This window comes from Patiria miniata, unplaced genomic scaffold, assembly GCF_015706575.1.
Source record: "Patiria miniata isolate m_02_andy unplaced genomic scaffold, ASM1570657v1 HiC_scaffold_24, whole genome shotgun sequence".
NCBI lineage: Eukaryota > Metazoa > Echinodermata > Asteroidea > Valvatida > Asterinidae > Patiria > Patiria miniata.
Window position 1 is genome coordinate 21,651,414 of NW_024037063.1, and position 52,654 is coordinate 21,704,067.

The window sequence follows — 52,654 nt, forward strand, 5'->3', positions numbered from 1 at the left end:
CATCAGGGTTTCCATGATGGCACAACTTCATCCAATACATCAATTTCTCACATGATACGTGGTATGTTTAATGATCGGCCTCCTACCAGGAAGCTGATACCTTCATGGGATCTGGGCACCGTCCTGTTATCTCTCTCCAAACCTCCGTTTGAACCAGCAGGTAGTTCGTCCCTTCACCATCTTACAGTTAAAACTATATTTTTACTGGCTGCAGCTACAGCTCGCCGCAGAAGCGAACTCCATGCTCTGTCAGTGGAACCAGGCCATATTCGATGGGAACCTGGCGGTGTACGACTAATTCCAAGGGTAGGTTTTCTCACCAAGAATCAATCAATGGGTTTCTCACCACCCGACATATTTGTACCAAGTTTGACATCGTTCTCTTCAGTAGCAGAGGATAAATGGTGGTGCCCCGTGCGAGCGCTCAAGTACTACATTGCTCGCACCAAGCCCCTCAGAGGAGACATCAAGCAACTGTTTATTACGACCATCCAGCCTCATCACAAGGCCTCTGTGACCACGATCGCTCGATGGATTTCGGTGGCCATACAATGCCATTCCGACCATCGAGGATCGAAATCAGGAGCCCACGAGACACGCAGCATGTCGACTTCATGGGCCCATCTGCTTGGAGTTCCTCTTTCAGAGATTATGAAAGCGGCCTGCTGGAAAAATCCTTCGACTTTCACATCATGCTACCTGAAGGATTTCGTGCAATCGGAGGGACACATGGGCAAGAAAGTCCTCCAAGAAACAGCACGATCAGCAGCCCGCTCAGCCCGCACAGCTCCTTTGAAATAGATAGGCAGCTCCTGGGTATGTCTAGACAACCTTTGAATATTATTTAGAATTGCATGTAGGCCTGGTCTAGACTTTCAAGTACCACTGCATGTCCCTTCCCCCCCTTGAGACTTTCGGTGCTACTCTGCAAATGTAGGTAAACAGAGGTGAGGTATTTTCTGTAATGGAATTCCTAAAATCCAAAGGGATTTTCCATTCTAGTAAGAAAATACTCACCTCTGTTTACCATCCCTCCCTTTAAAAAAAAAAAAAAAAAAAAACTAGGACGAGCTATTACGTTACAGGGTCCTTTGTGGGCGTGGGGCATGCAGTGGACAATGAGGGTGTGGCTTGGGCGCTATTCTTTTCAGCGAATGTTTGTGCGCATGCGCGCTGATATGCAAATGTAGGTAAACAGAGGTGAGTATTTTCTTACTAGAATGGAAAATCCCTTTGGATTTTAGGAAATTTTCCATTATTTTCCGAAATTATCGAACGTAAATATATTTACAATAATTAAAGGTAGTTTTTATTCACTCTTTGTTGCCATTTCGTGTATAGCTTTCGTAGTGCAATGGAAATAGTTCAGGCTAAAAACTTCGCATATAATTGAATACCCCATTAAATCTGCATAAAAAAAAATGGCAAAAAAACCAAAATTTCCGACCAACCGACCCTATTTTTGAAAGGCATGTAATCGGAAGCAGAACTATTTTTTTTTTTTGGCCTAACCCTAATCACATCATAAATTTGAAGCCAGTGTGAAAATTGTGATATTCTCGTTTGACAACAATGTAAAATGGCTTAATAATGTCACAGGAAGTGCCTATTAGAAACTGAATTTGTCATAAGCACCCTTTTCCTAGCAGTGAAAAAAAAATAGAAAAAAATACTAGCTCATCTTTTACCTTTATATGCAACATCCATAAACTTATGTAATTGGCCCATTAGAACCCTCCGATGCAAACATGCATACTCAGCCATGCTGTTACTCGGGTCAAAATCAGTCAGGTGACCGTTTTTGACCCGTTGGAATTCTATGCATAGAACTACATTATTGACCCGTTTTGACTGCTTAAGTAACTGGTCATGAGAATGACTTGACCAACTGTGACCCGTAGAACAGTTGTTGATAATGAATATTTGCTGACTGTTATTGACTCGTTAAAGTACTGTCACAGTCAGTAAGTTGCTGGTATTGACTGTTTGAAACATGATCCCTGTCAAAACAGCTGTGGGTGCTGAATTGCTGTTGACTGTTTTTGACTGGACAAAGTGCTGTCCATAGTTGGTGTTTGGTATTGACTGAAACATGATCCCTATCGCAACAGTTGTACCTGTTGAATGGGTGTTGACTGTTTTTGATTTGACAAAGTGCTGTCTAAATTTGGTGGCTGGAATTGACTGAAACATGATCCCTGTCAAAAAATCCCCCCCCCCAAAAAAAGATCCCTACCTACCCTATTTTCAAATGCCATGTAATTGGAAGCAGAACTTGGGGGGGGGGGTGCTAAAGTATTGTCAGCAGTTGGTAAGTGGCTGGTATTGTCAAACAGCTGTGGCTACTGTGTGGCTGTTGATTGTTGTATTGACCTGATAAAATATTGTATGCAAGTGGCAGGCATTGTCAAACAGCTGTGGCTACTGTGTGGCTGTTGATTGTTGTCTTGACCTGATAAATTATCGTTTGCAAGTGACTGGAATTGTCAAATATCTGTGGCTACTGTGTGGTTGTTGATTGTTGTATTGACCTGATAAAGTATTGTATGCAAGTGGCAGGCATTGTCAAACAGCTGTGGCTACTGTGTGGCTGTTGATTGTTGTATTGACCTGATAAATTATCGTTTGCAAGTGACTGGAATTGTCAAATATCTGTGGCTACTGTGTGGTTGTTGATTGTTGTATTGACTTTATAAAGTATTGTATGCAAGTGGCAGGCATTGTCAAACAGCTGTGGCTACTGTGTGGCTGTTGATTGTTGTATTGACCTGATAAATTATCGTTTGCAAGTGACTGGAATTGTCAAATATCTGTGGCTACTGTGTGGTTGTTGATTGTTGTATTGACCTTATAAAGTATTGTATGCAAGTGGCAGGCATTGTCAAACAGCTGTGGCTACTGTGTGGCTGTTGATTGTTGATAAATTATCGTTTGCAAGTGGCTGGTATTGTCAAATATCTGTGGCTACTGTGTGGTCGTTGATTGATGTATTGACCTGATAAAGTATTGTATGCAAGTGGCTGGTATTGTCAAACAGCTGTGGCTACTGTGTGGCTGTTGATTGTTGTATTGACCTGTTAAAGTATTGTCTGCAAGTGGCTGGCATTGTGAAACAGCTGTGGCTACTGTGTTGCTGTTGATTGTTGTATTGACCTGATAAAGTATTGTCTGCAAGTGGCTGGTATTGTCAAACAGCTGCTTCTGTGTGGCTGTTGATTGTTGTATTGACCTGATAAAGTATTGTCTGCAAGTGGCTGGTATTGTCAAACAGCTGTGGCTACAGTGTGGCTGTTGATTGTTGTATTGACCTGATAAAGTATTGTCTGCAAGTGGTTGGTATTGTCAAACATCTGTGGCTACTGTGTGGCTGTTCTTCTTATTGAGTCCACATCACAAAGCTAAATTCGGTTCAGCCAACAGCGAATGCATTTCTCTGCATCTTCATTGTACAAAGCAAGGTCGGCAGCTGTGCAAGGGTGCTGTAGAAGAGGGCATCTCAAAAGGTGCTCCATAGTTTGTGGCTCTACGCCACAATCACACATGGTATCATTGGAGGAACTATATCCCCACTTGTTGAGTGTCACCTTGGCTCTGCCAACTCCAGTTCTCAGTCTGTTGAGGCATTTCCACTTTGCCCAGCTTGCGTCTGCACCAGGTGGTAGTTGCTCTCTAGCCATCAGCCCCATGGTTGCCGAGGGTGGCAAACTGTTGTTTCTGTCTGCCCACATGGTGACTCGTGCCTCGCTTGTTGTGACTCATCCTCAAGAGGAGTTACACATTTCAGAAAGCTATTCCTTGACTTCAGGCGACTCTGTGCTGGTGTCTGGCCAAACATAGGATGTCGTTCGTCATTTGTCTGTCGCTGACGCTCCTTCATGCTGGCTGCTGATCTTCTGATGTCTGGCGGGGCTATGCCTGCCAGGGTGTAGAGGCTGTTGGTATTTGTCGGCCTGAGACAGCCTGTTATCAGTTGGCAGGAAGCATTAAGGGCTGGATCTAGCTTCTTAGCATGGGCAGATCTTTCCCATACTGGGCTCGCGTACACAGCTGTGGAGTAGCAGAGAGCTAAGGCAGTGGACCGCAGGGTCTGCGGACTTGCACCCCATCTTGTACTGGTGAGCTTGCACAAGATATTGTTGCGTGCACTCACTTTCGCCTTTGTTCTTTGAATGTGGGTCTTAAAAGTGAGACAGCGATCAAGGTTGACACCTAGGTAGACAGGGTGCTTGCAGTGTTCAAGAGTCGTTCTAGACCAGGTTATTTAAAGTTGGCGCTTGGCTTCGTGGTTTTTCAGATGGAAGGCACACACCTGTGTCTTGGATGGGTTGGCACGGAGGTGGTTTTCTTCATAGTACAGTGTTAACTGACTGAGAGCACCAGTCAGCCTTTTCTCCACTACTGAGAAGTCCGTATCTTGAGCGGCAACACTCAGATCGTCAGCATATGCAAAGCGACACGTTTCATCACTTCTCAGTTGGTCGTGGGTGTATGTTATAAAGAATGGGGGCAAGCACGCTCCCTTGAGGAAGACCATTCTTCAACCTACGCCATCTGCTTCGTTTGCCACCCAACTCTACAAAGAACAGCCTGTGTGGCTGTTGATTGTTATATTGACCTAATAAAGTATTGTATACAAGTGGCAGGCATTTTCAAACAGCTGTGGCTGTGTGGCTGTTGATTGTTATATTGACCTGATAAAGCATTGTCTGCAAGTGGCTGGTATTATCAAACAGCTGTGGCTACTGTGTGGCTGTTGATTGTTGTATTGACCTGATAAAGTATTGTATGCAAGTGGCAGGCATTATCAAACAGCTGTGGCTGCTGTGTGGCTGTTGATTGTTGTATTGACTTGATAAAGTATTGTCTGCAAGTGGCTGGTATTGTCAAACAGCTGTGGCTACTGTGTGGCTGTTGATTGTTGTTTTGACCTGATAAAGTATTGTCTGCAAGTGGCTGGTATTGTCAAACAGCTGTGGCTACTGTGTGGCTGTGTATTGTTGTATTGACCAGATAAAGTGTTGTATTGACCTGATAAAGTATTGTCTGCAAGTGGCTGGCATTGTGAAACAGCATGTGGCTACTGTGTGGCTGTTGATTGTTGTATTGACCAGATAAAGAGTTGTCTGCAAGTGGCTGGTATTGTAAAACAGCTGTGGCTACTGTGTGGCTGTTGATTGTTGCATTGACCTGATAAAGTATTGTCTGCAAGTGGCTGGTATTGTCAAACAGCTGTGGCTACTGTGTGGCTGTTGAGTGTTGTATTGACCTGATAAAGTATTGTCTGCAAGTGGTTGGCATTGTCAAACAGCTGTGGCTACTGTGTGGCTGTGTATTGTTGTATTGACCAGATAAAGTGTTGTATTGACCTGATAAAGTTTTGTCTGCACGTGGCTGGCATTGTGAAACAGCTGTGGCTACTGTGTGGCTGTTGATTGTTGTATTGACCAGATAAAGTGTTGTCTGCAAGTGGCTGGTATTGTCAAACAGCTGTGGCTACTGTGTGGCTGTTGATTGTTGTATTGACCAGATAAAGTGTTGTCTGCAAGTGGCTGGTATTGTCAAACAGCTGTGGCTACTGTGTGGCTGTTGATTGTTGGATTGACCATATAAAGTATTGTCTGCAAGTGGCAGGCATTGTCAAACAGCTGTGGCTACTGTGTGGCTGTTGATTGTTGTTTTGACCTGATAAAGTATTGTATGCAAGTGGCAGGCATTATCAAACAGCTGTGGCTGCTGTGTGGCTGTTGATTGTTGTATTGACTTGATAAAGTATTGTCTGCAAGTGGCTGGTATTGTCAAACAGCTGTGGCTACTGTGTGGCTGTGGATTGTTGTATTGACCTGATAAAGTGTTGTATTGACCTGATAAAGTATTGTCTGCAAGTGGTTGGCATTGTAAAACAGCTGTGGCTACTGTGTGGCTGTTGATTGTTGCATTGACCTGATAAAGTATTGTCTGCAAGTGGCTGGTATTGTCAAACAGCTGTGGCTACTGTGTGGCTGTTGAGTGTTGTATTGACCTGATAAAGTATTGTCTGCAAGTGGTTGGCATTGTCAAACAGCTGTGGCTACTGTGTGGCTGTGTATTGTTGTATTGACCAGATAAAGTGTTGTATTGACCTGATAAAGTTTTGTCTGCACGTGGCTGGCATTGTGAAACAGCTGTGGCTACTGTGTGGCTGTTGATTGTTGTATTGACCAGATAAAGTGTTGTCTGCAAGTGGCTGGTATTGTCAAACAGCTGTGGCTACTGTGTGGCTGTTGATTGTTGTATTGACCAGATAAAGTGTTGTCTGCAAGTGGCTGGTATTGTCAAACAGCTGTGGCTACTGTGTGGCTGTTGATTGTTGTATTGACCATATAAAGTATTGTCTGCAAGTGGCAGGCATTGTCAAACAGCTGTGGCTACTGTGTGGCTGTTGAGTGTTGTATTGACCTGATAAAGTATTGTCTGCAAGTGGTTGGCATTGTCAAACAGCTGTGGCTACTGTGTGGCTGGGTATTGTTGTATTGACCAGAAATATTGTTGTATTTGAGGGCGCTCTTCGTGTGAGCTGCCACTTTTAACTTACTGTGATGTCTGTAATTTTAAATCTGTAAATATCTCTTTTTAAGTGAGCCATCCGCTGATTCTCTGTTATCTCCTGGCCTACAAACTATCTACTACACATTTGAGCTTCATTTTGTGACTGGAATTGTGTGATTTTTTCTACTTTTTGAGCCAAGTTTGAAGATCATCTGTGATGTTGTGACTGGTAATGTACAATCAATTTGGCTGCCAACACCAGGAGAGTGATGTACTTGTGTATTTCAATGATCATGCTTGTTAATCAATTACACCATGTATCACTCCATCCAGTAACTCATCTGTGTGAAAATCCAAACTCTGAAGTTGACTTTGTACTGCCTATTGTACAGTGTAAGCTGTATATCGCAGTAAAAAACAATGACAGCAATTCTTCATGAATTAGAATTCCGCTGGTAAAAGTTACAAAGCATGGGCAAACATGTTTGTTTTTACCTAAAGACCAGCCAGCCTTTGATACCACCATTTTCATGGATGTTCAAGTTAATCCGGGCCCTGGCAGTTGTGCTGACCCTGGCTCTTGGAAACACTGTAGCACCGTGACCAACAAAGAAAATGCAAACGGCGATGACAACATTAAGTACTCCCGAGCCCAACTTTTTAAGATTGGCAAATCAGCTCGCTACGGAGTCCTTCCCCATCTTTTTGAGACATTGAAGAAGAATGGTTTACTACGCTACCGTGGGCCTGGAATGAGAGGGAGTTGGAAACGCCGAGTAGACGACAACCGTCGTGTACAGCAACACGCACGTCAAAATACATCATGGAACCACACCAGCATATCATCCCATTACCAACAGGCCAATATACCAGTCCGAGTGACTCAACGTATGTCTCAACATGCCAGACTACGACCACGACTACTGAATCAGCAATCGGCCTTCAAACAAGTGCCCATCAAACAGTGTCTACAATCGTAACAGAGTCATTAGAGCGATAAAAGCAGCTAAACATTCCTTTAATGCTGGTAGGATTCGCAAACTACAAAAGCTGGACCAAGGGAGGTGGCACAAAGAGGTGCGTAACCTGACTAAGTAACATAAAGAAAAGTGACCTCACTTTACATGTGCCAGACATTGATCCGTCAGATCATGAATCCGTTGCTAACGTCATAAATAATCACCTGGCGAGTTTCTCACAAGTACACGAGCCCCTCAATCTTGACAATTTGCCAGCTTACTTACCATCACGTGAGCCACCTCCTCAGGTCCATCACTGGGAAGTTTACAATGAATAAAAGAGAATGTCCGTTAGTAAATCTGGAGGACCCGATAATTTGCCAGCCAAATTGCTCATAGAATTTGCGTATGAGCTTAGTACACCAGTTACTGAAATAATCAATGCATCGTTTTTTCAATGCAGTGTTCCGGTTCAGTGGAAACAAGCCGACATTGTTCCCATACCTAAGCAACTCCCGCCTACTTTACATAAACTTAGGCCCATCTCTTTGACTCCATTACTGGCAAAAATTGCTGAAGGTTTTATTTGTAAATGGATCATGAACTCTATCCAACCCAATGTCGATAAAAGGCAATATGGCAATCAGAAAGGAATCTCCACTACCCATTGCCTGGTTGATGCTTATCATAACCTAGTCTCTGGTGCTTGTGTTCCAAATAATGTTAGTACCCTGGTGCTCACAGGTTTTACTAAAGCCTTTGATTTGGTAAACCATGAAATTGCTGTTGACAAACTGTTGGAGTTGGGTGTATCGCCTGCTATTGTGCAATGGATTGTTAGTTTCCTAACTGGTCGTCAACAAAGGGTTAGGTATAAACAAACATTTTCTGATTGGCATATTCTTTCTGGGGGTGTGCCCCAAGGTACTAAACTCGGACCTGTTGTATTCCTTGCCTATATTAATAACGCCGTTAACTGTACTCAGAATAAATGCTGGAAATATGTAGATGATCTCACTCTCAGCGAAAATAGACACATTACTGGTGTAAGCAGGATTCAGGCAGATTTAAACAATCTCAATGACTGGGCATTGGCAAACAAAATCCAATTGAACCCTTCTAAATGTAACACCATGCAGGTGTACTGTTGGAAAAAAGATCCTCCCTTCGTTCAATATTCCATTTCTAATGTTCATCTTCAACAGGTTCCCAGTGTGAAGTTGTTAGGTGTTACATTGCAAAACAACTTAAAATGGGATGCCCATGTCATGGAGTTTGTTAAAAAAGCCAACATGAACTTTTCATGCTTAGGAAACTCAAAATGACAGGGTTAACTGACAAAGAGCTTGTGACCGTGTATAGAGGTTATATTAGGCCTTATAGAATATGCTGCCCCATTGTGGCACTCGGGCATCACCACAACTCTTTCTAATCTATTGGAATCAGTACAAAGAAGAGTGTGCCACATTATATTGGGTCAAAAATATACTGGATATGAACAAGCTTTGACCAGTTTTGGTTTGGAACCCTTGGACATGCGCAGAACCTCCCTTTGTAACAAATTTGCAATGAAATCCTTTAACTCAAGCAAATTCAATGAGTGGTTTGTCAAATCTAAAAGCACCCATACTATGAATCTCCGGTCCAAATGAACACTTCATGTTCCATCTTGTAAAACAACCCATTTTTATAATAGCCCAGTCCCATATCTCAAAAGACTTGTTAATAGCGCACTCAGTTCACTCCCACCAGCCCAATGAAATTACCGGTTCTTTTTAGCATAGTACATGTATTGTTTTTCTGTGCAATTTTTGATATGTAAACTATATTTTTTGTACTTACAATATTCCTTTGTTTTGACCGTTTACTCTTTGTGATTTTAACCTCATCTAATTTTTATTGAAATTTGTATGTAAACTGACTTGTAATTCAGCCTGTGGGCTGCTATAAGCAGTGTTTTAATAAACCACAAATAATAATAATAATAATAAAGTGTTGTATTGACCTGATAAAGTATTGTCTGCAAGTGGCTGGCATTGTGAAACAGCTGTGGCTACTGTGTGGCCGTTGATTGTTGTATTGACCAGATAAAGTGTTGTCTGCAAGTGGCTGGTATTGTCAAACAGCTGTGGCTACTGTGTGGCTGTTGATTGTTGTATTGACCTGATAAAGTATTGTCTGCAAGTGGCAGGCATTGTCAAACAGCTGTGGCTACTGTGTGGCTGTTGATTGTTGTATTGACCAGATAAAGTATTGTCTGCAAGTGGCTGGTATTGTCAAACAGCTGTGGCTACTGTGTGTCTGTTGATTGTTGTATTGACCTGATAAAGTATTGTGTGCAAGTGGCTGGTATTGTCAAACAGCTGTGGCTACTGTGTGGCTGTTGATTGTTGTATTGACCTGATAAAGTATTGCTTGCAATTGGCTGGTATTGTCAAACAGCTGTGGCTGCTGTGTGGCTGTTGATTGTTGTATTGACCTGATAAAGTATTGTCTGCAAGTGGCTGGTATTGTCAAACAGCTGTGGCTACTGTGTGACTGTTGATTGTTGTATTGACCTGATAAAGTTTTATATGCAAATGGCTGGTATTGTGAAACAGCTGTGGCTGTTGAATGGCTGTCTAGTGGCCGTTGACCAGGTAAAGTATTGTCTGCAGTTGGTAACAATAGTGGCTGGTGTTTTCTGAATCATGATCCTTGTCAAAACAGTTGTGGCTCCTCTTAGAATTATCTGATCCCAAAAAAACAAACACCCCCAACGAACAAAAACCACCAAAGATGTATTGTAATCCACCAAGCAACTACTCTGCTCTGTAAAATATCTGAGCCCCCCCCCAAAAAAAAACCCACACCCCTTTCTAAAACACACCAATGGAGTATTGAAATCCACCAGCAACTATTGGGATAGTGGTGGGTAGTCAGATAATAGCAGAAGTAACAAACGAATGTAGCACTTTAATGACTAACTAAAGAAAAATGTGTGCATAAGCTTCGTAGCAACAACTTCTTGCATCTGATGAAGTAGTTGTTGCTACGAAAGCTTATGCACAAATTTTCTTTAGTTAGTCATTAAAGTGCTACATTCGTTTTTTTACTTCTGCTACCATGGGGATAGCAGTTATTAAACCTTTTCAAAGGTAATTACAGCCCAAGGAAACTCAAAAGTACATCAAAAACATAACATGAGTAACCGTGGAATTGCCCAGCAAATTTCAAACTAAGACCCGATCTGTAGTGAGTGTTTTGTCGGTGGCCTTTCCAAGACAATCTATTTTTTTTTTTGTTAAAGAAATGCATCTTTAATCAATTTCAGTAAATATTCTATGTACACATGCAAGTTATATCTTGGTTGATGACGTCATTCAAAAATGGGAAGTGATGTTCATTGTGAAGTAAAATACAGGGGTGTGAAATCTCAGCTTTAAAGCTGATTTCAGCTTTTTTTGTTTTGGATTTCAGCTTTTTTCCCTCACTTGCTGTGTACAAAAGTATAGGAGATTTCCAAATTCAGCTTTTGTACACCCTTTTTCAGCTGTTTTCAGCTATTTTTATCAGTGGTCACTCACACCCCTGAAAATAACATATGTATTCATTACACCTACCTTCCGCTTCGATGACGACACAGTATTTGGAAGCAAAGGTTAACATTGTAATTGATATCTTTGGGCTAATATCAACATGGATCAAAAGATATTAAATTTAAAATTTGATCGTTTTCAAATTCTCATAGAAGTAACTACTGGTCGGATGACGTCATGAATTTGCAACCTTGCAAACTAAAGTAAGCAAACACTATTTTATGTGCCACTAGGGGGCACCCTTTCAAAAGATGACGTCATCACACTGTTTTATGTGCCACTAGGGGGCACACAATGTCGAATGACACAATGTCGAATGTCCCCTCCATGTTTTCATGTGTAGGTTTGGGTGGGTGACCAACCATGGCAGAGTCTTAGGGAAAAGCCTCTTTGATACGTCGCTTTGTGGCTGAGAACCAATTTGGTTTTCTTGTCGGTTCGACCACGGCTCTTGTACGCCTACCCACGTACATGTACAGTACGTGCGTGTTGGTTCATGCGGTATACGTTATACACAATGTTGCCTGCGTATGTCATATAATTTGCTTCTCCTATACCAAATTCGGCCCCACTCCGGCCCGCAATCGCTATGGTAGACTTGATGACAAGTCGTTAGACTATAGTGGTTTATGTCCGTAATCGATCAGTGCCAAAAACATGCACCTCTGAAATACTGGTCTACAGTATTCTTGTTACGTTTATATGTCCAAGTACCTTTAAATTAAATTCAAATTGCATTGTGAATCATTGTTTTAATTTGGTAAAAAGAACAAATGTCATCGTTTTCTTAAGCTGACATTTGTGTATGTTTGACATTGCCGACACAGAATGACAGAATGTTTTTTTTACCAAATCTGTACAATGTACGGTATTTGGTCAGATTTAGTAATTTTTCATGAAACTACATGCAACAAGTACGTAAGTAGTTTAACCAAATCCATGTGGAAAATTGCACTAAATTGCCTCTACTGCAATTATAAGTGAGCCTTCAACATGTTCAAGTGTTAATCAGATCCGGCTATTACTGCAATGAGTATTTAAATTTTGATGACTCTGCAGTCTGTTTTAAAAATGCAGCTTGAGTGAGTTGAAGCTAATGTAACCTCCGAAACAGTATTGTAAATCACAATATGACTTGTTTATGTTCTTTACAATTTAAAGCCATGGCAGAATTGTTTTTTAAATGCAATGTTTACATTAATGGCAGGAATGGTTTGACCAATTGCATTTACAAAAAAGTGAAATTTAATTTAAAGTTTGTTGCCAAAAAACTTCACAACTGTGCTTGTTTCGGAGAATGTTAACACAAATTACTAAAGATTGCAGCCCAAGAAAAAAAAAAAAAGGAAACAAGTTTTTTTTTCTTTTTGTCAGTAATTTTAAGTGGGTTGAGATGCAAAAATACAAAACAAGGTGAAAGAAAAAAGTGCATGGTGCCTACAAATTACAGATTTGTGTTGTACTTATGTTAACATGTAACCTCCGAAACAGGTTTGTATCAAAATCATGCGTTCAAATAACACATTTTCTTGATTCTTTTCTTTCAAACCTAACTATTTTTATTTTTGTGATTGCAGTGTTAATACACATTATGTTGAGGTCTGAGAGTATTTCCTGAGAGAAGTAAACTGAATGAAACCAAACTGAAATGTTTAGGAGGTTACATTGTGTTTCGGAGGTTACGCGTGTTAACGGAAATTTAACATTACACATTTAACCAAAAAGTCAACATTCCTTTCCAAAGATATTTTCTATGGATGATGGGTTATCATAACAGTTCTTTTTACATGTAGTTTATTCACTTTATTACCACTTTCTTTCATTTCAGAGTTAGACCACATAATCCAATGTTTCGGAGGTTACAAAACTGTTAACGGAAAAGTTAACAACAATATTTGAAAGCATGCAATATCCTGAAGCTGCCGCTAAGCCAAAAGGGTAACATGTTGAACAAACGTAGATGTAATCACCAGCAAAATGTTTGAAAATGTAGGATATTTACCATTTCCAAATATGAGAAGTAATGCATAATATATTGACACCAAAAGTTAACGGAAAATGTATCCTCCGAAACATGACAACTCTTAATGACATAGCTACAGAACGGAAACAGAAACAGTGGTCAAAAATATATATGACAGAAAGGTCCAACCCTTGGGCTTAATCACAACCCAAAATCAACTTGGAATTGCATGCTCAATAATATAAATAGGTTGAATAAAAAAGGTACATGTACCTAAGGCCCAAAAAAAAAAAAAAGTCGGTCTCTGGTCAGCGCGCGCATCGATTTTAATCATGCGCGTCGATCTTTTTTTTTCCAAAATGTTCGCGGTAGCTCCAACAGCGCCCTTTATTTCCGCATCTCTTCAATTTTTATTTTACCAAAGAGCACCAAGGAATGGGAAATTGCACCAAGGCAAATGATCGAAAGCACCAAGGCAAATTATGGAGGACACCAATGTACATGAGGACACCAAAAAAGTAAAATAGCACCCCACCTTGTCTGTACAATCCAAGCTAGAAGAAAAAAAAAACTGCGTGGCCGCGTCAATTCCAGAACTTTGGTCTGACCAGAGACCGAATATTATTTTTTTTTTTTGCCTAAAAACGGACCACTCCAAGTGGTAGGATTGAGCCCCTTCTGGGGTCTGAGATATCCATATGAAGAAACACGGGAACTTTGTTAAGCTACCCTAGGTAGCCTTTACCCAGGATAGTTGTAGGACCAAAAATCTAAGAATTCTATACTCTGGTTCAAGAAATATAGACCAAAACCTCAACATTTCAAAGTTACACCACTGATTGTGAAAATGGCCATATACACTTTGTGTGAAAACAGTGAAAAATCACGGTGCGTGCACAAACCTTTTAATCACAAAACACAATTTCGTCCATAGCACTCTGTATATTTCGCAAAATCAGTCAAGAATTGACTAATCATTGGAAAATCACCAATACAATTCTTTGTTTCTTCTTAATGACAGCAAGCTGGACAGAATAATTTCACGGGGTGTTTAGTATGGTCAGTGTGATTTTTTTACGCCAAATAAGCCAATTTTTGATAAAAAATCAGCACCAGTAGATTACTTTTGGGATTAATGCAAATGATCCTGTGTGCCTTTAACAAATTATTGGAGCCTTACATGTAGCAGCTTGTTGGGGCCCTACATTTTAAATAAATGAGTGGAAAGAAAAAAGTTTCATTCTGCGAAAGAGAATTCAAGCAAAAAACAAAGCAGCTAGCTGTTACAACCTTAAACATTCCCACTTCATTTTTTCCCAAAGATCTTTTTTTATTTTCCCACCACACGCACCCATGAGGTTCTTGTGCATGCACATGGGCATGTTTCCGTTTGTTTTAACAGGGACTTGATTTATAAGTCGTCGCCACGGATTGTTTTCCAGCTGTTTTTAAAAATGTCTCACATCTCACTGATCAGTTGTCTGGTTGACTGAATCATATGTAACTCTCCGTACTGTTGAGATATTGTACACATGTATGCTCTGGCAATTTTGTTTAATCAAAATTGCATCAGAACTCAAAACTAATGGCCAGAAAGTGCATGAATGCAGGTGGTTTTTAATGGACTAACTGAAATGCGAGTGACGGAAATGCGTGTGACAGCATTTTTCCCCAGTAACTTAAAATACTTTTTATGCCCCGCCGCGAAGCCGAAGGGGCATACTGTTTCCGCCTTGTCCTTCCGTGGGTGGGTGGGTGTGTGGGTGTGTGTGTGGGTGGGTGCTCTTGTATTGTATATACGCTCGAGGACAGACAACAAAAGGAGCACAAAGGAGCCTTTGATCCTCAGACGACGGTGCCTATTGTTAAAACCGGTCCTCGATTGTACGGTTATGTGCTTAGTCTATGGGAAAGTGTTACATTAGAGGGACAAAGGGAAACACAATAGGTTGTCCTCAGGGGTATAGTAAAACACGACGGTGTGGGTGTGTGAGTTTGTCTTACATACGCAGTGTGGACTTCCGAACAAAAGACGTCCACATAATGTAGGTAGCACCGACGTTGTGTGGACTTACCCCACGTCCACACAGTGTTTCCCCATTTCTGGAAAACAGGTTTAGAGGCATTTTTGGGTTAGGTTTATCTGTAGCAGAATGAAGAGAAACACTAAAGGGAATCATAGAAAAAAAATTGGGTTGAAAGAGTTTTCACAGTTTGAGAAAAATGAGTTTTTTCACTGGTTTTTCTTAACTACACGAAAGCAATGTAAAGTCCACACTAGTCATGTGAAACAAGTATGGGTGTGTGTGTGTGTGTGTCCCGACATATCTTGTCTTTTTGCATTTGGAGCCGAAAGGTCAAGGGTCAAGGTCACAGTGGCTTAAACAATAAAAATCTTGTATTTATTCTGAGATCAAAGGGATTAGGGATTAATTCATATAAAACCTACAGAAGACACTAATGCTGTCAATGAACGTTCCATGTGACCAAGGTACGGTAAGTGTAAGTTGATGTTAAAAGAGTGGTGTTATGTCATGGGAACAGTCACGGTTGCGGGGCATTTGTGTTTGTAAACACACCTGACTTATTTTCATTGCAATTAGTATTTTGAGCACACTGAAAAAGTTTATAAAGGCTGTTTGAAAAGACTTAGCTAAGACTTTTCCCCTCCAATACAGTTAGTTGTTGAATATATTTTGTTACCCTCATTTAGTATGTTAGGTATCTAGTACATTTGGTTGTGGTCCATTTGGTTTGAGGAAATTTTTCAATTAAAACCAAGACAATTTTTGGCACGCACTTTTCACGAAATGCGAGTCACGGACGGTTTTGTCCAACAATGCCATGCTCATATTTAGTATCATTTAATTTTCATAATACCATACGGTTGATGCCTTATAGGCCTATATTGAGTATTTCCAAACCAAAAATGAATTCTCTTTTTTGTAAAAAGTACACCACTAAGATTGGAAAAAGGATGCAAAAAAGTGAAATGCGAGTGACTCTGGAATCGCCCATATTGATCTTGTCGATCCGGCATGCAGGTTGCAATGTGACGGCTGTTTTTTGTACAATCTCTCAACCGATAGTATAATAATGTGTAACCATACAGTCTGAGCGAATCCATTTTACAAGAAACAGCCGTCGTATTGCAACTCGTTGTAACATATTTTCAACTGTTGCCGTAGCTTCCAATGTGTAAGCAGAAAGGCCATGTAAAAAAACAGAATACAATTTATTCCCTTCAAGAGAGAACTGCACAAAGATAGAAAATGTTTCGTTTCCTTGTGATTACTGTTATTCCTGTTTTGTTATTTTTGCTCAAACAGCTGATCGAAATCAACCAGTCTGAGATAGTTCTCTTAGTTGGGGAGATATTTGGGTGGTAACGAAGCAGTGGACCAGGCAATCAATCGAGCACACCATTGAGACATGGATCAACCTCCACTGATTGACAGAGTTGTGCTGACTAAGATTTACACCATTGATGATAAAGTAAGTAGCAAGTTTGATTCCTCTTTTGTTCCATGGTGTAGCCTTTATCCTTGAATGAATTGAAAAGTCTTTGGTTCATATCCTACTGCTTGATTTCTTTTCGGAAAAAATGTTGCAACCTGACGCCACTTGTTTCTTCATATCATCTCATTGAAGGTCGTTCATTGCATAAATGATGATACGACATGAATCTGGGACTGAGAAACATATCTGATGCGCTTGTCTCAATCCTGTTGCGCTGGTTCACGAAAGAGTTCATCTATTTACAAGTGTTCCGTGTTATTTTGCAATAACACTTACGTTTTCACTATTTAAGGCGTGCAGAAATCGGCCTCCGTACCATACAATAGTAATTAGCGGTAATTAAGCTGTTCTTAAGTAGATTTTGCATGAGATTTTTTATTCTTAAGTTGAAATTTTGCAAACGCTGACTCATACACTTTCGTTTGGTGTTGGAATGATCGTTGTGCTCAACATTCTAATCAAACACATGAAAAACTCATTCTTAGCGGGCGTCTAATTATTGAACTTTAACTCGTTCTTAAGCACAAAATTCACGGGAAAATCCATTCTTAAGTTGCGGATCTTGCATTTTGGTGACGTTAATTAGCTTTTAGTGAAGGTTTTGCTCTTGTGCTCAAAATTCTAATTAAAGGTGAAGAATTAGCACTAATTAGGCTATTCTTAAGCATGTAATGCACGGGATTTCTCATTCTTAAACTATTGGTTATTGATAGTTAATCGAATACTAGGCCTATCTGTTCACGTTAGAATCGTGCTTGTGCGCGATATTCTAATTAAAAGTCAATTTTGGGGGTCTTTAGGCGGTGCCCCCTCCCAAATGCACGGGGGGTGACACTTTAAGAACGACGGTTTCGAAGGTTAGACGCCCCCACCTACTCGCTGCCATCATCAAACCTTTTGTGTGCAATATCTAATTAAACCTCACTGGGCTCTCGGACTATAACCTCCCTGATTTACCTACGAGTGAAAATAAGGTATCAAACGCGGACTGTGACCTTATCACTATCACAAATACCTTCAAAGAGAACATTTCGACTGCATGTATCTCAGACTGTTAACACTCGAGGTGAAGCGCTGTACTCGCAGCATCATCAAACTTACCTTTGTGTAAACAGAAAAAATACAGTAGCATGAGGAGGGAGAATATACTGAAAAATTGCCTGGGTTAATTTTACCCAACAAAGGGTGAAAACTAGAACTAGGTACCCAAACTTGGGTTGTTCTATAACCAATTGTTTGGGTTAGAATTTCTGCTAAATTCAACCCAAACTTGTCATTCAAGACCAAATTTAATTTGGTCTGGTCTTGTTTGACTATACATTTCTACTACAAGAATCATCCAAATCACTCATGTACGGAAGACGGATAGTGCCACTCAATAATATATAATATATTTTTTTGGTACTTGTGAAAATATTTTTTTGTACAGCGACCGCCCACTTACTATGTGGCGGCCGCCACTTATTATCTGGTGGCGCCGCCACTTATAAACTGAGTTATGTGATGCTACTTGGCTAACTTTGTAGTTGTCCGGGGTTCAAACCCCAACATGTATGCACAAAGATTGGTATACATTTGGAATCAGATGCATAATGCATAACTTGCAACTTTGTTGATCTGCTACTTATTAGGTTGTGTCTGAAACGGGCTTCTAGAGCTATGGCTACGGCTATCATCAGATTGTTGCTATGTAATTGTCATGGGTAAAGACCTAGACAATATAGCTCTAGCCATATCAATTTTTTTAATCTGTTCATTTGTGCATCAGATCTTGACTTCCACCAGCATCTCTGATGTACGGTGACTGGTGCTGCCATAACGGATCCTTATCACTATCTGATGCAACAGCACTTCACCTCAGAGATCTTCAAGATTGAGATCCAAAATCTCCCAAGACATTTTGGATTTGCGGTGAGTTTGCTCCCTAAATATTCAATCATCATCATTATGGGTGTTGTCACTCGCAGACGTTTTACGTCCATTGTGATTCGTGGCGCCGAAGCCATGCATTGAGCTCTTCTCGGTTGAAGAGAATGCGCCTAACTTGCATTTCGTCCAGTCCGCCTAGGTCCTGGCCAAGGGCAATCCACTGGTTTCGGGTGTATATATGCTCAGCCTCGGTGAACAGCCACTGTTTCTGCTCGCTTGAGTTGGGCATGCGAGTAATGTGCGCCATGTACTTGACGTGCTGTTTTAGACAAAACTCGCTCGCTTGGGATGTCCGGCAGATTTGCAGTATCTCACTGGCGTTATACTTGTACACGTAGGTGTCCTCACCGTCCATGTTCTTCTTCTTGCTGAACCTGCCTTTGACTAGCTTTCTGCAGAAATTCATCCACAGGCTGTCAAGCTTGTCTTGTTCGGAGGCTCGGAGTCGTTCGGTTTGCACTGCATAGACTAGTCTGCTGCGCACCATCGCCTCCAGCATCCGGACCCGTGTTGTCATCTTCAACTCCTTGTCCGTCAGGACACCCTATATTTCCGCCCACTTTGCCCGTGCAGAGCTGATCTTCTGAGTGATGTGTTGCGGCTTGTTTGGGTCGTCGGCTAGCACGTGCCCGAGGTACTTGAAGGTCCGGACATTGCCCAGGTCCTCCCCTCCGACTGTGATCAAGCTCTTGCTGTTGCGCGTCTCCTCAGGCGTGTTCCAGGACATGCTGACCGTCTTGTCCCCTGCCACGGTGAGCCCATAGTTCTTGAACGTCAGGTAAAGGACATTCATCATGCCCTGCAACTCCTCGCGTGTTTGTCCCAGCATAAGTATGTCATCAGCATAGGTGATCACTGTGGTCACAGCCTCGCCTCTCGCAGCATGTTCTGCCCGCTGCATCCTGTTTGTACACTTGTTGGTGATGTCATATCGGTGTTGCACTCCAGCTCCGGGATACTCGCGCTCGATCTGGTGTAGTGCCACGCGCATTACGAGGTCGAGCGCATAATTGAATAGCACACATGACTCCACGGCTCCTTGTCGCACGCCGCGGTGGATCGGGGCTGGGCGTGCCGTCAAGGTTGGCCTCCGATTGCTCATAGGTCGCCTCGATGATGTCCATGATCTTGTCCGCCTCCTTGCCTAGCCTCACACGCAGCATCTTCCACAGGGTGGGGCGGTGTAGGTGATCGTATGCCGCCCACAAGTCCACGAAGCATCCCCTGATCGGGCTAGCTAGATTGCTGGTCGACTGGCGGGCTATAAAGATGCCATCGGCTGTGACGCGCGCACGGCGGAAGCCCCTCAATAATGATAATCAACCCTCGATAATGATAATCAGGCGCGGATCCAGGATTTTTTTAGACGGAATGTTTTTGCCTTTTCTTGTCATTTGGACATTGTAGATCAATATTCCGACGGGTGCCGCCTTGGCACCCTTGAGCATTTCTTTTTTAAAGGGAAAATACAACATTTGCAAACATAAAACGAAATGATCAAATTATCTCGAAAACCCTTACTGAATTGTTAGGGACTGAGAGTCTAAAGCATCCTGCAAAATCATTGCTCCTGGTGTGCTGACGTTTTCAAGAAAAGTTGTATTTTTCCAACGCTGGTCGACCGACCAGCATTGGAGAAAACTGGCTTTTTTCAAAACTGTTTTTAATTTTTCATGTAAAGTTATTAAGACTTTTCTTTGCAATTGATTACACACCTGCGAAGGGGTACAAGCCTGCTTGGCCCTGCTAGACTGATTCTCTGACCTTACAATTCCCATTGCTCCGTTTCATCTTAAGTGGGGTCAGGGAACTAGACGGCAAGTATATGATAGGTTTTCAATCTACAAGCCCAAAACGTGAAACAAGTCCGTTCAACAATATTTTCTATAACATACCAGTCCTCCAAATCCATTTATTTCTGAAAATTGAAGCAAAAGCAAATGTTGTACATTCCCTTTTATAAACAATAAAATATAAAATAAGTTTTGCATTCATCTCTACAAAACTTCATCCAAACTTGGAGGTGCCCATCATGTTTGGGGGTAAACAAATATTAATACTGTTTTTCAATAATTTATTTATTTTATGCATAATATGCAAATTAGAATCCGCCATTATCGATCAAACTTATATCCCTATCTCCTCATGAATTTGCTTAATACTATCAAATGAGGTGTCAATCCAAACCCATGGTTTGCAGGGTCACTGATTAAATTGAAGCTACATAGATACTGAAAAAGTAACACATTTTGTGCAAAAATACGCAGATTAGCTCAAATCATTATTTTAAATACAGTGTTTCCTACATATCTTGATCTATTGTAAGGAGACACAAAATTTGCCTACGGGTGCACACCGGTAAATAGGCCCTAAATCCATCCGCCGAGCTCATGAATAAAAGTTATACCCTCAAAATATTCTATATTAGAGAGTTCTGAGCGCCATAAAATTGGGGATTGAAGAGATATGGTAATGAACCTCTAGCCTTGACTTGGGGCTTCCAATTTTTAGCATTTTGGATGCTATTGGGCTCGAAAGTGGTGCTATTTTGCCATGTTGTGGAGGGATCGTTTTTCAAGATGGCTACTTGTCCGCTTTGGGGAAAATAGGGGTCGTCTTCTTTGGGTGACAATATCTCAAAAAGTCAATGGTCAACCCACAAAAAAATGAAAAGATAACGAAAGATGACATATGTTGATCATCATTTTTCTGTGCAGCTTGAATACCTGTGAGAGTTCTGAGTATTTTTAAAAGAATTTTGAAGTATGGGCATTTAGCACTAGTCTATGGAAATTTATTTGCAGGGTTGCATCCCTACACTGCAAAGCAGAGATTTGATTTTATTCACCACACAATTTAACCTATGTACGAATCTCGATCATGCCATATTACATAAAATTAAAACAAGAGTAATTGTACAAAATGTAAAAACTTTATCCAGGGTGAACAGTTTGGCCCTGCTTAAAATACATGCATTGAAAGTGCACTTTTGGTTCAAAATGTACTTAAAGTGCTGTGCATTCTTGCGTCTGTACTTTGCGCGTAGATTAATATGACATGGTTGTGATTGAAAGGTGGAGGTGCAGAACAAAAGGTAGTTCAATATTGTGCTTTGTATACAAAAATTTATGTTCAGAAAACGTGGACATTTGGAGGAAGTTTTGTTTTTGGAAATATCTTTACTGGATTCTTTATGATTAGACATCCAACCCAAAAAAGACAAGTATTATTTTGAAATATCGTAAATTACATGTCGAACATGTCAAAAGTTCACCATTTCCCCTTCAGATTAAATTTTGTTCAGGACATAATGATGTCTTACATCAAGAATGACTCTCCAAATTATATTTTAATTTGAGTTAGGGGAAAGACTGCCCTGCTGAATGCGTTAAAATGAAACTGACGGACATTTATTAAGTTTTGCCAAAGTCAAATAATCTTCGATCTTCATTTGTTTAATAAAGAAACTGAGAAAAAGACGCGCTTTTATGGGATCCCCTATAGCGGACTTTCGGCAACGGTGCACTTTTTGGGACGGTTAGGTGTCGCCTGGAAAGAAAACCCCACTAACCTATTAGAAACCAATACCATTGACTATAAATGATGATTAAGCGCAGTTTAATCAGGTTTATGGACGCGCGGACACCTCGAGAATTTTGAGAAGATCCCTGATGTGATAGTTTACGATTACGTCACACGCTAAACGCGTGAATAACTGGCGGTCATTGGTGGAAAGTTCTTTTGCGTACATGTAGATAGCACGCAATAGTTTGGCGGCGCGTCATTTATGATTCCACCTCTGACCGGGAAAGAGACATTTTTGTTTGCCCATGAAACTTAACCCACCACCACCACCCCATCAGCCACCTTTGCCTTTTCACCCTCTTCTTTGCTCTATTGGGTTCAGAAGCTCCGCTTTCTTTTACTTTTAATAATAATAAGTGCCAGCCGCCAGATAATAAGTGGCGGCCGATGTACAAAAAATATTTTCACATGTACCAAAAAAATATATTCACACTTATTGAGTGGCACTGTCCGTCTTCCGTGCTCGTGTACTTTTTCAAGTTACGGAATTTAACACGAATGCCATGTTTATGTTCGTCATGGAGCCGAGCCGCCGGCATTTTAGAGTGCTGAGTCGCAGTGTTCAGGACGCGCTCAAGTTTCCATCATAATTTTGTGGGAAATCAGGTTGCATTCTTAAGATGATATTCAGTTAATTGAAGCATATATTCGGTACGTATATTCACATATGCGGCGCTATAGGATCTTTTGGCCTAGCCTGTGCACAATCATTTTTTCGACGGAACTTGCACGAAATAAATGGCATACTGTGATAATTATGTGTGCAACGCCCTTTAGCCAATCAGGCTGGTCCTAACGCTTGACCACCGGTACCAAATGAGGAAAACAACGTTATAGCCGATTTTGGCAATGTATACACCTCCAGAGTTGGAAAATATGTGATAGCATTGCAGCGGTGGCAGTTTTTAGGGTGCAATCACCCTGGTTTTGTTTCAAATGTCTATCAAAATGCTTGTTACCACTTTAGGGGCGGTTTACCTTGCGCATGCGCACTATAATCATTTATGCCCTAATTTGATACTGACCAAATCCACCGCTCTTTTCAGGGCAACATTAGGTTTGTGCGCATGTCCGTGCTTTTTGCTCGTACAACACGCCCTCTTGTGGCCGAATTGTATCCAGTCTCTTTTGGAGTAAAAACAGCTCACCGGAGGACGTCTTTTCAATCACTTTTTCATATTACAAATAAGTTTTTGATATTGGAGATATAACAATAAATCGACAGAAAAAGGACTATAATTTTTTCATCAAATAGGACTGTGAAATTTTGCCAAGACTCTTGATGAAAAAAACACCTCCGAAAAAAACTAATTTGATTGCGACGTTTTATCAGTGTCTCAATCGGAACGAAAATAACGTTCACGTTTACGTTTCTTTGAATTTGTCGTCGTCTGGCGTATACTGTGTTTTATTGTGCAGTTGAATGGCGAAAACCACACTAGCTCCGTGTTCAGTAAACCAACCAGGGAAACAAATAATTATATACCTGCGTGCGTATCGTGAAAGTATCGTATAAGGCGCTAAACAACCATGCATGCGGATGACGTTTGGGAGAAAAAAATTCGCGGGCGGTCGGGGGGGGGGGGGCCAAGCGAATGTGAGCCTCTGGAACAGCGGTGGATAGTCTGCTCACCCCATTTTTTTCCATGTCTTGATCCCCTCTCCCAAACTTTCCAGGATTGTTGTTTTACATGTTTAAATTGGGCGGAAGAAATTCGTCACCGTTTTCACGAAGAGCCACATATGTGGATTTTAAAGAAAAGGCGTTTTCGAGAAAATTGCAAAAGAAGTTTCTCATATTTTAAAACTGCAAAATATACCATTTTGCAACAACTTTGTGCAGCAAGAAAACCATCACACGATTCTACGAAAGCTGAAGTTTTACATGAACCCGGTTATAAGTCTTAATACAGCAGTTAATAAGTGAAAATTTATGAATAAAGATATGTGGCTCTTCCTGAAAACGCAAATTCAGGTTTCCGAGATATTGGCCCTTTCTGTTCAACGTGTATTTCCATTAATAGGCGCGCGTGAGCGCACGCGCGTAGCTGAAATGTAACAAAGATATCGTCGCAGAGCTGACAAACCGGCGAATCGACCATTTTGGCGATTTCGACTTTTTGTTATTTTTAGGCTTTATGAAGGTTGCTCTTTCAAGTATTTATGCCAAAATTCTTAATATTTGTCTGGATTTTGAGATTCAGAGCCCCCCTTGTGGCGAATCACTCACAAAAACAAATCCATAATTTGACATAGTGACGAATACGAAATTTCGCTGGTAACCAGCTTATGTAAGGTGTGCGTTCCAAGTACCAACGAATGTTATTCGTCAGTTTGTCGGATTGCGCGTGCGTGCACGCGCGATCCGACAAACTGACGAATAGCATACAAACATTTCGCTGGTAACCAGCTTATGTAAGGTGTGCGTTCAAAGTACCAACGAATGTTATTCGTCAGTTTGTCGGATTGCGCGTGTGTGCACGCGCGATCCGACAAACTGACGAATAGCATAAAAACAGTGTGAAGAACAACCGGATATTGCAGATTAATGTAATTTGACAAACTGACGAATGCGTTTACGATCAAATAAAATCATATCGCACAACTTCTCTGATTAAATAAGTGACCTGGTGGATACTTAGTTTCATATTTTATTCAGAATATATACTAACATTTTTTTTATCGAAACATTAAGGGTAAAATACGGCGCCCGGAGAAGTGTCCAACTTCAAACGCGAATTACTCCAAACAAGGTTTTTGCTTATTCGTCGGTTTGTCAGCTCTGCGACGATATGTGGCTCTTCGTGAAAACGCAAATCTCATTTTCCCTACTTTTACGTATTTCCGTGCAATGGGTTTTCTACGCGTTGAAAGGGCAAAAATGTATGTGGCTCTTCGTGAAAACGCAAAATGCATTTATCAAGATGTTTGTCCCTTGCAACATTAATGTAACTTAGAAATTAATGATGTTTTGCTTTCAGAAACATGTCAAAATGGTTAAGTACATTGTTTCAATGCAAAATAGTGAAAAAAACAAAATCGAAAAAGTTGTAATTTTTGACATATGTGGCTCTTCGTGAAAATGGTGACGAATTGTGTACAGGTTGTCTGTCCAACAAAAAAAATATAACTTCGAATCGGGCATTTTTTAAAAGTGGGGGCAGTATTCATACTTGATGTCTAATTGTTGCTGAGGACCGTTCCCAATGCTTTTTAGTTGGTTTCATTATAAGATGTTTCGTTCAAAAGATAGTAGAGCAAAACGGGACTTGAAAAACCACCTAAGCCATTTTTGTCTGAAATTATATCTCCTGTTCTTCCAAAAATCCTTGATTCAAATGATAAACTGAACCATAATGACCCATCCTTTGTGTGTTTAACTCCGTTTCAAGGAAAGTGGCCCAAGACCAGGGGCGAAAATCCCGGGGACGTGGGGTATGTAACCCCCAACACTTTTTGACAAGGGTAATGGGCTGTTGAATCGAACCCCCCCCCCCCCTTTTCGGATGAGGACAAAATATCGGATTTCGAGGTATTGTCGAACACCCACAACCAAAAATGTATACATGTATACTGGGGAATGAAATTTAACTCCAGCAAATGTAACATCATGCTGCTCAATTCAACCAAAACTTGACACCAAATTTAATTTGGTCTTGTATGTACAAGAATCATCCAAATAACTCATGTACTTTTTCAAGTTACGGAATTTTGAACACAAATCACGTATTTATGTTCGTCATGGAGCCGAGCCGCCGCCATTTTAGAGTGCTGAGTCGCATTGTTCAGGACGCCCTCACGTGAATTGCCGCACAGCTTATCGTGGTTAAAAAAAGTCAACAACTTGACAAGTTTTCATCATAATTTTGTTTGAAATCAGGTTGCATTCTTAAGATGATATTCAGTTAATTGAAGCATATATTCGGTACGTATATTCACATATGCTGCGCTATAGGATTTTTGGGCCTAGCCTGTGCACAATAATTTTTTCGACGGAACTTGCACGAAATAAATGGCATACTGTGATCATTATGTGTGCAACGCCCTTTAGGCCATCGGCCTGGTCTTAAAGCTTGGCCACCGGTACCAAATGAGGAAAACAAAAGATATGGCGATTTTTGGCAATGTATACATCTCCAGAGTTGGAAAATATGTGATAGCATTGCAGCGGTGGCAGCTTTTAGGGCGCTATCACCCTGGTTTTGTTTCAAATGTCTATCAAAATGCTTGTTACCACTTTAGGGGCGGTTTATCTTGCGCATGCGCACTCTAATCATTTATGCCCTGATTTGATACTGACCAAATCCACCGCTGTTTTCAGGGCAACATTAGGTTTGTGCGCATGTCCGTGCTTTTTGCTCGTACAACACGCCCTCCTGTGGCCGAATTGTATCCAGTCTCTTTTGGGGTAAAAACAGCTCACCGGAGGACGTCTTTTCAATCACTTTTTCATATTACAAATAAGTTTTTGATATTGGAGATATAACAATAAATCGACAGAAAAAGGACTATAATTTTTTCATCAGATAGGACTGTGAAATGTTGCCAAGACACTTGATGAAAAAACACCTCCGAAAAAACTAATTTGATTGCGACGTTTTTATCAGTGTCTCAATCGGAACAAAAATAACGTTCACGTTTACGTTTCTTTGGATTTTTCGTGGTCTGGCGTATTACTGTGTTTTATTGTGCAGTTGAATGGCGAAAACCACACTAGCTCCGTGTTCAGTAAACCAACCAAGGAAACAAATAATTATATACCTGCGTGCGTATCGTGAAAGTATCGTAAAAGGCGCTAAACAACCATGCATGCTGATGACGTTTGGGAGAAAAAAATTCGCGGGCGGGGGGGGGACCAAGCGAATGTTAGGCTCTGGAACAGCGGTGGATAGTCTGCTCACCCCATTTTTTTCCATGTCTTGATCCCCTTTTCCAAAATTTCCAGGACTTTTGTTTTACATGTTTAAATTGGGCGGAAGAAATTGTGTACAGGTTGTCTGTCCCACAAAAAAAATATAACTTCGAATCGGGCATGTTTTTAAAAGTGTGGGCTGTATTCAAACTTGATGTCTAATATTATTGTTGATGAGGACCGTTCCAAATGCTTTTTAGTTGGTTTCATTATAAGATGTTTCGTTCAAAAGATAGTAGAGCAAAACGGGACTTGAAAAACCACTTAAGCCATTTTTGTCTGAAATTATATCTCCTGTTCTTCCAAAAATCCTTAATTCAAATGATAAACTGAACCATAATGACCCATCCTTTGTGTGTTTCACTCCGTTTCAAGGAAAGTGGCCCAAGACCAGGGGCAAAAATCCCGGGGGACGGGGGTATGTAACCCCCAACACTTTTTGACAAGGGTAATGGGCTATTGAATCGACCCCCCCCCCCCCTTTTTTGGATGAGGACAAAATATCGGATTTCGCGGTATTGTCGAACACCCACAACCAAAAATGTATACATGTATACTGGGGAATGAAATTTAACTCCAGCAAATGTAACATCATGCTGCTAAATTCAACCAAAACTTGTCATTCAAGACCAAATTTAATTTGGTCTTGTATGTTTAAGAATCATCCAAATCACTCATGTACTTTTTCAAGTTACGGAATTTCGAACACATATGCCGTGTTTATGTTCGTCATGGAGCCGAGCCCCCGCCATTTTAGAGTGCTGAGTCGCAGTGTTCAGGACGCCCTCATGTGAATTTTCGCACAGCTTATCGTGGTTAAAAAGTCAACAACTTGACAAGTTTTCATCATAATTTTGTGGGAAATCGGGTTGCATTCTTAAGATGATATTCAGTTAATCGAAGCAAAATTCGGTACGTATATTCACATATGCAGCGCTATAGGATTTTGTGCCTTTTCTCAATCGGAACGAAAATAACGTTCACGTTTACGTTTCTTTGGATTTTTCGTGGTCTGGCGTATTACTGTGTTTTATTGTGCAGTTGAATGGCGAAAACCACACTAGTTCCGTGTTCAGTAAACCAACCAGGGAAACAAATAATTATATACCTGCGTGTGTATCGTGAAAGTATCGTAAAAGGCGCTAAACAACCATGCATGCGGATGACGTTTGGGAGAAAAAACATCGGAGGGGTGGGGGACAAACGCATGTGAGCCTCTGGAACAGCGGTGGAGAGTCTGCTCACCCCATTTTTCCATGTCTTGATCCCCTTTTCCCCAAATTTCCAGGACTGTTGTTCTACATGTTTAATTAGGCGAAAGAAATTGTGTACAGGTTGTCTGTCCCACAAAAAAAATACGTAACGTCGAATCGGGCATGTTTTTAAAGTGGGGGCAGTATTCAAACTTGATGTCTAATTGTTGCTGAGGACCGTTCCCAATGCTTTTTAGTTGGTTTCATTATAAGATGTTTCGTTCAAAAGATAGTAGAGCAAAACGGGACTTGAAAAACCACCTAAGCCATTTTTGTCTGAAATTATATCTCCTGTTCTTCCAAAAATCCTTGATTCAAATGATAAACTGAACCATAATGACCCATCCTTTGTGTGTTTAACTCCGTTTCAAGGAAAGTGGCCCAAGACCAGGGGCGAAAATCCCGGGGACGTGGGGTATGTAACCCCCAACACTTTTTGACAAGGGTAATGGGCTGTTGAATCGAACCCCCCCCCCCCCCCTTTTCGGATGAGGACAAAATATCGGATTTCGAGGTATTGTCGAACACCCACAACCAAAAATGTATACATGTATACTGGGGAATGAAATTTAACTCCAGCAAATGTAACATCATGCTGCTCAATTCAACCAAAACTTGACACCAAATTTAATTTGGTCTTGTATGTACAAGAATCATCCAAATAACTCATGTACTTTTTCAAGTTACGGAATTTTGAACACAAATCACGTATTTATGTTCGTCATGGAGCCGAGCCGCCGCCATTTTAGAGTGCTGAGTCGCATTGTTCAGGACGCCCTCACGTGAATTGCCGCACAGCTTATCGTGGTTAAAAAAAAGTCAACAACTTGACAAGTTTTCATCATAATTTTGTTTGAAATCAGGTTGCATTCTTAAGATGATATTCAGTTAATTGAAGCATATATTCGGTACGTATATTCACATATGCTGCGCTATAGGATTTTTGGGCCTAGCCTGTGCACAATAATTTTTTCGACGGAACTTGCACGAAATAAATGGCATACTGTGATCATTATGTGTGCAACGCCCTTTAGGCCATCGGCCTGGTCTTAAAGCTTGGCCACCGGTACCAAATGAGGAAAACAAAAGATATGGCGATTTTTGGCAATGTATACATCTCCAGAGTTGGAAAATATGTGATAGCATTGCAGCGGTGGCAGCTTTTAGGGCGCTATCACCCTGGTTTTGTTTCAAATGTCTATCAAAATGCTTGTTACCACTTTAGGGGCGGTTTATCTTGCGCATGCGCACTCTAATCATTTATGCCCTGATTTGATACTGACCAAATCCACCGCTGTTTTCAGGGCAACATTAGGTTTGTGCGCATGTCCGTGCTTTTTGCTCGTACAACACGCCCTCCTGTGGCCGAATTGTATCCAGTCTCTTTTGGGGTAAAAACAGCTCACCGGAGGACGTCTTTTCAATCACTTTTTCATATTACAAATAAGTTTTTGATATTGGAGATATAACAATAAATCGACAGAAAAAGGACTATAATTTTTTCATCAGATAGGACTGTGAAATGTTGCCAAGACACTTGATGAAAAAACACCTCCGAAAAAACTAATTTGATTGCGACGTTTTTATCAGTGTCTCAATCGGAACAAAAATAACGTTCACGTTTACGTTTCTTTGGATTTTTCGTGGTCTGGCGTATTACTGTGTTTTATTGTGCAGTTGAATGGCGAAAACCACACTAGCTCCGTGTTCAGTAAACCAACCAAGGAAACAAATAATTATATACCTGCGTGCGTATCGTGAAAGTATCGTAAAAGGCGCTAAACAACCATGCATGCTGATGACGTTTGGGAGAAAAAAATTCGCGGGCGGGGGGGGGGGGGGACCAAGCGAATGTTAGGCTCTGGAACAGCGGTGGATAGTCTGCTCACCCCATTTTTTCCCATGTCTTGATCCCCTTTTCCAAAATTTCCAGGACTTTTGTTTTACATGTTTAAATTGGGCGGAAGAAATTGTGTACAGGTTGTCTGTCCCACAAAAAAAATATAACTTCGAATCGGGCATGTTTTTAAAAGTGTGGGCTGTATTCAAACTTGATGTCTAATATTATTGTTGATGAGGACCGTTCCAAATGCTTTTTAGTTGGTTTCATTATAAGATGTTTCGTTCAAAAGATAGTAGAGCAAAACGGGACTTGAAAAACCACTTAAGCCATTTTTGTCTGAAATTATATCTCCTGTTCTTCCAAAAATCCTTAATTCAAATGATAAACTGAACCATAATGACCCATCCTTTGTGTGTTTCACTCCGTTTCAAGGAAAGTGGCCCAAGACCAGGGGCAAAAATCCCGGGGGACGGGGGTATGTAACCCCCAACACTTTTTGACAAGGGTAATGGGCTATTGAATCGACCCCCCCCCCCCCCTTTTTGGATGAGGACAAAATATCGGATTTCGCGGTATTGTCGAACACCCACAACCAAAAATGTATACATGTATACTGGGGAATGAAATTTAACTCCAGCAAATGTAACATCATGCTGCTAAATTCAACCAAAACTTGTCATTCAAGACCAAATTTAATTTGGTCTTGTATGTTTAAGAATCATCCAAATCACTCATGTACTTTTTCAAGTTACGGAATTTCGAACACATATGCCGTGTTTATGTTCGTCATGGAGCCGAGCCCCCGCCATTTTAGAGTGCTGAGTCGCAGTGTTCAGGACGCCCTCATGTGAATTTTCGCACAGCTTATCGTGGTTAAAAAGTCAACAACTTGACAAGTTTTCATCATAATTTTGTGGGAAATCGGGTTGCATTCTTAAGATGATATTCAGTTAATCGAAGCAAAATTCGGTACGTATATTCACATATGCAGCGCTATAGGATTTTGTGCCTTTTCTCAATCGGAACGAAAATAACGTTCACGTTTACGTTTCTTTGGATTTTTCGTGGTCTGGCGTATTACTGTGTTTTATTGTGCAGTTGAATGGCGAAAACCACACTAGTTCCGTGTTCAGTAAACCAACCAGGGAAACAAATAATTATATACCTGCGTGTGTATCGTGAAAGTATCGTAAAAGGCGCTAAACAACCATGCATGCGGATGACGTTTGGGAGAAAAACATCGGAGGGGTGGGGGACAAACGCATGTGAGCCTCTGGAACAGCGGTGGAGAGTCTGCTCACCCCATTTTTCCATGTCTTGATCCCCTTTTCCCCAAATTTCCAGGACTGTTGTTCTACATGTTTAATTAGGCGAAAGAAATTGTGTACAGGTTGTCTGTCCCACAAAAAAATACGTAACGTCGAATCGGGCATGTTTTTAAAGTGGGGGCAGTATTCAAACTTGATGTCTATTGTTGATGAGGACCGTTCCAAAAGCTTTTTAGTTGGTTTCATTATAAGATGTTTTGTTCAAAAGATAGTAGAGCAAAACGGGACTTGAAAAACCACTTAAGCCATTTTTGTCTGAAATTATATCTCCTGTTCTTCCAAAAATCCTTGATTCACATGATAAACTGAACCATAATGACCCATCCTTTGTGTGTCTAACTCCGTTTCAAGGAAAGTGGTCCAAGACTAGGGGCAAAAATCCCGGGGGATATGGGGGTATAACACTTTTTGACAAGGTAAATGGGCTATTGAATCGACCCCCCCCCCCCTTTCGGATTTCGAGGTATTGTCGAACACCCACAACCAAAAATGTATACATGTAATACTGGGGAATGAAATTTAACTCCAGCAAATGTAACATCATGCTGCTAAATTCAACCAAAACTTGACATTCAAGACCAAATTTAATTTGGTCTTGTATGACTACACATTTCTAGTACAAGAAACATCCAAATCATTCATGCCCCCACAATTTCTTTTGAAAACGGAGACCGTTTGGCTTAAAAACGGTGGAATTGTGTAAATATACCCAAGGATCAACTCCCTGGTTTTTGGGCTTCCATCTGAGGGCAGGCGTGACAAAATCACGGATGAAAAATGGGTCCTATTTGCCTGAGAAAGTGGAAGGATGCCACTTGTAAAATGGCTACATGCAGGCTTGGTAACTATTACTTTTCGGGCGGTGATTTTATTTGGGTGTGAATATTTAAATATGTAATTGGCTAATGTACCTAAAATTGAAAAGAAATGAAAAGATGAAAGACAAGACAATAATTTAATTTTTGTTTGAGAAACCCCAGTGATGTTGGCTCGCATGTTACTTGGTCCTGAACTTTGTTGATTTTACACAGTTTTCAATGGGGCTTGAATTAGTACATTATACAGTGGACCCACAAATGCTGTGTTTATGTTCGTCACGGAGCCGAGCCGCCGCCATTTTAGAGTGCTGAGTCGCGGTGTTCAGGACGCCCTCACGTGAATCTCCGCATAGCTTATCGTGGTTAAAAAAAAGTCAACAACTTGACAACAAGTTTTCATCATAATTTTGTGGGAAATCAGGTTGCATATAAGATGATATTCAGTTAATTGAAGCATATATTCGGTACGTATATTCACATATGCGGCGCTATAGGATTTTTGGGCCTAGCCTGTGCACAATAATTTTTTCGACGGAACTTGCACGAAATAAATGGCATACTGTGATAAGTATGTCGGCAACGCCCTTTACGCCATCAGCCTCGGTCCAACAATTTGGCCATCGGTACGGTACCAGTTTGACAAAAACAAGCGTTATAGCGATTTTTGGCAATGTATATACCAGTCCTCCAGAGTTGGAAAATATGTGATAGCATTGCAGCGGTGGCAGCTTTTAGGGTGTTATCACCCTGGGTTTTTTTTTTTCCTTCAAAATGTCCATCAAAATGCTTGTTACCACTTTAGGGGCGGTATATCTTGCACATGCGCACAATAATCATTTATGCCCTGATTTGATACTGACCAAACCACCGTACGTATACCAATGACGAGACAATTAGGTTTGTGCGCATGTCCGTGCTTTAGCTCGTACAACACGCCCTCTTGTGGCCGAATTGTATCCAGTCTCTTTTGGGGTAAAAACAGCTCACCGGAGGATGTCTTTTCAATCACTTTTTTATGTTACAAATAAGTTTTTGATATTGGAGATATAACAATAAATCGACAGAAAAAGGACTATAATTGTTTTATCAGATAGGACTGGGAAATTTTGGCAAGACACTTGATGAAAAAACACCTCCGAAAAAAACTAATTTGATTGCGACGTTTTATCAGTGTCTCAATCGGAATTTCTTTGGATTTTTCGCCGTCTGGCATATTACTGTGTTTTGTGCAGTTGAATCGCGAAAACCACACGAGCTCCGTGTTCATACCAACCAGGAAGGAGTTGAGTCGAGTCATTTGCTTGCAGTGACTTGAGTTGAGTCGAGTCTGTTACCCTTTCGACTCGAGTTGAGTCGAGTCGCCAAAATGGTAATACAATGTAATACAGGTGCTAATGTTTGATTTCTGTGATCTTGATACCAGGTTGGGCGTCTGAGTGCAGCTATCTGTCCGCCGCGCACATTCATCGCTGGGTTCAGACCTTCCGGGAATATGATCTGCAGTTCTGTGCTCTTCATCTGCCCCAGGAGTCCTAGAAACAGTTGGCGGATCTTGTACAGTTCAACCACAAAACAGTATGTACTGCCTTGGACAGATTCCTTTTTAGACTTTTCCACAAAGTTGCAGAAAAGCCTTAGTTTTGTGAAGATTTTTTGTTTACTTCATTTTGTTGTATCCCAAATCTCCTAGACTTTGCTCATGCTTTTTTTTTGTGCCCGGTACATTGGACATAAAACATAGTCATATCCCTACGAAACTTAAGATAGACAAAGACCACATACTAATGTTGTGCATAGTGATGTGGCGTTGTCATGACGACATCATGTGTACTGTGATGTCATCTTAAAGGAGCATATTTTTAAAACCCATATCCCAAAAAATAAAAGTTTGTATCGTATGTTGACAGGGATGTGTTAGAGATGAAAATTGAGGCGATGTCATGATGATGTCATCATGTAATTGTATAAAATCCATCAGGGGTGCTCCTTTTTTTTTTTCTTCTTCTTCTTCTCTCTCCTAACTGTATGTGCATGTTTTTGTTTTCTTTACTGTTCTTATTGTCTGTACTTGAATTTTTACCTGTGAAATTAATAAATGAAATGAAATGAAATGTATATGGATTTTTGAAGTTTTGACAATTATGGCCATATCTCATGGAAGGCAGGATGCTAAAGTCAAAACTTTTTGTAATGGGTTTGTCAGGTCATAGATGCTTTAAAAAAAATTGACATGTGTGACATAAGTTGCATCTTAGCTAGCCAGGATAGCCTTACGAAGTAAATCAACTCCATATCCCACATGCTGTCAGCGTGCAGCCATGCACCAACACTTACATGGATTGCCAACCTTCAGCATTTCTAGGCCTCTGACATGTTGAAATAAAGTTTTCATTAGTGTTAAGTTTTCTTTCATTATTTTCTTTGTGTTACCATTAAATGTTTTTATTTTGGAAATTGTTTTTGCATTGTGTTGATATTTGTTTTTGTTTTGAGTTACAATTTGAGTTTGATTAAACAATAGTTGCTCTTTACTTGTGGGACGTGTGATTAGGATTAGCAAAAAGTAATCCATGTCCAACATGTTCACGGAATGTCGATCAATATTCCTCCCAGCAAACTTTGCGAGTAAAAAACAGGTTTGAATGAAAAGACAATTACAATCAACTGTCTTAAAAGCGACAAGCAAGGATCAAAATGTCAACTCTATCAGTTGTGACCACCTCAAAGTTGCTGTGGTTTTTATTTTAGGTTAACAAGCTATTAAATGAAATCATAAAATGCAAAGGTTACAAACGTTATGGAATTTGCGGCAAAACTTACCATTTTGTCTCTATAAAATTCCAAAGAGTGAAATTAGGGACTAGATGTTTCAGAGTGAAAAATCACTCTCATTTTAGATTGAAAAAGTCTGAAAAAGAACCACTCTAGTCGAAGTCGAGTTAAAAAAAATTGATTGTTTTGGTCGAAGAAATTTTACTCTAAAATGTCTAGTCCCTAGTTTCTGACTGGGGGAGTGAATCTTCACTCGAATGGAGTGAATTTTCACTCTTTGGAATTGAGAGAGTTCGTCTTGGTGCCTCCTGGGGATTGTAGGCTTGGCCTACCTTTATGACGCTTTCATGGTTCTTCAACTTGCACTTCATTCATAATGCCCGGAACCCAAAGCTCATTATGATCGTGATTTGAACGGAGAAGCAATATATCTTCCCCTGCCATCGCAGATCCACAAGCAAATTAATACTAAATCTAATAACTTACCTCGTCTGGTCAATAACTTGCAAGTAAATGCTTTGATATCAGAACCGTTTGTTTTATTGATTTGCAAAAGCAATATACATTAGAAAACAAAAACAGGTATCACACAAAATTAAGGTAATTGAAGAACAATATACTAAAATTAGGAAAAACAGACACTTATTTAAAGAGAGAAGCCAAGGAGAAGACTCCAGTAAGGCCAAAAAAAAGTCTCCAGTTTCTGGTATGCGCGCGCGTCGCCGTAGCCATGCGCGTCGGCAAAATTAAAAAGTTTGTTTTTCAATGAAAGATGATGTCTCAACACCGCCAAACTCACTGGCTTGACTGGAATCCTGCTGCTGCACAATTTTAACGTGTTTTTAGATGGGGTTATGATCGAGAATAAGCTTTATGTGGTATCAAATTTCCTAATTTGTACAGAATCGTTTAGTTTTTAATTTATGTAACAAAGGAGGTCTGTCAAGATTGGTGTGACACACTCACAATCATAAAACACATGAAGTGAAATTTCAGGATATTTTTCACAAAAAGAGCAGTTTGGGGAATCTTTTCTGCCAATTTTGAAATGAAAATTATTAAAGGCAATGACCCCATGGAACAAATTAAAATAAACAGATCTCAGTCTAGTTTCAATAGTACATTTACAATTGCGCGTATGAATCACCTCCAAGTCTTCATTCTCCAAATTAATATTAAAAGCACTATTCCTAAAGGTCTTTTGCTTTTCTGACATGAATTTATCAATCATAATGTTGTAAGTAAACTTACGGATTTTCTTGGCCATGATAAGGTTATAATTTAAAATAATTGTAATATCATCACCCTCTAAATGCGTATCACAAAACCATTCCTGATGGATACAATTAAGTAGGGTGTTATACTTTGTTCTGTCCTTGTAAGAAATGTCATATTCAATTATTAGTTCCTCAAATAATCAAATATTGGGTTTTGGTTCATTCAATAGATCCTTCACAGAAATACGAATCATCCAAATTACTCATGTACCTTTTTAAGTTACGGAATTTTGAACACAAACCATTTAAGACATAAATGTGGCCCCTATAGCATCAAATGTGCCCCCTCGAGATGAAAACAAAACTTGCCCTAAAATGTCGAATAATTTGTTTTCTGATTTCCCGAAATGGTATTGAGAGTTATGGTTGAACGAGGAAAATGAAAGCCCCAAAACCCTTACAATGCGCCCTGAAAATGGGTACTTAATGGCCGGTCTTGAAGAGCGCCTTCTATTTTGAAAGATGGTTCCCCCCCCCCCCCCCCATGTCCCCCATGATTCGATTTTACGGAGGCCAAGTGTCCGGTTTATACACGTGTCGACATTTTAGCATGGATGCACCAAATACTGCTGGACACGCTCCGACGCAAGATATTGAGCAAGTGCCTCATTCTGGTGATCCCCCCCCCCCTCCCGTTTGAAACCCGTTTCGCCGCCGCTGCAATTAATCTGATACCCAAACTATAACAATTCACAGATCGCTATTTTGAGAAAGAAAGCAAATGCTTCAGGGTTTGATTTTTGGGTCACCCTGTAGAGAGACACATGCAAGGCAGCAGACCTATGCAGGGGAAGACTACCAAAGAGACTGTTCGAAAGTCGACATCAAATGCATCGGCCTCTGCTAAGATGACACAAACCACAAGAGAATGGTCGTAGGACATCATGAAGTAAATGGCCGGCACCACTCCAATTGGAATGAACGCCATAGATCAAGGTAGGTCAAGGTCAAACCCTAGCATTTTCTATCAATTCTGGCTGAAGTTGAACATGAAATTGCTTGAATCTTGCAGATTCTCGATCGTCCCCAACTGAGCTGCATAAAAATAGTGGCCGCATGAGGTCGCTGTTCGCGCTGTATTTTTACATGCACGGCAGGGGCAACTTCGTCCCCAGTGCTTACTTTATTTCCAACCTCGTTTCCAATAGTAAGCCCTGGATAGGAAACTTTCTTCCTGTATCTGTCGATACCGCAATAGAAATTGATTTATATCGTGTACTTGGTGTTGTCATTCACAACACGCAGTACGTTTTTTTCGCGGTCATTCGACCACGCCTTCCTTAAAATATTCATTTCCTTTCCAATTTGTTCATATTTATATGAAATGTGATACTGAATTTTGTCTCGATAAGATCGTAACAGTTTAATTAAAATAAAATCGTATTTTCGTCACTAATGCCATATGCTCGCGGTACGACGAATTGATTTACCCTAGACACCGCATAAAAAAATGAAAATGAGACACACAGGCAGGCACCAGACTATTTTTCATTTGCATACGTGTTCAAAAATCTTGCACATGGAAATGATCCAATACCAGGGTGAGAGAGCAGGTAGTGGTGGCGCGTACGGCTCAACACCTTAGAAACGAGGTTGCGGCAGGGGTGCAGTGAACTAATTCAAGCGAGAATTTCTACGCCAGCTGATTAGCATAATAAGTGCCCCCACAGTTTCTTTTGAAAACGAAGACCGTTTGGCTTTAAAAACGGTGGAATTATGTCAATATACCCAAGGATCAACTCCCTGGTTATTGAGCTTCCATCTGAGGCCAGGCTTGATTGATACGGTTGAAAAATGGGTCCTAGTTGCCTGTGAAAGTGGAAGTATGCAAAATGGCTACATGCAGGCTTGGGAACTACCACTTTTCGGGAGGTGATTTTGTTTTGGTGTGAATATTTAAAAATGTGATCAGCTTGTCTACCCAAAATTGAAAAGAACTGAAAAGATGAAGGACAAGACAATAATTTATTTTTTGTTTGAGAAACCCCAGTGATGTTATTTGGACCTGAACTTTGTTAATTTTACACTGTTTTTAATGGGGCTCGTTTCAGTGCACCATGCATAGCGCGCGTGGATATGCCGCCGATTGATTACCGCGTTGGCCTACGGGACGAATAACGACGAGAGCATTGACCAAGGCTACAATGGAAATTGCGTCACTTTTTTTGGGGGGGGGATTACTCCAAGATGTTAACCTTTTTATTTATCAACAATCGTTTATAGTTTTGCCCACTTGAACCCTTCAAAACTAACACGGTGTTTGAATATTGATTGGTTCCAGCTGATATGGAAGGGTCTTTTGGGGGGCCCAATTTTCTTTAAAATTCATTAATGTGTTCGCCAAAGTCATGTTCCCTTGCAATATTTTTCAGTTGGCCCTGAAAATGGAAATTCCTTGAAACTTGCAGGGACTCGGGGACTCTTGGAACACATAATTTGCCTTACATAAAAAAAAGAAGTAATTTACGCTTCTACTGATTAGTGAACTCGAAACTAAGCGTCTACGTGAAGCGTCTCCGTAGGCTAAACGCATTATTCACCGGCTTGTGCAGTGCCCTCCCCCTTATTGTAGTCGCCGATTAGTAGTTGCTGATTAATTAGGCCAGACCCCGCCTCTTGACCTCCTAGATTTTGACCAATTAGCGGGCGCTTTCTATATTGGGTCTTCGGTCATTCGCCCGTTGCACGCAATAGACAATGGATTTAAAAACACACACACACACATGTCACGCGTTCTGTATTATGTTACGCGATATGGAGCTGGCTGTTTGTTATTCAAAAGCACTGCATTCAAATTGACCAATCAAACTATTTACTCCTGATTTTGGAATGAAATGACGTCACGATTTAGTAAAGTCAACTCCAATTGGCTTGCGCGTGGCTTGCATTTTGTTTACGGCAGTGACCACAATTTGTGTAGCGCGCCCTCTTTTGACATAACAATTGAACTGGTTGACACGAGTATTATTAAAAGGGCAGATTTTTTACTGCATGGCATTGTTTTTGTGAAGTTTATTTCGATATTCCACATAATCATGTTACTTTGAATTAACATGTGAAATTTCAATTCGATGCAACAGATACTGGAGTTATCTTGTAGAAACCGGGCGTTACTTTCGGCGTGTAATAAAATTGACTCCAGTTCGCCTTATATCTATTCGCGTTTTTTTAATGGTTGGTCATTTTCGCTCCAATTTCAAAAACGTTTGCTAACCAATCACTAAATAAATAAATTCAACCAATATTCCTGGAGTTATTATCCCCACAACGAGCGTGTTAATTTATTATTTTTATTTGACGACTTCTTCAATTTTGAGCATTTGGAGTACGTTATGACGACCAATCACCATATATAATGATACACTAATATATGTCTTGAGTTGTCTGCCCCACAACGCCACGATGTTGTTTTTCTCCCATGAAAGTTGACTTCGGTATTAGGCAGTTTTATCTTATTATGGCTATGGGTGCACACCAGTAAATATAGGCCTAAATGCATCCACCAGGCTCCGTGAATAAAAGTTATTCACTCAAAATATTCTGTATTAAAGAGTTCTCAGAGCCATAAAACTGGGAAATTGAAGAGATATGGCAATGAACCTCTGGCCCGGACCTGGAGCGCGTCCAGTTCTGAGCATCTTGGATGCAATTGGGCCCGAAAGTGGCGCTCCTTTGCCATGTTGTGGAGGGATCGTTTTTCAAGATGGCTACTTTTCCGCTTTATATTGGTCGTCTATTTTGGGTGAGAATATCTCAATAAGTCAGTGGTCAACCCACAAGAAATGAAAATAAAAATGAAAGATGACATGTTAATTATCAGTTTACCGTGTGAGTTTTGAGTATTTTAAAAAGAATTTGGAAGTATGGGCATTTAGCACTAGTGTCTATGGGAATTTTAATACATTGGTGCAAACCACAGTAAATCGGTCCGAAATTGCCTACGCCGGCCAAATCAGGATTTGCATGCCCTCAAATTCTTTAGTATTAGAGCATTTTGAAGGCTGTGAACTTGATGATTTGTAAACAATAAGGTTGGAAGCCGTGCAGAGGACTACGAGCTGGTATTTCAGTGAAATGTAGATGATGATTAGGCCCTAAAATGACCCTATTTTGCGATGGAGCGTAGACGTCCATTTTCAAAATGGCGATGGGCTTCATGAGGGTGCACACCGGTAAATCGATCCGCCAAGCTCATGAATAAAAGTTATACCCTCAAAATATTCTATATTAGAGAGTTCTGAGCGCCGTAAAATTGGGGAATTGAAGAGATATGGTAATGAACCTCTGGCCCGGACTTGGGGCTTCCAATTCTGAGCATTTTGGATGCTATCGGGCTCGAAAGTGGCGCTATTTTGCCATGCTGTGGAGGGATAGTTTTTCAAGATGGCTACTTTTCCGCTTTGGGGAAAATAGGGGTCGTCTTCTTTGCGTGAAAATATCTCGAAAAGTCAATGGTCAACTCACCAAAAATTGAAAAGAAAATGAAAGATGACACATTGATCATCATTTTTCTGTGCAGCTTGAATACCCGTGAGAGTTTTGAGTATTTAAAAAATAATTTTGAAGTATGGGCATTTAGCACTAGTGTCTATGGGAGTTTATTTGCAGGTATGCATCCATGACGCGCAATACTCGTAGCCTCGTTTCCATTTTGTGATTAGACGATGAACGACGTTCGTTTGATGGTGTCTTCATATCTCCAGTGCAAGTAGCTGCAAGTGCGGTCGCAAGTAGCGCTGCTTACGCACCCGGTATCCGCACTCAGTATACTTTCAGATAAAAAAACGGTCTGTTTTCATAAATGAACATCATAAAGAAAATAGATTTCCAATTTTCCAAATGATCTATAATTACATCTTGAGATCGTTCAGACGCATCCCCATAAATGCATGAAAGTGAATACGGAGTGTTGAGTAATTAGTTCTTCCGGTCGCATCATCAGTCCTTTTTAGTTATTAAGGAGATATTTTAAAAGACTTATTAACTATTTTAAGATTAAAACAATGATTGAAATGAAAATCAGGGATCAATTTAATACGCATAATAGTACATAAAATTAATAAATTTACATTCGTAAAATAGTTTTTTTAAAGGAAGCAAGAATATAGATGAATAAATAAGTTTTTTAAGAGAGAAGTAATTCTTCCATTCCCAGACTTAATGTACTAAATTAATGTCCACTTGCAGATAGCTTGCAATGTTCATTTAAATATCGAGATATATACACAGTAGGGTTTTGTGAAATGCTAAAGTTTTTTCTTTCCCCATTTCTGATCTGTATCATTATGTGAACGAAATGTGTCACAGAAAAACCTGCAGAATCTGGTCTTGTACGATGAACATGTACGTGCGGCGCCCGTACATGTACTTCAACGTCGTTAAATTGTTGAATCACAAAATGGCAACAAGGCTACGACTATTACGCAGTTTCCTGCTTTTAGGGGAACGTGATCATCTTCAGATGAAATTTTCTCCCAAAAGTCATCAATAAATCCCCCCAAAAAATTGGAAAATAAAGAAGAAAGATGATAAAATAAGCATTAATTTGATGTGTGTGTGTCGAACCCCTTGGACAGTTGCGAGTATTTTCCCTGAATTTCTGAATTGGGAGCATTTACCATTGGGGTTTATAAAGTTTACTTTACTGGTCTGCAACCGTATGAGGCGTCCGACTTAATATGATGACCACAATTTGTGTAGCGCGCCCTCTTTTAACAAGCAATTGAAGTTGACAGTTGACACATTATTTCATTTGTATTTTTTTTGTGTAGCGGGAATTAATTAAGCAGGATTTTCGAGTCTGCCTGGAGGATCTTCGGCGAGGATTTCAATCTTATTTACTGAAGTATTGCATTGTTAGCGATCTTCTGCACCATCTTGGCGAGTGGAAAGTATTATAAAACTACAACAAGCCTACAAATCATCTCTCGAATGGATTGACTCCAGGAACGCGTGCCGCAATCTGCACTTTTGAAAACGTCAACCGTCCACCGCGCCTTTTCACGGGCGGGAATAACCAGTGCTCGACGTGAGATTGACGCTTCGTCTTGTCTTGATTTCACTTGGTCTTGTCTGAGCTGCAAAGACTTGGTGGTGCAGTTATGACTTTTGTGAGTTCATCTTGTGACAATTTGGGAGTTTTGTGCTGGAGCTCAGCAGTCTGCAAGCCAACATTCAACAACACCGTCGTGGTGAGTGACCATTGCTCTGATAGCGTATGTGTAGTTTCGGACCCCATTCCTATATTAAGATTGCACTCACCCAAAACAGCTGACTAAAAGTAAATGACACTCGAAAGTAACATTCTGATATTTTTTTCCCATCTGAACAGCTGGTAAAAAAGACTTCTTCAATATTTGCAGTTTTAAGTTTGTGTGCATAGGGCAGGACTTTGATTTTCAGTAAAAACTGATTGTGCATGTCTTTGAAATGTCAGTATGAAATAGTGTGATGTGCGTAATAAATAGATTCTGACAATTGATCAATGAAAACATAAGAAAATGTTCAGATGAATTGACTGCATGCAGCGACATTTGTGCATGTGACGGTATTTATGTTTTTCAGCCTCACTATTTAACCCTCTACAGGATGTATTTAAAAAAAAAAAACCCAGGCAGGTACAATGACCAAGACGTTAAAGTTGCTCCATGTTAAAGGGTAGTCCATAACCTTTGCATTGACACCATATCTGCATCTCATCAGTCAGGGATGACCAAGCACGAGTGATTTCACAACAAAGGCCAACAAAGCCCAGGGGTGCGAAATCTCAGCTTTAAAGCTGATTTCAGCTTTTTTGGTTTTGGATTTCAGCTTTTTTCCCTCTCGTGCTGTGTACAAAAGTATAGGAGATTTCCAAAGTTCAGGGTTTTTTTTTACACCTTTTTCAGCTTTTTTCAGCTATTTTTATCAGTGGTCACTCACACCCCTGAAAGCCCTGTTTGCAAGTTTACATGTAAGTTCACATGTCAGTGGTGAGATGAACCCACGTTAAAGCAACAACATCTCCAATGTACCTCTTTTCAATGCACATTGCACATCAACGGCACTTTCTTTGGACAGCTGAGAGTCCACCACTCATGCAGCAAATGTTGTCCATCATTTTGAAATCAATGATGCTCTGCCATCCGTGACCGAAGAGATGTCAATAAGATATCACTAAAAAGCAAATGAACTACCCCTAAAGATGGGCCACTTTGACATTTTTGAAGATCCTAACCTTTACATATTAGCCCATCGTTTTTCGAAATACCATTTTCTTGATGCATCCTGTTCATATGCATTGCAACCGTTAACTGACTTAAATTGTGTTCCAGATGAATTTTGTTTGTTCCGTTCTTCTTTCAACTCAAACATATTCTGAATCCACACCGCTCCCCATTAATGGATCTTTTTCTCACTCTTCAACAGCGAACAACTTTATTTACCGTGTGGAACGTCATCCCACCTCATGAATGGACTCCACCGTGACTACGCTTCTTGAGAGGTTGATATTAGCAGTGTTTTCAGCAGACTCTAAGGCCTGGATCTCGATTGGATTGAGCGCTTGAACACTTGAACACTTGACCCGAGTTGACGACCCCAAGGCCTTGACCCAATGGTGCGGACCCACGGAATTGGCCTGAGTCTTTGGCCCACGGCCATGCTCCGAGTATGTGGCGGTTTGACGGATGCCGTCACACGGACTGGCCCGAGTCATCGACCATGCCTTGACCCGAGGTGCCAAGCTACGGACTTGACCGGAGCCGTCGACCCGCGGCCTTGTGCAACTTGAACACTTGAACACTTGACCCGAGTTGATGTCCCCAAGGCCTTGACCCAATGGTGCGGACCGACGGAATTGGCCTGAGTCTTTAGCCAACGGCCATGCTCCGTGGAGGTGGCGGCCCACGGCCTTGCGCCGGGGTGTCGTCCTATGGACTGGCCCGAGTCATCGACCATGCCTTGACCCGAGGTGCCAAGCTACGGACTTGACCAGAGCCGTCAACCCGCGGCCTTGTGCAACTTGAACACTTGAACACTTGACCCGAGTTGATGACCCCAAGGCCTTGACCCAATGGTGCGGACCGACGGAATTGGCCTGAGTCTTTAGCCAACGGCCATGCTCCGTGGAGGTGGCGGCCCACGGAATTGGCCCGAGTCGGCGGCCCACGGCAAACTCCCGAGGTGCCGGCCCCCGGAACGGGCCCGAGTCGTCCATCGGCTCACGGCCTTTCGCCGGGGTGTCGTCCCACGGACTTGCTCGAGTCGTCGGCCCACGGCCTTGCGCCGGGGTGTCGTCCTACGGACTGGCCCGAGTCATCGACCATGCCTTGACCCGAGGTGCCGAGCTACGGACTTGACCAGAGCCGTCAACCCGCGGCCTTGTGACCACTACCGTGAATGCTCTTTGGAATTCTTGTGGTGAGTTTTATTTTAGAAACAAAAAGAGACCTGTATATGAAGAAATATGATTCCTCGGGTGGTATTTTAACCCCCTCCACCCCACCCCCCCCCCCCCCCCGGCAAAATATACATTGCTTGATCTCCTATTAAAATATGAATTCTAAAGTCTAACTTAAAGTACTCATTCTCAAATTGAAACTTTTCAATTTGAAAATTTCAGTAAAAACTGATTGTGCATGTCTTTGAAATGTCAGTATGAAATGGTGTGATGTGCGTAATAAATAGATTCTGACAATTGATCAATGAAAACATAAGAAAATGTTCAGATGAATTGACTGCATGCAGCGACATTTGTGCATGTGACGGTATTTATGTTTTTCAGCCTCACTATTTAACCCTCTACAGGATGTATTTAAAAAAAAAAAAACCCAGGCAGGTACAATGACCAAGACGTTAAAGTTGCTCCATGTTAAAGGGTAGTCCATAACCTTTGCATTGACACCATATCTGCATCTCATCAGTCAGGGATGACCAAGCACGAGTGATTTCACAACAAAGGCCAACAAAGCCCAGGGGTGCGAAATCTCAGCTTTAAAGCTGATTTCAGCTTTTTTGGTTTTGGATTTCAGCTTTTTTCCCTCTCGTGCTGTGTACAAAAGTATAGGAGATTTCCAAAGTTCAGGGTTTTTTTTTACACCTTTTTCAGCTTTTTTCAGCTATTTTTATCAGTGGTCACTCACACCCCTGAAAGCCCTGTTTGCAAGTTTACATGTAAGTTCACATGTCAGTGGTGAGATGAACCCACGTTAAAGCAACAACATCTCCAATGTACCTCTTTTCAATGCACATTGCACATCAACGGCACTTTCTTTGGACAGCTGAGAGTCCACCACTCATGCAGCAAATGTTGTCCATCATTTTGAAATCAATGATGCTCTGCCATCCGTGACCGAAGAGATGTCAATAAGATATCACTAAAAAGCAAATGAACTACCCCTAAAGATGGGCCACTTTGACATTTTTGAAGATCCTAACCTTTACATATTAGCCCATCGTTTTTCGAAATACCATTTTCTTGATGCATCCTGTTCATATGCATTGCAACCGTTAACTGACTTAAATTGTGTTCCAGATGAATTTTGTTTGTTCCGTTCTTCTTTCAACTCAAACATATTCTGAATCCACACCGCTCCCCATTAATGGATCTTTTTCTCACTCTTCAACAGCGAACAACTTTATTTACCGTGTGGAACGTCATCCCACCTCATGAATGGACTTCACCGTGACTACGTTTCTTGAGAGGTTGATATTAGCAGTGTTTTCAGCAGACTCTAAGGCCTGGATCTCGATTGGATTGAGCGCTTGAACACTTGAACACTTGACCCGAGTTGACGACCCCAAGGCCTTGACCCAATGGTGCGGACCCACGGAATTGGCCTGAGTCTTTGGCCCACGGCCATGCTCCGAGTATGTGGCGGTTTGACGGATGCCGTCACACGGACTGGCCCGAGTCATCGACCATGCCTTGACCCGAGGTGCCAAGCTACGGACTTGACCGGAGCCGTCGACCCGCGGCCTTGTGCAACTTGAACACTTGAACACTTGACCCGAGTTGATGTCCCCAAGGCCTTGACCCAATGGTGCGGACCGACGGAATTGGCCTGAGTCTTTAGCCAACGGCCATGCTCCGTGGAGGTGGCGGCCCACGGCCTTGCGCCGGGGTGTCGTCCTATGGACTGGCCCGAGTCATCGACCATGCCTTGACCCGAGGTGCCAAGCTACGGACTTGACCAGAGCCGTCAACCCGCGGCCTTGTGCAACTTGAACACTTGAACACTTGACCCGAGTTGATGACCCCAAGGCCTTGACCCAATGGTGCGGACCGACGGAATTGGCCTGAGTCTTTAGCCAACGGCCATGCTCCGTGGAGGTGGCGGCCCACGGAATTGGCCCGAGTCGGCGGCCCACGGCAAACTCCCGAGGTGCCGGCCCCCGGAACGGGCCCGAGTCGTCCATCGGCTCACGGCCTTTCGCCGGGATGTCGTCCCACGGACTTGCTCGAGTCGTCGGCCCACGGCCTTGCGCCGGGGTGTCGTCCTACGGACTGGCCCGAGTCATCGACCATGCCTTGACCCGAGGTGCCGAGCTACGGACTTGACCAGAGCCGTCAACCCGCGGCCTTGTGACCACTACCGTGAATGCTCTTTGGAATTCTTGTGGTGAGTTTTATTTTAGAAACAAAAAGAGACCTGTATATGAAGAAATATGATTCCTCGGGTGGTATTTTAACCCCCTCCACCCCACCCCCCCCCCCCCCCCCCGGCAAAATATACATTGCTTGATCTCCTATTAAAATATGAATTCTAAAGTCTAACTTAAAGTACTCATTCTCAAATTGAAACTTTTCAATTTGAAAATTTCAGTAAAAACTGATTGTGCATGTCTTTGAAATGTCAGTATGAAATGGTGTGATGTGCGTAATAAATAGATTCTGACAATTGATCAATGAAAACATAAGAAAATGTTCAGATGAATTGACTGCATGCAGCGACATTTGTGCATGTGACGGTATTTATGTTTTTCAGCCTCACTATTTAACCCTCTACAGGATGTATTTAAAAAAAAAAAAACCCAGGCAGGTACAATGACCAAGACGTTAAAGTTGCTCCATGTTAAAGGGTAGTCCATAACCTTTGCATTGACACCATATCTGCATCTCATCAGTCAGGGATGACCAAGCACGAGTGATTTCACAACAAAGGCCAACAAAGCCCAGGGGTGCGAAATCTCAGCTTTAAAGCTGATTTCAGCTTTTTGGTTTTGGATTTCAGCTTTTTTCCCTCTCGTGCTGTGTACAAAAGTATAGGAGATTTCCAAAGTTCAGGGTTTTTTTTTACACCTTTTTCAGCTTTTTTCAGCTATTTTTATCAGTGGTCACTCACACCCCTGAAAGCCCTGTTTGCAAGTTTACATGTAAGTTCACATGTCAGTGGTGAGATGAACCCACGTTAAAGCAACAACATCTCCAATGTACCTCTTTTCAATGCACATTGCACATCAACGGCACTTTCTTTGGACAGCTGAGAGTCCACCACTCATGCAGCAAATGTTGTCCATCATTTTGAAATCAATGATGCTCTGCCATCCGTGACCGAAGAGATGTCAATAAGATATCACTAAAAAGCAAATGAACTACCCCTAAAGATGGGCCACTTTGACATTTTTGAAGATCCTAACCTTTACATATTAGCCCATCGTTTTTCGAAATACCATTTTCTTGATGCATCCTGTTCATATGCATTGCAACCGTTAACTGACTTAAATTGTGTTCCAGATGAATTTTGTTTGTTCCGTTCTTCTTTCAACTCAAACATATTCTGAATCCACACCGCTCCCCATTAATGGATCTTTTTCTCACTCTTCAACAGCGAACAACTTTATTTACCGTGTGGAACGTCATCCCACCTCATGAATGGACTCCACCGTGACTACGCTTCTTGAGAGGTTGATATTAGCAGTGTTTTCAGCAGACTCTAAGGCCTGGATCTCGATTGGATTGAGCGCTTGAACACTTGAACACTTGACCCGAGTTGACGACCCCAAGGCCTTGACCCAATGGTGCGGACCCACGGAATTGGCCTGAGTCTTTGGCCCACGGCCATGCTCCGAGTATGTGGCGGTTTGACGGATGCCGTCACACGGACTGGCCCGAGTCATCGACCATGCCTTGACCCGAGGTGCCAAGCTACGGACTTGACCGGAGCCGTCGACCCGCGGCCTTGTGCAACTTGAACACTTGAACACTTGACCCGAGTTGATGTCCCCAAGGCCTTGACCCAATGGTGCGGACCGACGGAATTGGCCTGAGTCTTTAGCCAACGGCCATGCTCCGTGGAGGTGGCGGCCCACGGCCTTGCGCCGGGGTGTCGTCCTATGGACTGGCCCGAGTCATCGACCATGCCTTGACCCGAGTGCCAAGCTACGGACTTGACCAGAGCCGTCAACCCGCGGCCTTGTGCAACTTGAACACTTGAACACTTGACCCGAGTTGATGACCCCAAGGCCTTGACCCAATGGTGCGGACCGACGGAATTGGCCTGAGTCTTTAGCCAACGGCCATGCTCCGTGGAGGTGGCGGCCCACGGAATTGGCCCGAGTCGGCGGCCCACGGCAAACTCCCGAGGTGCCGGCCCCCGGAACGGGCCCGAGTCGTCCATCGGCTCACGGCCTTTCGCCGGGTGTCGTCCCACGGACTTGCTCGAGTCGTCGGCCCACGGCCTTGCGCCGGGGTGTCGTCCTACGGACTGGCCCGAGTCATCGACCATGCCTTGACCCGAGGTGCCGAGCTACGGACTTGACCAGAGCCGTCAACCCGCGGCCTTGTGACCACTACCGTGAATGCTCTTTGGAATTCTTGTGGTGAGTTTTATTTTAGAAACAAAAAGAGACCTGTATATGAAGAAATATGATTCCTCGGGTGGTATTTTAACCCCCTCCACCCCCCCCCCCCCCCCCCCGGCAAAATATACATTGCTTGATCTCCTATTAAAATATGAATTCTAAAGTCTAACTTAAAGTACTCATTCTCAAATTGAAACTTTTCAATTTGAAAATTTCAGTAAAAACTGATTGTGCATGTCTTTGAAATGTCAGTATGAAATGGTGTGATGTGCGTAATAAATAGATTCTGACAATTGATCAATGAAAACATAAGAAAATGTTCAGATGAATTGACTGCATGCAGCGACATTTGTGCATGTGACGGTATTTATGTTTTTCAGCCTCACTATTTAACCCTCTACAGGATGTATTTAAAAAAAAAAAACCCAGGCAGGTACAATGACCAAGACGTTAAAGTTGCTCCATGTTAAAGGGTAGTCCATAACCTTTGCATTGACACCATATCTGCATCTCATCAGTCAGGGATGACCAAGCACGAGTGATTTCACAACAAAGGCCAACAAAGCCCAGGGGTGCGAAATCTCAGCTTTAAAGCTGATTTCAGCTTTTTTGGTTTTGGATTTCAGCTTTTTTCCCTCTCGTGCTGTGTACAAAAGTATAGGAGATTTCCAAAGTTCAGGATTTTTTTTTACACCTTTTTCAGCTTTTTTCAGCTATTTTTATCAGTGGTCACTCACACCCCTGAAAGCCCTGTTTGCAAGTTTACATGTAAGTTCACATGTCAGTGGTGAGATGAACCCACGTTAAAGCAACAACATCTCCAATGTACCTCTTTTCAATGCACATTGCACATCAACGGCACTTTCTTTGGACAGCTGAGAGTCCACCACTCATGCAGCAAATGTTGTCCATCATTTTGAAATCAATGATGCTCTGCCATCCGTGACCGAAGAGATGTCAATAAGATATCACTAAAAAGCAAATGAACTACCCCTAAAGATGGGCCACTTTGACATTTTTGAAGATCCTAACCTTTACATATTAGCCCATCGTTTTTCGAAATACCATTTTCTTGATGCATCCTGTTCATATGCATTGCAACCGTTAACTGACTTAAATTGTGTTCCAGATGAATTTTGTTTGTTCCGTTCTTCTTTCAACTCAAACATATTCTGAATCCACACCGCTCCCCATTAATGGATCTTTTTCTCACTCTTCAACAGCGAACACTTTATTTACCGTGTGGAACGTCATCCCACCTCATGAATGGACTCCACCGTGACTACGCTTCTTGAGAGGTTGATATTAGCAGTGTTTTCAGCAGACTCTAAGGCCTGGATCTCGATTGGATTGAGCGCTTGAACACTTGAACACTTGACCCGAGTTGACGACCCCAAGGCCTTGACCCAATGGTGCGGACCCACGGAATTGGCCTGAGTCTTTGGCCCACGGCCATGCTCCGAGTATGTGGCGGTTTGACGGATGCCGTCACACGGACTGGCCCGAGTCATCGACCATGCCTTGACCCGAGGTGCCAAGCTACGGACTTGACCGGAGCCGTCGACCCGCGGCCTTGTGCAACTTGAACACTTGAACACTTGACCCGAGTTGATGTCCCCAAGGCCTTGACCCAATGGTGCGGACCGACGGAATTGGCCTGAGTCTTTAGCCAACGGCCATGCTCCGTGGAGGTGGCGGCCCACGGCCTTGCGCCGGGGTGTCGTCCTATGGACTGGCCCGAGTCATCGACCATGCCTTGACCCGAGGTGCCAAGCTACGGACTTGACCAGAGCCGTCAACCCGCGGCCTTGTGCAACTTGAACACTTGAACACTTGACCCGAGTTGATGACCCCAAGGCCTTGACCCAATGGTGCGGACCGACGGAATTGGCCTGAGTCTTTAGCCAACGGCCATGCTCCGTGGAGGTGGCGGCCCACGGAATTGGCCCGAGTCGGCGGCCCACGGCAAACTCCCGAGGTGCCGGCCCCCGGAACGGGCCCGAGTCGTCCATCGGCTCACGGCCTTTCGCCGGTGGTGTCGTCCCACGGACTTGCTCGAGTCGTCGGCCCACGGCCTTGCGCCGGGGTGTCGTCCTACGGACTGGCCCGAGTCATCGACCATGCCTTGACCCCGAGGTGCCGAGCTACGGACTTGACCAGAGCCGTCAACCCGCGGCCTTGTGACCACTACCGTGAATGCTCTTTGGAATTCTTGTGGTGAGTTTTATTTTAGAAACAAAAAGAGACCTGTATATGAAGAAATATGATTCCTCGGTGGTATTTTAACCCCCCCACCCCACCCCCCCCCCCCCCCCCGGCAAAATATACATTGCTTGATCTCCTATTAAATATGAATTCTAAAGTCTAACTTAAAGTACTCATTCTCAAATTTGAAACTTTTCAATTTGAAAATTTCAGTAAAAACTGATTGTGCATGTCTTTGACAATGTCAGTATGAAATGGTGTGATGTGCGTAATAAATGATTCTGACAATTGATCAATGAAAACATAAGAAAATGTTCAGATGAAATTGACTGCATGCAGCGACATTTGTGCATGTGACGGTATTTTTTTTTTCAGCCTCACTATTTAACCCTCTACAGGATGTATTTAAAAAAAAAAAACCCAGGCAGGTACAATGACCAAGACGTTTAAAGTTGCTCCATGTTAAAGGTAGTCCATAACCTTTGCATTGACACCATATCTGCATCTCATCAGTCAGGGATGACCAAGCACGAGTGATTTCACAACAAGGCCAACAAAGCCCAGGGGTGCGAAATCTCAGCTTTAAAGCTGATTTCAGCTTTGGGTTTTGGATTTCAGCTTTTTTTCCCTCTCGTGCTGTGTACAAAAGTATAGGAGATTTCCAAAGTTCAGGGTTTTTTTTTTTACACCTTTTTCAGCTTTTTTCAGCTATTTTTATCAGTGGTCACTCACACCCCTGAAAGCCCTGTTTGCAAGTTTACATGTAAGTTCACATGTCAGTGGTGAGATGAACCCACGTTAAAGCAACAACATCTCCAATGTACCTCTTTTCAATGCACATTGCACATCAACGGCACTTTCTTTGACAGCTGAGAGTCCACCACTCATGCAGCAAATGTTGTCCATCATTTTGAAATCAATGATGCTCGCTCCATCCGTGACCGAAGAGATGTCAATAAGATATCACTAAAAAGCAAATGACTACCCCTAAAGATGGGCCACTTTGACATTTTTGAAGATCCTAACCTTTACATATTAGCCATCGTTTTTTTCGAAATACCATTTTCTTGATGCATCCTGTTCATATGCATTGCAACGTTTTAACTGACTTAAATTGTGTTCCAGATGAATTTTGTTTGTTCCGTTCTTCTTTCAACCAAACATATTCTGATCCACACCGCTCCCCATTAATGGATCTTTTTCTCACTCTTCAACAGCGAACAACTTTATTTAACGTGTGGAACGTCATCCCACCTCATGAATGGACTCCACCGTGACTACGCTTCTTGAGAGGTTGATATTAGCAGTGTTTTCAGCAGACTCTAAGGCCTGGATCTCCGATTGGATTGAGCGCTTGAACACTTGAACACTTGACCCGAGTTGACGACCCCAAGGCCTTGACCCA

The 52,654-nt window shown here is 41.8% G+C and overlaps 2 long non-coding RNA genes across 2 annotated transcripts; both read left to right on the plus strand.

Annotated features, from left to right (window-relative positions):
* Positions 1-16,369: 16,369 nt before the first annotated feature.
* LOC119732727 lies at positions 16,370-34,820 on the plus strand. Its single transcript, XR_005271589.1, has 3 exons — positions 16,370-16,520; positions 18,313-18,455; positions 33,636-34,820. It is a non-coding gene; the product is annotated as an uncharacterized LOC119732727 (long non-coding RNA).
* Positions 34,821-37,025: 2,205 nt separating this feature from the next.
* LOC119732496 lies at positions 37,026-43,707 on the plus strand. Its single transcript, XR_005271560.1, has 3 exons — positions 37,026-37,197; positions 42,033-42,452; positions 43,669-43,707. It is a non-coding gene; the product is annotated as an uncharacterized LOC119732496 (long non-coding RNA).
* The last annotated feature ends 8,947 nt before the right edge of the window (positions 43,708-52,654 follow it).